This window comes from Coregonus clupeaformis, chromosome 15, assembly GCF_020615455.1.
Source record: "Coregonus clupeaformis isolate EN_2021a chromosome 15, ASM2061545v1, whole genome shotgun sequence".
Lineage (NCBI taxonomy): Eukaryota > Metazoa > Chordata > Actinopteri > Salmoniformes > Salmonidae > Coregonus > Coregonus clupeaformis.
Genome location: NC_059206.1, coordinates 59,020,725 through 59,092,813, shown reverse-complemented (window position 1 = coordinate 59,092,813; position 72,089 = coordinate 59,020,725). Strand labels below are relative to the sequence as shown.

General features: G+C 42.8%; 1 protein-coding gene and 1 pseudogene across 1 annotated transcript; both read left to right on the top strand.

The window, feature by feature from the left end:
- The first annotated feature begins 34,363 nt into the window (after positions 1-34,363).
- Positions 34,364-38,257, top strand: LOC121565120 (annotated as a pseudogene).
- A 9,056-nt stretch (positions 38,258-47,313) lies between these two features.
- LOC121565119 (major histocompatibility complex class I-related gene protein-like) lies at positions 47,314-51,234 on the top strand. The gene is made up of 2 exons (XM_041875993.2): positions 47,314-47,578; positions 48,711-51,234. The coding sequence occupies exons 1-2, from the start codon at positions 47,521-47,523 to the stop codon at positions 49,727-49,729; spliced, it is 1,077 nt and encodes a 358-aa protein (XP_041731927.1). The 5' UTR covers positions 47,314-47,520; the 3' UTR covers positions 49,730-51,234.
- Positions 51,235-72,089: the final 20,855 nt, after the last annotated feature.

Below are 72,089 nucleotides of genomic sequence, written 5' to 3'. Positions count from 1 at the left end.
TTGTCCTCCAAACACGACAAGTTGAGTTTTTACCAAAAAGTTATATTTTGGTTTCATCTGACCATATGACATTCTCCCAATCCTCTTCTGGATCATCCATATGCACTCTAGCAATCTTCAGACGGGCCTGGACATGTACTGGCTTAAGCAGGGGGACACGTCTGGCACTGCAGGATTTGAGTCCCTGGCGGCGTAGTGTGTTACTGATGGTAGGCTTTGTTACTTTGGTCCCAGCTCTCTGCAGGTCATTCACTAGGTCCCCCGTGTGGTTCTGGGATTTTTGCTCACCGTTCTTGTGATCATTTTGACCCCACGGGGTGAGATCTTGTGTGGAGCCCCAGATCGAGGGAGATTATCAGTGGTCTTGTATGTCTTCCATTTCCTAATAATTGCTCCCACAGTTGATTTCTTCAAACCAAGCTGCTTACCTATTGCAGATCCAGTCTTCCCAGCCTGGTGCAGGTCTACAATTTTGTTTCTGGTGTCCTTTGACAGCTCTTTGGTCTTGGCCATAGTGGAGTTTGGAGTGTGACTGTTTGAGGTTGTGGACAGGTGTCTTTTATACTGATAACAAGTTCAAACAGGTGCCATTAATACAGGTAACAGTGGAGGACAGAGGAGCCTCTTAAAGAAGAAGTTACAGGTCTGTGAGAGCCAGAAATCTTGCTTGTTTGTAGGTGACCAAATACTTATTTTCCACCAATAATTTGCAAATAAATTCATTAAAAATCCTACAATGTGGGTACTTGCAACACATATAAGTGGAGAGACGCCTTTCCCTGAGTTTACGGTTGTGGTGATGATGGATGACATTCAAGGTAGAAAAAAGGCTGAATTGTATTTGTCTTGGAGACTAATACCTCATAAAGAGTAAATGTCATTTGTCAATCTGAAATGAGTAAGAGCTAGTGCTGCTTGAGAGCAAATATTATTATGTCACAAATACTGTATTTGCTTTCGGAAAACATGCACACCACACACACACACACAGACACACATACACACAGACACACACACACACAGGGCTGCTCTGTCATATATCCCCATGCTATATTTAATTAATGAATCAAGTCTTCTTAATTATCTGGCATTTCTAACCAGATCCTGCCTCAGCAGTTCTGTCCTTCTGAGTGTAACGAAACAGTGGATCTTGTATTCTACCAGCCACAACCTAGACGACACCATCGATTAACACTGTTGCAGAAGGCTACGGTGACTAGTGTAGGGAAGGAAACTCCAAACATGGTAGTCTCTAGGGGACACACTGGCACAGTCACACACACAAGCAGGGACTGATGTATGCACGCAAGCACACACACACACACACACACACACACACACACACACACACACACACACACACACACACACACACACCCACGCACAGTTTCCACTGAACGTTTTAATAGTGTCATCTAACTGGTCTTTGGCTGTGCGCGCAACATGCAAAATGACTGTGGTTGGACAATCAAGACACCAAACTAAATCCAATGGCAGTAAACATGTTAAAATTGCATTGATTTACAGAATAAATAATCTGGGCAGCCCCAATTTCCAGATTAAGGTGGGTGAAGTCATTTCCAGACTGACACCAGAGTGAAAGCACCCTCTCTTCCTCATTCCATCCTGTTACAAACACACTGAGGCTTGTTGTGCAATTAAACTGAACGTCTTTACTCAGATCCCCATGTTAGCAACTCATACAAACTTGTGTGACCCTCACACCTCCGAGGGTCCTACTGATCTCCCCAAACAACTCCAAACAACCACAGACAACCACAAACAACCAACCCTAACCAACCCCAAACAACCAACCCCAAACAACCCCAAACAACCATAAACAGGTACCCAAACGAGCCACAAACAACCAAAAACCCCAAACAGATAACTCAAACAGATACCTCAAACAATCAAACTAGCTACTAGCTAAGCCCTGGACCAGAGCTAGTTAATGTGGCCAAAGCTAGACCAGAGTTAATGCGGACCAGAGTTAGCTAGCCACTAGCTACACCCTGGACCATAACTAGTTAATGCGGACCAGAGTTAGCTAGCCACTAGCTACACCCTGGACCAGAACTAGTTAATGCGGACCAGAGTTAGCTAGCCACTAGCTACACCCTGGACCAGAACTAGTTAGTGCGGACCAGAGCTACACCAGAGCTGGTGTGGACCAGAGTTAGCTAGCCACTATCCATACCCTGGACCAGAACTAGTGACAGATTATAGCTCTGGTCCAGGGTGTTAAAGCACTGCATGCGCACATACTAACTAAGACATAGAAGATCCCATCTGAAACGCAAGCGCATGCACTTTGAGGTTCGCAGACCAGGTGGCCTCAGCGCGCATAATCTGCAGCTGGATGCTTTTCGTTGTTTGGGGTTGTTTATGGTTGTTTGGTGTACCTTTTTGTCATTGTTTGGGGTTGTTTGTGGTTGTTTGGAGTTGTTTAGGGATCCTGTTTGGGGTTGTTTGTGGTTGTTTGGCAGCCCTGTTCCACAGTGTATTTATGCAAATAATTCAAATATTTTCTTTATTTGAACAAAAAATACAAATTAAATATATATAATTGAATTCCCACCAAAATCCCTGAACTCCATGCATTATTTGTCCGTGCCAGTAAAATGTTTTATGTGCTACAGATCCTACTTAATTTGATCACTCTTTGTCACTGAGAATTTGTCTGCACAACAGGAAGTGCAAACTTGTATTTGAGGTTTAAAAAGGCTTCTAAAGTTTGTAATTTACACTTTAAAATATCAGACTTGACCTGCCCTAACAAAAAATATCAACCCCTATAAAAAAAAATCATTATTTATAATCCACATAATAATTGACATTTCCTGTTGCTGCAGGATTATTTTCCTGCTGTAGCAAACTGGCTCAAATTAAAAATGCATCCTGATGGATCCTGATGGATTTTAAAAAGTATGTTTGGAGCATCTTCATCCATTGTCCAACTGTTGCATTTATTATAATTCTTTTTAGAACCTTTTAACAATTTTGATGACTGTCGCTATTGTTTGTGTTTTTTTGTGGTTGTTTAAGGTAGTTTGGGGTATCTGTTTGTGGTTGTTTGGGGTACCTGTTTGTGGTTGTTTGGGGTACCTGTATGTAGTTGTTTGGGGTACCTGTATGTGGTTGGTTGGGGTACCTGTATGTAGTTGTTTGGGGTACCTGTATGTGGTTGGTTGGGGTTGTTTGTAATTGTTTGTAGTTGTTTGGGGTACCTGTTTGTGGTTGTTTGGGGTACCTGTATGTAGTTGTTTGGGGTACCTGTATGTGGTTGGTTGGGGTTGTTTGTAATTTTTGTAGTTGTTTGGGATACCTGTTTGAGGATATTGTAGTTGTTTGGGGTTGTTTGTAATTTTGTGGGGGGAGGGTTGCTTGGGGTTGCTTGTAATTGTTTGTGGTTGTTTGGGGGACCTGTTTGTGGTTGTTTGTAATTTTTTGTGGTTGTTTGGGGTACCTGTTTCTGGTTGTTTGGGGTACCTGTTTCTGGTTGTTTGGGGTACCTGTTTCTGGTTGTTTGGGGTACCTGTTTGTGGTTGTTTGGGGTACCTGTTTGTGGTTGTTTGGGGTACCTGTTTGTGGTTGTTTGAACTGATTAGTAGGACCTCACATCCTTGCACACACACTGCATGTAATACATTCTTAAAGCAACAGCATTCAATACTCAACTGAGCTAGAACCCCACATTACTGAACACATCCAAAATAACAGTCACATTCATAAAAATTTTTTATAATAGTTTCCCCTTCGTTATCACAGAAAAGTAATGTGTCCTCTAAGTCCATGAATTTAGACAACAAGTTATTACAAGGGTATATTTTGTGCAAGATTTTCAAGTGATTTAAAAAATATATATTTGATATACAAAATTCGTGAGGGAGCAACCAAGCTTTCTTCCATTCAATGTCAGTTACATGTGCGTTCCAGAAGAATGTTCTTAGAGTAAAAATAATAATTACAAAATCCCTTTAGAATGTATTATTACATTTCTTATCCAGCAGGGGGCATCCTTCTAACAAAAGTTGTGCATCTACAGTATATTGACATGCTCTCCAAAACACAAATGAGATTTCATTAATTGAGTAAGTCCTGAAGGAATTGCTTTGCATATAGAATACAGTTCTTTATAATGTATTGGGAAGTTATATGTTTCTAAGAACTTTCTATAAAAGAGTATATTCCCTTCTTTATCAAATAAATTAAGCACCGATATAATATTTATATCAAACCGCTTAGGGAAGAATAAAGACTTGTTTTTAACAACATTATCTTTGTTGTTCCACATAAGTGTTTTGTGTGGGGAGAAGTTGTGGACATAACATAGTTTCCAGGCTAAAAGGGCTTGTTCGGGAAATTTGGACAGTTTGTTGGGTAATTTTGCTGGAGAATAGTTGCAATTCCACAAAAAAATGGAAGACCACCCAATTTCTTACAAATATGACAAGGAATGAACTACCATATGGTTTAGTTTAAAGGTATTGTTGATATCAATGAAATCCAGTACTTCAAGCCCACCATCAGCTCTTTAGTTTGAAATTACAGATTTCTTAAGTTTGTGTTGTTTATTTTTCCATATAAAGTCCAGGAAAGTTTGTTGATATCCTTGCTGGTTGGATCAGCTACAAATAGGGATAGAGCAGAGTAGACGACGTTACAGACCCTCTGATTTGGACAATAAAACCCTTCCAATAATAGAGAGGTCACACTGGAGCCAGTTATTAAAGATGGATTTAGTTTTCTTTAATCTCTAAGAGAAATTGAGATGTTGACAGACAATATAGTTTTTCGCCATATGCACCCTGTAAATATTTCACATTACATTTTCACTGGAATATTCTCAATAGATTGGTAATTTGAGTTACAGAGGGACAATATTTCACATTTATTTAAGTTAAGTTCCAGACCAGAAGCTGAAGAGAATGATTTGATAATATTAAGTGCAATAGTAACTTGATCCTTGTCTTTTGGAAACAGAGTTGTATCATCAGCTAACTTTAATATTTGTATTTATTTTCCAAATATTGAAATACCTTTTAATAAGTGGTGTAAAGTACTTAAGTAAAAATACTTGAAAGTACTACTTAAGTAGTTTTTTGGGGGTGTCTGTACTTTACTTCACTAACCACAATACCTGTGTTCTCCCTCCGTGGCTTTAGCAACAAAATCTAAATGCGTGCCACCATGTGGGCAAAACAGGATGTTGGCTTAGATTGTTAACATGTAAACTATATTTTGTATCCAATGTTTATTGAAAACAAATACATTCCCACAATGACCACTTGTTATTTCAAATACAGCGTTACAGTTGTTGGTTAGCTAGCTAGCGAATTGTAGCCTTATTTGCATTGACATGAAATCAGTCAAAACACCTCAAAACAAGACATGGTATCAATAACATGATGAAACATGCTGAAATAAGCCACTTGGCAGTGTCATTCTTGCTAGCAATCTGGCCATCCAGAATCACAACAGGCTGATTTATGCCCCATGGAAGCGCACACATCGTTTTTCCGTGGACGTTGTCAGCCAACCCATCTATGTAGCTAGATGCTAAATAATTAGTCATTTTTAGCATATTTGGACAGTACTTGATTAGACAGTAATTGGTTAGTTAGTGATACTTTGTCGGGTGGTGAAAGGAGTTCCAGCAGTTGGATTCAGTGTCCAGATAGCTAATCAATAATTGTACTGTCAAAACCCTGCTCATAAAATTTGCTAGCTTGCTAATGAAGCAGCACTGCTAGCTAGACTGGGTAGTCCCTCAGGTTAGTTAGTTAGCTTAACGTTATCTGTCAGTGCAGCTTTTGAGTCAACATGTTGAAATTTAAGTTACTCGAATCTGGCTTACTGTGAGGTCAATAACTCTGAATAACATCATCATGGGCTAACAAAATGTGCTATAGTAGGAGTGTAACGGTGTAATAAAATTGTTACATTCCTGCATAAAATGGGTATTTTGCCACCTCCTGGTAGATTAGTGTGTTTACATTGTCTAATACACTCAGTAATAAAGGTATGGGATTCTGGGTAATCCAGAGCAGATTTATGGAGAATTGCTGTGGGTGAGTTGAACATTGTATAAAGTTAACATCAGATCATAAAACCCACATGGAAAACTGAGGTTGCTGGCCAGTTCTTCATCTGGATGAGGAGTATTCTCAACTGCATCAGTTAAATCATCTGGTAAATCTCGTTCATCGCTTTCAGCGGATTGCATGAGCCAGTTCACTGTCCATGTATCACAGTCCTCTTCTTCACAGGAATCTCCTCCTCTCTGTAACGTTCCTTCTACTGGACAAGGGAATTGACAATGAAGCCATCTGTGAGATACCAGGTACACTTCCACAGATGGCTTCATAAGAAACAACTTCTCATTTAGAAAATGGCCTATGTGGCATCGATATAAGTCAGAAACATTTATTGTACTGTCAAAATTGACTACAAAGTTTAAATAGGATCATTTTGGTCATAAAGTCAGTCTCGACCAAAACTGAGTTTTGTTAGACTTGTGGTCGTGACTGCATCACAACATAAATATAGGGTGGGTTTGTTTCAATCCTGCACACGGCTGGCAGCACACAGGTCAATTTGGGTTGACTTTGAATATCCCTATGGGGCTAGTTAGGGACCATCGGTAAATTACACAATGTACATGGGACAATATGTTAAAATTCCAATAGCTCCACATTTCAATGACTTAAAAACCTCAAACCAACTATAAATTGTAGAAATGCATATACGAATATTGGAAAGCATTTAATGAGAAAACTAAAAGGTATGCAACATGAAAATATTGTCTTATTTACTTTGTGTAATTTATTGAAGGTCCCTAACTAGCCCCTGGAGATAGGCTATCCAAAGTCAGGTCGCACACTAGCCGGCTGAAGCTAATTGGCAAAATAATTTGGCTAACTCTTCCCACATCAAACCACACCCTGAAACCAACTCACGGTTGAATTCAGTCATGGCCGCTAGCATTTCTTAATTAACCAAATCTAAAACGAGGCCAAATCAGGAAGTGCAGTCATCCTTTAAAACAAACTAATGACATGTTGCACCTCTACCTTGCTACCTTTCAGATGAGCCGAGGAGGAGGACAGATGAGAACAGCAGGCCAGTAGAGCACTTAGAACAGCAGCAGCCAGGGGCAAATGTTAGGGAAGAGGATGATTTAGGTGACCCAGACACAGGCCCAAAACAAGTTAAACTACCCCAGTTTCCCCTTGACCGTTTTGGATTGCAAAACTAAAGAGACACACCAGACAAGATAAACAGACAGCAACAGAAGAATAGGATATGATGGAGAGAGACACCAGAAGAACAGAACAGGCAATAACAGAAGAGGAAAGACAATGGAGACAGTAACAAACAAGAACCTGAGACAGACAAGACACAAACAGCAACAGACAAGACACAGAGAAAGTGACAGAAGATGGCAGATGGAGAGAGAACAGAGGTGGGATGAGCACAGACTAGACTGTGTCACTTCAAGCTCCTCTATAGATTCTAATTAGTTTGATTTATTTGCACAAATTATAACAGGTGAAATACAGACAGTGAAAAAAGTAAAACATGGTTTACAAATAATTTGCAGGTGAGGTGAAAAGGCCTGTGAAATTAATATTTAAACAATTGTTTATAACCAGGACAGGACGAGAGAGGAGGGTAGACAAGAGACAGCAACATATACAATACTAAGAGACAGCAACAGAAGAGGGCAGACAAGAGAGACAGCAAGAGAAGAGGGCAGACAAGAGAGACAGCAAGAGAAGAGGGCAGACAAGAGAGACAGCAAGAGAAGAGGGCAGACAAGAGAGACAGCAAGAGAAGAGGGCAGACAAGAGAGACAGCAAGAGAAGAGGGGCAGACAAGAGAGACAGCAAGAGAAGAGGGCAGACAAGAGAGCAGCAAGAGAAGAGGGCAGACAAGAGAGACAGCAAGAGAAGAGGGCAGACGAGAGAGACAGCAAGAGAAGAGGGCAGACAAGAGAGACAGCAAGAGAAGAGGGCAGACAAGAGAGACAGCAAGAGAAGAGGGCAGACAAGAGAGACAGCAAGAGAAGAGGGCAGACAAGAGAGACAGCAAGAGAAGAGGGCAGACAAGAGAGACAGCAAGAGAAGAGGGCAGACAAGAGAGACAGCAACAGAAGAGGGCAGACAAGAGAGACAGCAAGAGAAGAGGGCAGACAAGAGAGACAGCAAGAGAAGAGGGCAGACAAGAGAGACAGCAAGAGAAGAGGGCAGACAAGAGAGACAGCAACAGACGAGGGCACAAGAGAGAAAGCACTGAAGAGGGCATTGGACATGGTGAGCTCACGAGAGAAGAGAGAGAGAGAGAGAGAGAGAGAGAGAGAGAGACAGCAAGAGAGAGGGGGAGAAACAGTCTCATGAACAGGTCAGAGTCTATTTGAAGTAGTTGAGTGGTTTTAATACACTGAATGTATGTGTTCCAGAGTAGAGAGAGAGAGAGAGAGAGTTAGAGAGAGAGAGAGTTCCAGAGTAGAGAGTGTAGAGAGAAGTGGTCAGAGAGAGAGAGTTCAGAGAGAGAGAGTGAGAGTAGAGAGAGTTAGAGAAGAGAGAGAGAGAGAGAGAGAGAGCAGAGGAGAGTTCAGTTTCAAACAAGGAAGTGTTTGAGTGATGATGTGGACTGTAGATGTATGTGTTCCAGAGTAGAGAGTGTTCCAGAGTAGAGAGTGTTCCAGTGTAGAGAGTGTTCCAGAGTAGAGAGTGTTCCAGAGTAGAGAGTGTTCCAGAGTAGAGAGTGTTCCAGAGTAGAGAGTGTTCCAGAGTAGAGAGACCCACAGTAGCAACTGTAATTGAGTACTGGCAGTATCTGCTGTGGCTGGTGGGAAAGTGCAAGTTACCTGAAAATATCTAATCTCTCAATGTTCATCTTAAAAGTGCACCAAATTCATGCATTTAGCTGTTGAAATTCCCAGACCCCTACTGGCTTTGGGCTAAGCCCCCAATGTCTTCAAACCCTAGAAATGGCCCTGATGTGAGCTGCATTTTGAGCTCCTGCACAGCATCCCGGCAGTCCTAAATCCATGTCCATGGTGCATATTTTTTCAGAAGTCAACGAAGAGGAGAGGTCGACGAAGAGTAGAGGTCAACGAAGAGGAGAGGTCGTCTCCACGTAGTTTGGGAGGAACCCTATGTAGTATGTTGCCATGCCGAGGCTTGAGGCTCAGGTAAGGTAACAATGGCATCCACATGAGATAGGTTGGGGTCATGCCCTGGCTGGAGAGCCTTTAGCCAAAGAAGTTGATGTCTGACACCTTGAACATACACTTTTCAGTGTTGAGTGTGGCCCCATTTTCAGAGAGTTGACAAAACACCTGCTGCAAACACTAATCGTGCTCTACCTGTGATGCCCCGTGCACCACAATGTCATCCAGATAGATTGAAACTCCAGGGATGCCTGCCAGGAGAAGTGTCATAATCTTCTGGAAACAGCTGGGGGCAGAGGTGAGTCCAAATGGCATGCGTTTGTACTTGAACAGCCCATGTGCGTTATGAACTCAGTGAGATCTCGACTGTGGAGGAATCCCTGCCTCAGGTCTCGGTGGACTCATAGAAATGAGTTGTGAGCTCCTCAGCGGTTGGTAGCGGGTACTTGTCGGGATAATTGCTTTGTTAATGGCCCTGAGGTCCATGCAGATCTGCTGAAAGCATTGCACATGCAACCTTCTTCAGACTGTCAAATTTCACTGGCAGACTCTCCCAACAGTGGATAATGGAGGCCCCTGATCTCTCTCAGTCCCTTCCAGTTCTTGCGCAGCTATGTGAATTTTGATGACCAAAGGGAGGATGCCTTTAGCTCGATCAGCTGCATTTCAAAGTCCTCGATTCCCATCCACTGAAACACAGACAGATCCAAGTTGCTCTCCTCAAAGTTGTCTGGCTTGATCAAAAAAGAAAACATTGGGCCATGTTGCTTGAACTCTTGAAATCTGACAGAGAACTCAGACTTCAGGTCCCCCATGGACACACCGATAACGTCAGTACTGACAGTGTGTCGCGTTGACAGCCCTTTGAGTTGCTTGAAGTAGCGGAACGTTCCCCTTTGAATATCCCTCGAGTAGACTTCTAGCATGGCAACGAATGCCTTCCATGCATCGTACAGATCCAGCACTGTTTGGCCTGCACCCTGCAGGCGCAGGTTGAGCTCATTGAGATGACCTGTTATGTCAGTGAGAAACATCATTTTTACAAGCCAATCCTCGTCCTCAAGCTCTGGGTAGTTTTGGCCCTTTTCAGCCAGAAAGGCTTTAAGCCTCCACGAACCGTTCCAGAACCTTCCCTCCACTTAACCACCTGACACTGCAGTGAAGAGGCAAGTATTTGTGGATTTGTTCCATCTCTTCCAGCAGTGACCAAAAGTGTCTGTGTCAAAGATGAGCGATTTAAATTCACAATTTTAACTACAGTAGCCATCACAGTACCTACATCGGAATTTGAAATCTTGGAACACAGATTCTCTTGGTGAATGATAGTGAAATTTAACCATGGGGTGGCCAATCTTATCTTCAATCAACTTTGCGAATCCTTTATGTTTCTCCACCATAGCAGGGGAACCGTCAGTTGTAATAGCGAATATGTTTATAATTTCGACACCTCTCTCCTCAAAATGATCCGTGAATGCTTTTGCTACATCTTCCCCTTTAGTAGTACCATGCGTGGGTTTTAGACCAAGCAGCTCCTCATTATCAGTTGAAGTCGGAAGTTTACATACACTCAATTAGTATTTGGTAGCATTGCCTTTAAATTGTTTAACTTGGGTCAAACGTTTCGGGTAGCCTTCCACAAACTTTCCACAATAAGTTGGGTGAATGTTGGGCCATTCCTCCTGACAGAGCTGGTGTAACTGAGTCAGGTTTGTAGGCCTCCTTGCTCGCACACACTTTTTCAGTTCTGCCCATAAATGTTCTATAGGATTGAGGTCAGGGCTTTGTGATGGCTACTCCAATACCTTGACTTTGTTGTCCTTAAGCCATTTTGCCACAACTTTGGAAGTATGCTTGGGGTCATTGTCCATTTGGAAGACCCATTTGCGACCAAGCTTTAACTTCCTGACTGATGTCTTGAGATGTTGCTTCAATATATCCACATCATTTTCCTTCCTCATGATGCCATCTATTTTGTGAAGTGCACCAGTCCCTCCTGCAGCAAAGCACCCCCACAGCATGATGCTGCCACCCCCGTGCTTCACGGTTGGGATGGTGTTCTTCGGCTTGCAAGACCCCCTTTTTCCTCCAAACATAACGATGGTCATTATGGCCAAACAGTTCCATTTTTGTTTCATCAGACCAGAGGACATTTCTCCAAAAAGTACGATCTTTGTCCCCATGTGCAGTTGCAAACCGTAGTTTGGCTTTTTTATGGCGGTTTTGGAGCAGTGGCTTCTTCCTTGCTGAGTGGCCTTTCAGGTTATATCGATATAGGACTCGTTTTACTGTGGATATAGATACTTTTGTACCTGTTTCCTCCAGCATCTTCACAAGGTCCTTTGCTGTTGTTCTGGGATTGATTTGCACTTTTCGAACCAAAGTACAGAATGCGTCTCCTTCCTGAGCGGTATGACGGCTGCGTGGTCCCATGGTGTTTATACTTGCGTACTATTGTTTGTACAGATGAACGTGGTACCTTCAGGCGTTTGGAAATAGCTCCCAAGGATGAACCAGACGTGTGGAGGTCTACAATTCTTTTTTTCTGAGGTCTTGACTGATTTCTTTTGATTTTCCCAAGTTGTCAAGCAAAGAGGCACTGAGTTTGAAGGTAGGCCTTGAAATACATCCACAGGTACACCTCCAATTGACTCAAATGATGTCAATTAGCCTATCAGATGCTTCTAAAGCCATAACATAATTTTCTGGAATTTTCCAAGCTGTTTAAAGGCACAGTCAACTTAGTGTATGTAAACTTCTGAACCACTGGAATTGTGATACAGTGAATTATAAGTGAAATAATCTGTCTGTAAACAATTGTTGGAAAAATTAAGTGTGTCATGCACAAAGTAGATGTCCTAACCGACTTGCCAAAACTATAGTTTGTTAACAAGAAATTTGTGGAGTGGTTGAAAAACGAGTTTTAATGACTCCAACCTAAGTGTATGTAAACTTCCGACTTCAACTGTACCTGCTCTGAGTCACAGTATCTTGCAACAACTGCCAGACGTGGAATGTCATTCACATCCACACCCTCATCAAGAGCCACACTAAAGGGGTGGTGGGGTTGGAAAGTAATAAAGGGAAATACACTGCTCAAAAAAATAAAGGGAACACTAAAATAACACATCCAAGATCTGAATGAATGAAATAATCTTATTAAATACTTTTTTCTTTACATAGTTGAATGTGCTGACAACAAAATCACACACAAATTATCAATGGAAATCAAATGTATCAACCCATGGAGGTCTGGATTTGGAGTCACACTCAAAATTAAAGTGGAAAACCACACAACAGGCTGATCCAACTTTGATGTAATGTCCTTAAAACAAGTCAAAATGAGGCTCAGTAGTGTGTGTGGCCTCCACGTGCCTGTATGACCTCCCTACAACGCCTGGGCATGCTCCTGATGAGGTGGTGGATGGTCTCCTGAGGGATCTCCTCCCAGACCTGGACTAAAGCATCCGCCAACTCCTGGACAGTCTGTGGTGCAACGTGGCGTTGGTGGATGGAGCGAGACATGATGTCCCAGATGTGCTTATAGTATCTGAAGATTATGCCTTTGTTAAATGTTTTTCATGAAGAAATGGAATGTTGTTTATGGTAGTATCAAGAGGGAATGTTTTAGGTGTAATACCACATACCACAGACAGGAGGTGGGTTGTAGACAGGGGAGACTGGTGATTGGCCAGAAGAGGGAGTCACCCCCTTTTTGCATTGTTTATAAATAGGGGTTAAACGATGAGACGTTAGAACGGCCATAGCAATCTTGAGGAGCCGTTCTCCGGACAATGCGTGTCTGTAATTTATGCTGTAACCTCGTGGTATGAATAAAAGCCTCTAACACGATGCAGCATAACGGACTCTTTGTTGATGGCAATAATTGCCACCATTCATCATATACGACATAATGGCGCCCAACGTGGGGCTTGGGTTTGCGTCTCTTCCTTGTTTCAGTCAATCGCACGGGCTAACTCTCTCTGAGGCATGGAAAAGGGTGAGTGTTCTTGCCGCTCGGAGTTTGTTAGATTGGATATGACTTGTGTACACTGAAGCGATGCTCCATTATAACCTGGCCTCAGGTGGCGGTGTTGCTGGTCGACTAGAGTCTGCTAAAATTTATTCCATTGGAAGCGGCAGTTAATTGGAAGCATTTAGAGCATTAAACGGTAGGATTTAAGTATTGAAAGTGTATGGTCCATTGGTAACGGGTGACAATGGTTGGTAAATTCAGATATGCGCATTCTTTAGGGCACTGGACCGCTTGAAGACTCCCGAGGGGGCCATTTTAGATAATGGGCTGGCAAATCCGTGTGTACGATAGAATGTATATTCGGTGGGTTTCTTTTTTTTAAAGAGAGCTCAGATTCATGAGGTTTATCTGATTGTGATTATGATTTGACTCTCGTCCGACGGGATGTTTGATTGGATCTGATTTCTCGGTGTAATGGTCATTAGTCTCGCAACAAAAACGGTAGGAGAAATAGGTTAAAAAATAAATAGGCCAGTGCAGGGTATGTTTCTGTGTAGTAGGCTGCAGTTGGCTAGAGGCTGAAGCTAAGGCTGGATTGTTTTGGGCCACGTGGGTATATCGTTGCTCAGGCTAATCTTTGTAAGGCTAAAGTGTGAATCATGCTATAGTGTACCTTAGGCTAAGCTAAATGCTAATGCTACAGGCTAATTGTGTTGTGTGCTACATGTTAACGTATCCTTAGAGATTCTGCTGCGACGGGTGAAAGTCTCTTAAACTTGTTTATGTGTTTGTAAGTCAGGTTATATGTTTTGTGAGCGCTGTTAAATGTTGTTTGACTATAAGGGGGAAATGGGGAATTACAGCTGGACTGGTATTCTGTTTGGAGAGAGAGAGTAGAGAATCTTCCTTTCACGGTGAAAGTGTAGTGAGGAATGATATTTGCGCATGCGTTTAATTTTGCGACACTACAGTACCAAACGTGGGAGTTGGAGTTTATGGCACGAGATTAGGGAACGTTTTGTTTTACGGCACCATGAGGGGATGCTGAGACTCAAGTGAGGTTAAAATGATATTTTGCGCATGTGTGATTTTACGGGGCTAAAAACTACAACATGTGGTTATGTGCTAAGCCTACAAAGCACGGCATTATGGGTAAGGGTCATAGGTCCCATGTGGGGGGTTTTTTGGGGAAAAATCTCTTAGGTGTTAAACGGCTGTTGTTCGAACGGGGAAACTATTTGGCGATATGTAGTAAAGTTATAAATCAAATATATGTTGACGGAGTATAATTAATTAAATTAAAAGACGATTAAAATTAAATGAAATGTTTTGGAGCGATCTATGTAATAAATGATATTTGCGCATGCGTGGGATTCTGCAAAAACAACACATGGGTTAAACTGCAGGGGGAGACAGAGGAACACAGACGCGGAACAAATAGGCACAAGGAGAGTTTAACACGAAGTTTACACGGCGGTGGGTTAAGATGAAACTTGTTTTGGGACCTATTGAATTTATAAATTAAATATATGGTGGCGGATTATAATAGAGTGAATTAAATAATTAAATGACGGATTAAAATCAAAATGTTTTGGGCGATCTATAATTAGTCCTGAGTTAAAGTTTTAGAGTGAATGTAGAACGAACGAATATTGAATGGTTGGAAACACTCAGTGATGGCATTAACTATTAAAAGCTGTTTTTGTGTCTTTGTCCCTTGTCATGAGAGACAGGAGAGAGGGGGAGCGAGGAGATACAGGAAGTGATCACGTGACGCGGTGGAGGGATCAAATCATCAAACAGGTTACTGTTACAAGATATGTGAGTTTATGACGATTTTGCATAGGCTTGGCAAATACTATTTCATTAAAAATTGCATTTTGGATGCTCTGTGTATCATTTATTGAAGGGTTAGAGGCTTTGTTTTTGGGATTGCTTTGAAGTTGACTAATTTACTTGCATTTGATGGGTTGTGGTAATATAGTCAACACTAATGGATAAATTGGGGACATAGGATATAGGAATAAAAATTGGTTTTAATTATTCATGATTTTTTAATTGACTTATTTGGATTTATTTGGAGTTGTTAGGTTATATTAAGAATTACAGGGGGAAGGCTACATAAGCTATATAGTTTAAAATAAGATAGTTCACAATAAAGGAATATAAAAGGCTTGTTACAATGGGGTAAAAAATATCAGGACTAGGAAAGTCAGTACACTCGGTTGATATAGTGCATAGTGGTAATCCTTTAACTAAAGTGTTGCTAGGGTATCCGGCAAGTGAAACAAAAGTTGCCCTTCATTCTCAAACAGAAATTGATAAAATATGTCAGCGATAAGATAGGTTTAAAAAGTAGAGCTTAGGGAGGTTTATTCTCAGCTTACAATGATTATCCAGGAGTGATTATTGCATCAGAAATATAGATTAATAATAGATAGGGTACCAGCAGAAACAACGATGAAGATGAATTCAAAACTCAGAAGTAGAAGAACCGACATGTCTGGAAACGAAGAGAAGGAGGTTCAGAAAGATGAAGATGGAAGAAAATGAGATGTCTGGAACGTGAAGGAGATGAGAGTGATTGATGAGAGGTCATGGTGGAGGTGACTCTGTGATCAGAGGGAAGTGGCAAGAGAGGAAAGAAGAAATGGATACTAGAGATTTGATCTCTGATGGAAGTTGAAGATGAAGAAAGCGATGAAGATTTGGAGATTAAAGGTGCTTTATTTTCAAGAGGAGTTTGTCCTACAAGTACTGGCACAGAAGAAAAGTAAGAAGATGATGGAAGATGATATTTCGAGGACAGAACTTAGAACTAAGGTTGAAGAATACTGATATGTCAACGACGAGAAGGAACAGGACCAAGAAAACCTGCTGAGAAAATAATCCCAAGAGTTGGAGAAGGAGAAAATAAGTTTGGGTTATGAAGAATCAGAGGGAACCAAATCAACAATCACTGTTACAGCTTCAACTGAACAATATCAAATGCAATTGTACCAGCCAAGGGGGTACTAGGTGTCATATCCACAGTCAAGGTCTGGACAGACACAGAATTAGAGAAGAAGAAACAGAGGAAGATCCAGGAGTAAGGGAAGATCACCTGTTAGTGTCTAGAAGATACGAGGGGGGTATCAGCTGAGAGCATCGATTAGAGAAGAAGGGAAAATAGCAACAATTGAAGTAAAAACAACCGACCATTAGAAGTGATAGTGAATAGGGGAAAAACTTATCTGGGTTCAGCCTAAAGAGGTTATCCATATCCACTCTGTAAAATAAACTAATTAGGTTAGGATAGGGATTTGAGGTAGTAAAACGGTTTAATTCTCTTAGGGAATCAATTGAGCTCTGCTATAGAAGTCAAATAGGAATTACAATAGACATACTAATATTAGGACAATATATCAAGGATATTGTGGGAAGAGATGCATGGTGTAAATTGAAGTGTTCAATCAGAGGCACACTAGACGACTGACTGTCTGGTAGAATATTTTAAGAAGTAGGGTTTTTGGGAATCATTTGCTTAAAAGATAATATCATAGGAAGGATGATAATGTATTAGATTGCCTGTTAGACAATCTGTCTGGGAAAAAACTTAATAGGGGTGACTGTTATTTTGGGTTACATTCTTACATTAAGAGATTTGAGGTTAGGCTAAAAGGTGTTTAGTCGTTTTGCCAAGTCTGTGTAAAGGAGTCAGGAGCAGGTGGGGAATTCCCAATCACGTATTCTAAAAATTGGTGGGGAAGGAATTTTGTCAATAAATCAGTGGAAAAAGGTTTGTTTAAAGGGTAGGAGAAGATTAGATTAAAATAAGTTAGGAGAACTAGGGGTGAAGGAACTCTGAGACAGTGAGCTAAGTTCAAAGTTAGTAGTAAGAGAGAGAGAGAACAGTAATGAATGACACTTTAGAATAGGAAGATCAAGGTAATTGTGGGTACTTTTTTGTTATAATCAAAAGGTTTAAAGTTTAGAGGTAGAACTGAAAGGGGGAAAAAAGTGACACTAATGGTGATGGATGGAAGTACAAGTAAAGAGTTCAGAGCTTTGGGATGAGGTAGTAACAATAATGACATCACCACGTGAGTCTATTAAAACAACAGTGAGAAGTAATTTAACTCTTTCAACATTGATAGTTATTAAAGCCATAAATATAGCGCATTTGATTATAAGGGTCCAGCATCAATTATAGGGGGAAAATACTGTTATTAGAGTTAGGATAATAATAATAATAATATGCCATTTAGGATGATGACGTTTCTTTCACAGAGAGAGAGAGATAATTAGGGAGAATAAGTATTGTTAGCAGGATCAGAAGTAGAAGCTGTTGCACTTAGTCAAATAAGGGATTATTTTGTGTAAGGTTACAGATAAAGATCAGGGAGAATATGTGTACTTATCTAGTGAAAGCATAGAAATTTGTTCCGGTTAAGAATTATGGGTTAAAGGGCTATGTAATTTATAAGGTGATGCTTATAATGGAAGATTTGAAGTCTGTAAAACTTTCTACAGTCACAGAGGGAGTTAAGGATAAGTTTATTACAGTAGTCACTCCAACAGGGAATAATCGAATAGGATGTTGGTAGTTTCCCACTAGAGGGAATCAAGGGTTTTAATTCATCAACTAAATCAACAACGTTAATGGTAACTTTGGGAAGGGATTAATGATACTGATGGTAATAGCAAATGTAGGAAGGATGACAACAACTTTTCTGAAATTAAAGGAGGCAGCAAGAGAGACTCAGGGGTTTAGGTTACTACGAATAGGGTTAAAAAGTAGAGCAGATAGTAGTAGAGAGCAATATAGATTAATCTGAAATGGAGAAGAGAGATTCATCATGGAAGCTGCAGGATGAGGTCTTTTGATTTTGATGACAGAGGGGGGGGGGCATCTGATCAGTGCTGCTCGTTCCTCTGTTGTGAAAATTAGAGATAGATTAACTCATTCTGTAAGAATCAGTGAGGAATCTTGAGGGTTGATGTCTGTTGGGGATGCCAGCCCAAGACCTGTTGGACGGTTGCGCAGCCTCTAGTGGGTCTGGGTCAGGGTTATGCTTTGTCATGACTGTGGTATCGGCAACAGTCATTGACAGATAAAATAATGTAGTTGTCAGAACAGTAGGGTTTAAGTGTTCTGGGGTAAAGGGATTACCCTATGGGAATTGTTAGATGGAAAGTAAGGTCAGGTAACAGTGGAAACCTGAAGTATTCAGGTGAAACATTGAGGGCTAAAAGTTATTTTTGTTCTAATAAAACATATGAGGTAAAGGGTATGTTTATGGGAATATCATATTGGGATGTTATATGATAACTTTGGATAAGCATGAACATAAGGGTAGTAATGACAAATAATAGGTTAATTTTTATGTACCAGGTAGTAGAAAAGCTGGACTTTGATGGTTAAAAGATTAGCTTTTGACTGACAGTGTGACTATGGGAATTTTAGAGATATTTGGTGGGTTTGTGATGATAGAGTACATTCTGACCCTATGGAGATTTGAGAGGATTTGGTTGCAAGATTAATTAGGCCAGTAGGGGCAGTGATGGGTCAGATTTTAGTTTCAGCTTTGATATCACTGTGTGATGTTTGTACTGACTTTTGAGAAAGTTATGAGATTAAGATAGGTTGAGAGTTCCTGGAGACAACACTCAGATGCCGTTGGTGATTGTTCCTGATCTGGACGAAGATGGACGAGGGGATTTAGATGGACTACTGATGGATAAATATCCTTTTTGATTATTTGATCATTTTATTTTTATTGTTTCAAGGAAAACATTTTGTAGGCTGATTTTAATATGATTTTTAGAATGATTTTATGAATAAAGGGGGAATGGATAATGTGATTCATACATCATTGATATGTCATTTTTATATTCTTTTAAATTGATGTGGAGGTTTAATTTGAAAATGTTGTTTTGCAAAGGATACTGTTTGGTCGTTTCTTTTCTTTTCATTCCAGAAGCATGTGGGGGAACATGGGAAGGGAGAATATGACTGGAGGAGATGAAATAAGGAGGGTGTGGCTGATTCCATCATCAACAAGTCCATTGGAGGAGGAGACTACGGAGGAGATGAAGTGTAGTGGACTACATTCCAGTGTCTGCAATGAAATATAGACATATTTGATGTAATACATAATGGTGTCATATTCTTAGGTATTGATTTTAGTAGAATGATGTTTGATGTTATTGAATGCAGATGAGGATCTTAGATGCTTTTTGTTTATTTCGATGGGGTTAGGGAAAGGACGGTTAGGCAGGGAGAGATTCCTTTCAAGTCCTATGGGTTGACCAGCTTGAGAGTGGATGTTTCTGGATAGGATTTTGTTTGCAGGGGAAACATGTGTATTTAATGGCATCATAGTTTCAAATGTCTTTACATGATTTATGAGTTTATCTGGAGTACCGCGGTGGTTGCCTGGGGCAGAGGGACCGTGAGAGAATTTTACTGTCTTGATTGATGGATGGATGGATTTGGAACAAAGGTTGCCGGACAGTTTTTCGCTCTCACACTCCATAAAGATTTATTCATAATTCATAGTAATGTGTTCACACTTCATAAACAGTTTGTTCATAATTCATAGTAATGTGTTCACACTTCATCAACAGTTATTCATATTTCATAAGAAAGGTATTTACACTCTAGAGGAGAATGTTTTGGTTTAAGGTTAAAGATACTCAATAAGATAAGTTGTTACTAGTCATAATCCTATTCTGTTGGTTTCGAGACGTTTAGTTCGTCTCGAAAGGGGGGAATATAGTATCTGAAGATTATGCCTTTGTTAAATGTTTTTCATGAAGAAATGGAATGTTGTTTATGGTAGTATCAAGAGGGAATGTTTTAGGTGTAATACCACATACCACAGACAGGAGGTGGGTTGTAGACAGGGGAGACTGGTGATTGGCCAGAAGAGGGAGTCACCCCCCTTTTTGCATTGTTTATAAATAGGGGTTAAACGATGAGACGTTAGAACGGCCATAGCAATCTTGAGGAGCCGTTCTCCGGACAATGCGTGTCTGTAATTTATGCTGTAACCTCGTGGTATGAATAAAAGCCTCTAACACGATGCAGCATAACGGACTCTTTGTTGATGGCAATAATTGCCACCATTCATCATATACGACATGCTCAATTGGATTCAGGTCTGGGGAACGGGCGGGTCAGTCCATAGCATCAATGCCTTCCTCTTGCAGGAACTGCTGACACACTCCAGCCACATGAGGTCTAGCATTGTCTTGCATTAGGAGGAACCCAGGGCCAACCGCACCAGCATATGGTTTCACAAGGGGTCTGAGGATCTCATCTCGGTACCTAATGGCAGTCAGGCTTCCTCTGGCGAGCACATGGAGGGCTGTGCGGCCCCCCAAAGAAATGCCACCCCACACCATAACTGACCCACCGCCAAACCGGTCATGCTGGAGGATGTTGCAGGCAGCAGAACATTCTCCACGGCGTCTCCAGACTCTGTCACGTCTGTCACATGTGCTCAGTGTGAACCTGCTTTCATCTGTGAAGAGCACAGGGCGCCAGTGGCGAATTTGCCAATCTTGGTGTTCTCTGGCAAATGCCAAACGTCCTGCACGGTGTTGGGCTGTAAGCACAACCCCCACCTGTGGACGTCGGGCCCTCATACCACCCTCAAGGAGTCTGTTTCTGACCGTTTGAGCAGACACATGCACATTTGTGGCCTGCTGGAGGTCATTTTGCAGGGCTCTGGCAGTGCTCCTCCTGCTCCTCCTTGCACAAAGGCGGAGGTAGCGGTCCTGCTGCTGGGTTGTTGCCCTCCCACGGCCTCCTCCACGTCTCCTAATGTACTGGCCTGTCTCCTGGTAGCGCCTCCATGCTCTGGACACTACGCTGACAGACACAGCAAACCTTCTTGCCACAGCTCGCATTGATGTGCCATCCTGGATGAGCTGCACTACCTGAGCCACTTGTGTGGGTTGTAGACTCCGTCTCATGCTACCACTAGAGTGAAAGCACCGCCAGCATTCAAAAGTGACCAAAACATCAGCCAGGAAGCATAGGAACTGAGAAGTGGTCTGTGGTCACCACCTGCAGAACCACTCCTTTATTGGGGGGTGTCTTAGCTAATTGCCTATAATTTCCACCTGTTGTCTATTCCATTTGCACAACAGCATGTGAAATTTATTGTCAATCAGTGTTGCTTCCTAAGTGGACAGTTTGATTTCACAGAAGTGTGATTGACTTGGAGTTACATTGTGTTGTTTAAGTGTTCCCTTTATTTTTTTGAGCAGTGTATATAATTTCATCTTATTATTATATGTAGTAGAAAGCGATGGATTAGAAGAAGTCTAAATAACCAAGCCATAAAGTAAAATGTAACATCCATGTATGGCCAGCTATGTAAACTTTAACATTGATTTATCCTGCAATAGATGTCCTTCAATTGGTAACATACATTCTTGTCTTCTTCTTAAAGGGAAAGTAATCTAAAAGTAACGGAATGTAATCAGATTACGTTACTGAGTTTGGGGTGATCCAAATATTATGTTACTGATGACAATTTTGGACAGGTAACTAGTAACTGTAACGGATTACATTTAGAAAGTAACCTACCCTACCCTGGTCAATTCTAGGAAGATTTCAACCCACTTAATCCCCACATTTCTCCCAATTTTCAATATCATTGTAAAGCCCTAGTTATTTTGTTGCTTTGACAAAGTCATTTCTGAAGATTATTAATTATTTCATGCGATTAGTGATTCATTTACGTCTGTCCCTCATTTTAAGGTCAACCCTGTTACGTGAACTGAACACTCGTTTTAATATGGTGAATATATCCTTTTTAAATACGTTTTTCTAAAGAACTATTGAACATCTAATAGTAAAATCAAAGAGTAAAAGCAGGTGAGTGTCACGATCGTCTAGAACAGGAGACCAATGCGCAGCGTTGCGAGTGAACATAGTATATTTATTAAATACTCACACGAGCAAAACAAACAAACAACGAATCCGTGACGTCTGTGGTACAACACGCACACACACGAACAAAATCCCACAACCCGAAAGGAAAACAGATAGATTAAATATGGCTCCCAATCAGAGACAAACAGCCGACAAGCTGACACTCGTTTGCCTCTGATTGGGAGTCACACCGGCAAACATAGAAAATAAAACCACCTAGAACACCCACCAGAGAAACCGAAAACATAGAATGAACACACCCTGGTTCAACATAATGAGTCCCCGAACCAGGGTGTGACAGTACCCTAAAGGCGCGGACTGTGACCGCGCCTAAATACGAGCAAAACAGGGGAGGGCTGGGGTGGGCATTCTTCCTCGGCGGCGGCTCCGCTCCGGGCTTGATCCCCACTTCCTCTCCAACCCCCAAAGTACTCCTGGTCCTGTCTAGCCCCGCTGGCCGGAGCCGGACTGACGACACGCGCCCCTGGCTTGGTGCGTGGAGCAGGAATGGACCGGAATGGGCTGGCGACGCACACCACTGACTTGGTGCGGAGAGCAGGGACGAGCCGGACAGGGCTGACGAGACGCACCACAGACTTGGTGCGGGAAGCTTGGATGGGCCGGACTGGGCTGGCGACGCGCACCGCATCCCCGGTGCGAGTGGCCGGAACAGGCCGGGTCGGGCTGGCGACGCGCACCGTATCCCTGGTGCGAGTGGCCGAACAGGCCGGGTCGGGCTGGCGACGCGCACCGTATCCCTGGTGCGAGTGGCCGGAACAGGCCGGGTCGGGCTGGCGACGCCGCACCGTATCCTTGGTGCGAGTGGCCGGAACAGGCCGGGTCGGGCTGGCGACGCGCACCGCATCCCTGGTGCGAGTGGCCGAACAGGCCGGGTCGGGCTGGCGACGCGCACCATATCCTGGTGCGGGGAGCAGGCACAGGCCGGGCTGGGCTGGGGACGCCACCACAGGCTCCATGCGAGGAACAGGAACAGACAGGACCGACTGAGGACACACACCCTGGCCCTACACGGGGATCAGGAACGGGCCGACCGGACTGGTAACACACCCCAGTACCCTTGGCCGTGCCTCTACACCTTCCTTCCCCTTCGTGACCAGTGGCCCCTTAACCTGGCGGCCCTATCTGCCAACCTCCTGCACTCCTCCAACCCGCACACCTGCTGCCCCGACGTCGTAGCCCCCCCTAAAAATTTTCTGGGGGTCTCTCCTCCCCGTGGACCAGGCCTCCATCATTCTCGCCCAATTCCCGCTCCTCTGTTTCCAATTATCGCCCTTCAGCTCCTGGACACGCTGCTTGGTCTGGTCTTGGTGGGATTTTCTGTCACGATCGTCTAGAACAGGAGACCAATGCGCAGCGTTGCGAGTGAACATAGTATATTTATTAAATACTCACACGAGCAAAACAAACAAACAACGAATCCGTGACGTCTGTGGTACAACACGCACACACACGAACAAAATCCCACAACCCGAAAGGAAAACAGATAGATTAAATATGGCTCCCAATCAGAGACAAACAGCCGACAGCTGACACTCGTTCGCCTCTGATTGGGAGTCACACCGGCAAACATAGAAAATAAACCACCTAGAACACCCACCAGAGAAACCGAAAACATAGAATGAACACACCCTGGTTCAACATAATGAGTCCCCGAACCAGGGTGTGACAGTGAGCTGGTTCGACTCTTTTTGGCCAATTGCTAGTGTTTTGTGGTGGAAAATTTAGCAGGTCAAGCATAACACATACCTTTTCTTTAATGGTAGCTTTTCAGACAGTAAATATCTACACTGTGGTGTTCCTCAAGGCAGCTTCTCTACTCTATCTTCACTAATGATTCAGTAATGAATAAAGCACGAGTGGTTATCTATGCTGATGATTCTACAATGTTTAGCGCTGCATCAGCATGTAACAGTGGAGGCTGGTGGGATGAGCTATAGGAGGATGGGCTCATTGTAATGGCCGGAATGGAATAAATGGAACAGAGTCAAACATGTGGTTTCTGTATGTTTAATACTGTTCCATTTATACCATTCCAGCAATTACAAACAGCCCGTCCTCCTATAGCTCATCCCACCAACCTCCTCTGGTATGTAATAAGCTAACAGATTTACTGAGCAGAGAACTAAGAATGGTGTCTGAGTGGGTTAATATGAACAAATTGGTGTTGAATATTTCAACAACAAAAAAGCTATGTATTTGGTCCAAGATACAATATATAATTGCTGGAGACCCTCAATTAATTGTTGATGAACTGTAGAACAAGTTAAAAAGACCAAACTACTTAGCGTCTCGTTGGATGTGTCTCCCTCCTGGTCTGAACATATAGACAATACTGTAATTAAAATGGGTAAGGGCATTGCTGTAACAAGAAAATGTTCTGAGTAGGTAACATCCATCACTCTGAATAAGGTGATTCAAATCAAATCACATTTTATTTGTCACATGCGTCGAATACAACAGGTGTAGACCTTACCGTGAAATGCTTACTTACAAGCCCTTAACTAACAATGCGGTTTTTAGAAAAAAAAGAGTTAAGAAAAGATTTACTAAATAAACGAATGTAAAAAATAAAATAAAAAGGAACACAATAAAATAACAATAACGGGGCTATATACAGGGGGTACCGGTACTGAGTCAATGTGTGGGAGTACAGGTTAGTTGAGGTAATTGAGGTAATATGTACATGTAGGCAGTGGTGTAAAGTACTTAAGTAAAAATATTTTAAAGTACTACTTAAGTAGTTTTTTGGGGTATCTGTACTTTACTATTTATGTTTTTGACAACTTTTACTTTTACTTCACTACATACCTAAAGAAAATAATGTACTTTTTACTCCATACATTTTCCCTGACACCCAAAAGTACTCGTTACATTTTGCATGGCTAGCAGGACAGGAAAATGGTCCAATTCACGCACTTATCAAGAGAACATCCCTGGTCATCCTTATTGCCTCTGATCTGGCTATCCGTAAATATATAAAAACAAGAAAAGGGTGCCGTCTGGTTTGTTTAATATAGGGAATTTAAAATGATTTATACTTTTACTTTTACTTTCAATACTTAAGTATATTTTAGCATTTACATTTACTTTTGATACTTAAGTATATTTAAAACCAAATACATTTAGACTTTTACGCAGGTAGTATTTTACTGGGTGACTTTCACTTTTACTTGAGTCATTTTCTATTAAGGTATCTTTACTTTTACTCAAGTATGACAATTGGATACTTTTTCCACCAGCTTGGCCCCAGTGATGTACTGGGCCGTACGCATTACCCTCTGTAGCGCCTTGCGGTTGGATGCCGAGCAGTTGCCATACCAGGCGGTGATGCAACCAGTCAGGATGCTCTCGATGGTGCAGCTATATAACTTTTTGATGATCTGAGGACCCATGTCAAATCTTTTCAGTCCCCTGAGGGGGAACAGGCGTTGTCATGCCCTCTTCACGACTGTCTTGGTGTGTTTGGACCATGATAGTTTGTTGGTGATGTGGACACCAAGGAACTTGAAGCTCTCAACCTACTCCACTACAGCCCTGTTGATGTGATTGGGGGAGTGCTTGGCCCTCCTTTTCCAGTAGTCCATGATCAATCTCTGGTTCTATCACACTTAGAGTACTGTCCTGTCATATGGTCATCTGCAGCAACAAATATACCTAAACAAGCTCCAACTCACTCAAAACACACCTACCAGATTATCTCTTTAATGCTTTGTTCAAATGAATGTCAACAAAATGCACCAGAATATCTCATGGCTCCCCGTTGAACACAAATTACTATCCAGTCTTTAGATTTTCTTTATTTTATTTTATTTCACCTTTATTTAACCAGGTAAGCCAGTTGAGAACAAGTTCTCATTTACAACTGCGACCTGGCCAAGATAAAGCAAAGCAGTGCGATAAAAACAACAACACAGAGTTACATATGGAATAAACAAAATGTACAGTCAATAACACAATAGAAAATCTATATACAGTGTGTGCAAATGTAGTAAGTTATGGAGGTAAGGCAATAAATAGGCCATAGTGCAAAATAATTACAATTTAGTATTAACACTGGAGTGATAGATGTGCAGAAGATGATGTGCAAATAGAGATACTGGGGTGCAAATGAGCAAAATAAATAACAATATGGGGATGAGGTAGTTGGGTGGGATAATTACAGATGGGCTGTGTACAGGTGCAGTGATCGGTAAGCTGCTCTGACAACTGATGCTTAAAGTTAGTGAGGGAGATAAGAGTCTCCAGCTTCAGAGATTTTTGCAGTTCGTTCTAGTCATTGGCAGCAGAGAACTGGAAGGAATGGCGGCCAAAGGAGGTGTTGGCTTTGTGGATGACCAGTGAGATATACCTGCTGGAGCGCATACTACGGGTGGGTGTTGCTATGGTGACCAATGAGCTAAGGTGGGGATTTGCCTAGCAGTGATTTATAGATGACCTGGAGCCAGTGGGTTTGGCGACGAATATGTAGTGAGGGCCAGCCAACGAGAGCGTACAGGTCACAATGGTGGGTAGTATATGGGGCTTTGGTGACAAAACGGATGGCACTGTGATAGACTACACCCAATTTGCTGAGTAGAGTGTTGGAGGCTATTTTGTAAATGACATCGTCGAAGTCAAGGATCGGTAGGATAGTCAGTTTTACGAGGGCATGTTTGGCAGCATGAGTGAAGGAGGCTTTGTTGCGAAATAGGAAGCCGATTCTAGATTTAACTTTGGATTGGAGATGCTTAATGTGAGTCTGGAAGGAGAGTTTTACGGTCTAACCAGACAGCTAGGTATTTGTAGTTGTCCACATATTCTAAGTCAGACCCGCCGAGAGTAGTGATTCTAGTCGGGCGGGCGGGTGCAAGCAGCGTTCGATTGAAGAGCATGCATTTAGTTTTACTAACGTTTAAGAGCAGTTGGAGGCTACGGAAGGAGTGTTGTATTACATTTACATTTTAGTCATTTAGCAGACGCTCTTATCCAGAGCGACTTACAATTAGTGAGTGCATACATTTTCATACTGTTATTGTATGGCATTGAAGCTCATTTGGAGGTTTGTTAACACAGTGTCCGATGAAGGGCTAGATGTATACAAAATGGTGTCCTCTGCGTAGAGGTGGATCTGAGAGTCACCAGTAGCAAGAGCGACATCATTGATATACACAGAGAATAGAGTCGCCCGAGAATTGAACCCTGTGGCACCCCCATAGAGACTGCCAGAGGTCCAGACAACAGGCCCTTTAGGAATGTTATAATTAAGCAATAAGGCCCGAGGGGGTGTGGTATATTGGCCATATACCACAAACCCCCAAGGTGCCTTATTGCTATTATAAACTGGTTACCAATATTAGGCTTGGTGGGGGACTCAGGTGCAGAGACGGACACACGGACAACAGAGGGTGAATTAGGATGTCGTTTATTCAGCGTGAATTGGCAGAGAGAAACAGTTCAGGGTGGAATAGCTTCAGACCGGGGTAGGAGCTGAGTGGGGGGGAGAGCCAGTAGTCCGAGAGCTGGATGACGAGGATATCAGACAACAGATGAGCAGGTTGCGGCGTGGGAATGGCAGGTAGGCAGGCAGCAGGAACAGACGGGATCTGGTCGAAGGAGAGACAGGTTACAAAACGTGGCAGAAACAACTATAATGCTGAGATAGTAACAACTAGACTGAGATTGCTGTACGGGGCCAAGTTACCACAGGTAGTGTAGGAACGAACTGGCGCTGGAGAGGTGTCCAGCCCGGGTAGATAACTGCTGGTTGATTGATGACAATGAGCCGCAGCTGGAAGTAACGGAGCATGAGAGAGAATGGCCACGCCCCCTGACCTAGATCCTCTGACTGGACTGCACAGCAGGGGGAGACAGACACAGACAACACACACACACAGGGGAAAAAGGAAAAGGGAAACAAGCGGGAACCGGACCAACAGTGCCGAACCGTAACAGTACCCCCCCTCAACGGGCGCCACCCGCCGACCCACCCGGCTTGTCAGGGTGGTCCCTATGGAAGTCAGCCACCAGCTGCGGATCCAGTATAAATCGTCGGGGAATCCAGGACCTCTCCTCGGGACCGTATCCCTCCCAGTCCACCAGGTACTGAAGCCCTCTACCACGCCTCCGGACGTCCAGCAGTCTCCGCACCGTGTAGGCTGGATGGTCGTCAATACTGCGGTGGCGGAGGGGGATCCACAGGCGGACACAAAGGGCTGGAGGAGACCAGCTTCAGCTGGGACACGTGAAATGTAGGATGGACTCTCATGGCCTGGGGAAGCTTCAACCGAACAGCCGAAGGGTTGATGATGGAGTCGATCTCGAAAGGACCCAAATACCGGGGCGACAGCTTACGGGAGTCAGTGCGCAGGGGGATGTTGCTGGAGGAGAGCCAGACTCGCTGACCAGGCTGGAACTGGGGAGCGACTACCCTGTGCCTGTCCGCCACCCTCTTGTTACGCTCTGCTGTCCGTAGAAGGGCCTCACGGGTGTCCACCCACACCTTGCGGCAGCGACGAAGGTTATCCTGAACTGACGGGACGGCTAACTCCTTTTCTTGAGACGGGAACAATGGCGGTTGGTACCCCAAAGCCGCCTCAAAAGGTGAGAGGCCGGTGGCAGATGAGGTGAGGGAATTGTGGGCATATTCGACCCACGGGAGATGTTTGGCCCAGGTGGACGGGGTTCTGGGATGTCACACAGCGTAGAGCAGCCTCCAGGTCCTGATTGGTCCTCTCAGTCTGGCCATTGGACTGGGGATGGAAACCTGATGAGAGACTGACAGAGGCACCCAGAGCCGAACAAAACTCCTTCCATACCCGAGAAATGAACTGTGGACCTCTATCGGACACTATGTCCACAGGTATTCCATGGGGACGGAATACATGTAGGACAAAGAGGTCGGCTGTCTCACTGGCAGACGGTAATTTTGGTAATGCAACAAAATGGGCAGATTTAGAGAATCTGTCCACGATGGTGAGTATGGTGTCATTACCCTCAGACATAGGAAGTCCAGTGACGAAGTCCAAGGCCACGTGAGACCAAGGACGACTCGGGACTGGGAGAGGCCGCAGCAGGCCCGAAGGAGCCCTGTGGGAAGCCTTATTTTGGGCACAGATGGAACAGGCCGCCACGTACTCCCGGACGTCAGCCTCGGCGGATGGCCACCAAAAGTGCCTCTTAAGTAGCGACAGTGTACGGTTCATACCAGGGGTGGCAGGAGAATCGTGAGGTGTGGATCCAGTTGAGCACCTACGGCCGCACGGCTGCGGGAACATAGAGAAGGTCGGGGGGCCATCGGCCGGTCCAGGTTCCAACTCTTGTGCCGATCGGACGAGGGACTCGATTTCCCAGTGAACAGCCGCCACCAAACAGGAAGCGGGCAGAACAGGTTCAGGATTGCTGAAGTCTTCATTGTCTGTAAACTGGCGAGAGAGAGCATCAGGCTTGACATTACGTGTGCCAGGACGATATGTTAAAATAAACTTGAACCTGCTGAAGAACAGAGCCCATCTGGCCTGACGGGAGTTCAGCCTCTTGGATGACTGGATGTAAGCCAGGTTCTTGTGGTCTGTCCAGACTATGAAGGGTTGCTCTGCTCCGTCTAGCCAGTGCCTCCACTCCTCCAACGCCAACTTGACAGCAAGCAACTCCCAGGTTACCCACGTCGTAGTTCTTCTCAGCAGGGGTCAATCTCCTGGAGAAAAAGGCCACAGGATGGAGCTTCTGGTCCGTGGGGAACGTTGTGACAGGACTGCCCCCACCCCCGAATCAGAGGCGTCCACTTCCACAATAAACTGCAAACTAGTGTCTGGATGAATAAGAACAGGTGAGGTGGTGAACAGTTCCTTCAATGTACTCACAGCTGACTCGGCCCCAGGCGTCCACAGGAATGGCACCTTAGGGGAGGTGAGCTTGGTCAGGGGGCAACCACTCGGCTGAAACCCCTGATGAAGCGGCGGTAGAAGTTGGCGAAGCCCAGGAAGCGTTAGCTGCTTCCGAGACGTGGTGTGGGCCACTCCACAACCGCTCTGATCTTGTCAGGGTCTGGTGACACTTGTCCCCGCTCGATAATAAAGCCCAAAAAGGGGACGGACTGCCGGTGGAACTCACATTTTTCTGCTTTCACATACAGTTTATTTTCCATGAGGCGTTGGAGAACCAGACGGACGTGGGAGACGTGTTCATCCTGTGACTTAGAGAATATTAGAATGTCATCCAAATAGACAAACACAAAACGGTGTAGAAAATCCCTCAACACATCGTTAACCATGGCCTGAAACACTGCTGGGGCGTTAGTGAGACCGAATGGCATGACTAGGTATTCAAAGTGTCCGAGAGGGGTATTGAACCCAGTCTTCCATTCGTCTCCGGCCTGATCCTAACGAGGTGGTAAGCGTTACGTAGGTCGAGTTTGGTAAACACGGTGGCACCATGAAGGGGTTCAAATGCTGAGTTGATGAGAGGCAGGGGGTACGTATTTCTGACTGTGATGTTATTAAGTCCTCTGTAGTCAATGCAGGGGCGTAATGTTTTGTCCTTCTTCTCTACAAAAAAGAACCCAGCACCAACAGCGGAAGATGAGGGACGAATGATGCCAGAGGCTAGGGAGTCGCCTATGTAGGTTTCCATAGCTTCTCTCTCAGGACGGGACAGATTGAAAAGCCGACTGGACGGCAAAGGGGCTCCAGGCAGTAACTCAATAGCGCAATCGTATGGCCTATGAGGTGGTAATGAAAGTGCCTTGGACTTACTGAATACCTCGGCCAGGTCCAGGTACTCCTCAGGGACTGAAGAGAGGTCTGGGGTTTTGACAGGGGAAGCAGGGGAACCTACCGAGGGCGGAATAGCCGACCCAAGGCAAACAGAATGGCAGTGAGTGCTCCAACTGTGTATTTTGTGGTTTTGCCAGTCAATATGGGGGTTGTGAATGCTAAGCCAAGGGAAACCGAGGATAAGGGGAGGCCGAGGAGGAGACTACTTTAAACTGGATGGTTTCTTTGTGATTGCCGGACAGCATGAGAGAAACGGGGACAGTTTGATGGGTGATGTTGGCAAACTGATGGCCGTCAATAGCGGTTACTGTTATAGGCTTAGGCAGGGGCTTAACAGGGATCTCAGCCTGAGTGACCAGGTTAACGGGCCAAGGAAACTATCCTCAGCACCAGAGTCGATGAGAGCAGCTAGTGGGAGAGATAGATTCCTGAACTGGACTGTAGCTGGGATAACTAGACGGGGTGCTGTGGGCATTGAGTCAGGTGTAGCACTCGCAAGTATGCCCACTTTTACCTGCGAGCTTGGTCTTTTGGGTGAACCGGACAGTTAACCAGGAAATGAGTGCGGTCCCCACAGTACATGCACTCACCAGCCCGCATGCGCCCGTCTTTCGGCAGGGGACAGACGAGCACGGCCCAGCTGCATGGGCTCGCTCTAGTTCCGTGGAGGGATCCGCTGCGGTGTGTGGGCGGTGTCCGAGTGGTGGTGTAGCTCGGGCTGCAGAAAGCGAGGGGGCCCCCGCCTGCGGTGTGGACCCGACCGCCCCTCCTGTCTCCTCTCCCGTAGCCTGTTGTCTATTCGTTAGCAAGGGAAACGAGAACATGAAGGTTAGCAGGCTCATCACGAACAGCTAGTTCATTCTTAATCGTGTCACTTAGACCGTTAACAAACGCTCCCTGAAGAGCTTCGTCATTCCACTTGGAATCGGCTGCCAAGGTCCAAAAATCAATGGCGTATTCAGCCACGCTACCCGTGCCCTGTCGTAGCTTCAATAGTCTCTTTGTGGCGGTCCCGGCATGGTCCGGGTGATCAAACACAACTTTCAATTGAGAGGAAAAATCGTCAAACGACAGGCTGGCAATCTGCTGAGTAGAACAAGCCGCTTCTGCCCAAATCAAAGCTTTGCCCCTCATTAACCCCAGTGCGTAATGTACCTTTGAGGATTCCGTGGAGAAAGACAGGGGCTTCTGTTGGAACACCAAGCGGCACTGAAGCAGGAAACCACGGCATTTGTTCAGGTCCCCGGTGAAAGGTTCGGGTGAGGTTGTAGGGGGTTCCCGAAGGGCAGGAGCGGAAGCGAGCCTGGAGCCACTGTAGGAGGAACAGGCGGAGGAGAAGCAGAGGGAGGAAGGGTAGTGAGTGTTACCAGGTTAGCTACCTGAGAGGTGAGATGAGATACTTGATCCAACAACTGCTGGTTGTTATCCACAAGAGTCCGGATGAGTTGGTCGTGTTGTCCCAATAACATTCCCTGTGAATGGAGGGCGCGTTATACGCCATCACCCGTTGTTTCATGTGGCATCTCTGCTGAGTCCATGTTTGGCCAGTTCGTTCTATTAGGCTTGGTGGGGGACTCAGGGTGCAGAGACGGACACACGGACAACAGAGGTGAATTAGGGATGTCGTTTATTCAGCGTGAATTGGCAGAGAGAAACAGTTCAGGGTGGAATAGCTTCAGACCGGGGTAGGAGCTGAGTGGGGGAGAGCCAGTAGTCCGGAGAGCTGGATGACGAGGATATCAGACAACAGATGAGCAGGTTGCGGCGTGGGAATGGCAGGTAGGCAGGCAGCAGGAACAGACGGGATCTGGTCGAAGGAGAGACAGGTTACAAAACGTGGCAGAAACAACTATAATGCTGAGATAGTAACAACTAGACTGAGATTGCTGTACGGGGCCAAGTTACCACAGGTAGTGTAGGAACGAACTGGCGCTGGAGAGGTGTCCAGCCCGGTAGATAACTGCTGGTTGATTGATGACAATGAGCCGCAGCTGGAAGTAACGGAGCATGAGAGAGAATGGCCACGCCCCTGACCTAGATCCTCTGACTGGACTGCACAGCAGGGGGGAGACAGACACAGACAACACACACACACAAGGGGAAAAAGGAAAAGGGAAACAAGCGGGAACCGGACCAACAGTGCCGAACCGTAACAACCAACATAATTAGAGCAGTATAATTAAATGTTTTGTCATACCCGTGGTATATGTTGTGATATACCACGGCTGTCAGCCAATCAGCATTCAGGGCTCGAACCACCTAGTTCATAATTTTCAAGAAACCACAGTATTTCTCAGACCAATTAGTGTATACCAGTGTAACAGATGCTCCATGAAGACCAGAAGACTGGTCTCGGCACCAGTGTAACAGATGTGATCATACAGGCTGGTCTCGGCACCAGTGTAACAGGTGTGATCGTACAGGCTGGTCTCGGCACCAGTGTAACAGGTGTGATCGTACAGGCTGGTCTCGGCACCAGTGTAACAGGTGTGATCGTACAGGCTGGTCTCGGCACCAGTGTAACAGATGTGATCGTACAGACTGACTACAGCTCAGCGTTCAACACCATAGTACCCTCAAAGCTCATCACTAAGCTAAGGACCCTGGGACTAAACACCTCCCTCTGCAAATGGATCCTGGACTTCCTGATGGGCCGCCCCCAGGTGTTAAGGGTAGGTAACAACACATCTGCCACGCTGATCCTCAACACGGGGGCCCTTCAGGGGTGCGTGCTCAGCCCCTTCCTGTACTCCCTGTTCACCCATGACTGCACGGCCAGGCACGACTCCAACACCCTCATTAAGTTTGCCGACGACACAACAGTGGTAGGCCTGATCACGACACCGATGATACATCCTATAGGGAGGAGGTCTGAGACCTGGCAGTGTTGTGCCAGGATAACAACCTCTCCCTCAATGTGATCAAGACAAAGGAGATGATCATGGAGTACAGGAAAAGGAAGGCCAAGCACGCCCCCATTCTCATCGACAGGGCAGCCTGTAGTAAATGTTTGCTGCCAGACAAAAGATACCCTGTTTGTTAAAAAGCTGGATTTTGTTGTGCGTTATAAACTTTACAGCACAAGTCTCAAAGAAGTAGAAGAAACTGGACATTATTGTGGCTGTGGCAGAAACGTATTTGGGACTCAAGGATTTTACATCTGTAGACTTGCCGGAAGACCCACCCTCCCAGGTTCCTCTTGAGCCTGTTTAGGGATCAGATCTGTTTTATTTATTTATTTTAACAGAAAAGTTGTTTGATTTAGTTTATTTTATTTATTTTTGGTAGTTCAGTGTTTTGGGGGAATCCTGTTTCCATCCCGTATAGTAGGTGGCAGAATGCACATTCAATTGTGATCGCCAATATACCATAGAAGAAGAAGAAGAAGAAGAAGAAGAAGAAGAAGAACGAACTATCTTGGGTTAGTTATAAATATATTTGACTACAAGCATGCAAGCTCTATACAAAAAATGTGTTCACTTCCTGCTGCACAGTTTAAGTTGAAGGGAAAGTCTGTTGGACACTTCTTGCTACACGAGGCTACACTTTCTAAATCATGGGCAAACTGTCTGTCTTCTTGTTTGTTCTTTCCTTTTACACCATTGTCAACGCAGGTAAGATGGACTACTTACTTTCTATCAAACTCATTTAATGATTTGTTATGTCATAAAATGTAAAATGTCCATAACTGTGTACAGGGTTGGGGAGTAGCCTACGGGCTATACTGATATCACTTATTATTGATAACTAGGCTACATGGCGCATTGATGATGTGAATCACACTGCTGCTCTCTAATTTATTTGCGCTTTACGGATTGTGTAGCTCAGTTGGTAGAGCATGGCGCTTGCAACGCCAGGGTTGTGGGTTCGTTTCCCACGGGGGGCCAGTATGAAAATGTATGCACTCACTAACTGTAAGTCGCTCTGGATAAGAGCGTCTACTAAATGACGTAAATATAAACGTAAATGTAAATGAAAGAGCATATCTAGTCAGTTGCACAACTGAATGCATTCAACTGAAATGTGTCTTCCAAATCAAATCAAATCAAATTTGATTAGTCACATGCGTAGAATACAACAGGTGTAGACCTTCCAGTGAAATGCTTACTTACAAGCCCTTAACCAACAATGCAGTTTTAAGAAATAATACCAAAAAAAAATCACATAAAATAATACGAAATAAAAGTAACAAATAATTAAAGAGCAGCAGTAAAAATAACAATAGCGAGGCTATATACAGGGAGTACCAGTACCGAGTCAATGTGCGGGGGCACCGGTTAGTCGAGGTATTTGAGGTAATATGTACATGTAGGTAGAGTTATTCAAGTGACTATGCATAGATAATAAACAGAGAGTAGCAGCAGCATAAAGGAGGGGGGGGGGCACTGCAAATAGTCTGGGTAGCCATTTGATTAACTGTTCAGCAGTCTTATGGCTTGGGGGTAGAAGCTGTTTAGAAGCCTCTTGAACCTAGACATGGCACTCCGGTACCACTTGCCGTGCAGTAGCAGAGAGAACAGTCTATGACTAGGGTGGCTGGAGTCTTAGACAATTTTTAGGGCCTTCCTCTGACACCGCCTGGTATAGAGGTCCTGGATGGCAGGAAGCTTGACCCCAGTGATGTACTGGGCCGTACGCACTACCCTCTGTAGTGCCTTGCGGTCGGAGGCCAAGCAGTTGCCATACCAGGCAGTGATGCAACCAGTCAGGATGCTCTCGATGGTGCAGCTGTAGAACCTTTTGAGGATCTGAGGACCCATGCCAAATCTTTTCAGTCTCCTTAGGGGGAATAGGTTTTGTCGTGCCCTCTTCACGACTGCCTTGGTGTGCTTGGACCATGTTAGTTTGTTGGTGATGTGGACACCAAGGAACTTGAAGCTCTCAACCTGCTCCACTACAGCCCCGTCGATGAGAATGGGGGCGTGCTCGGTCCTCTTCTTTTTCCTGTAGTCCACAATCATCTCCTTTGTCTTGATCACGTTGAGGGAGAGGTTGTGAACAGCCATCCACAACAACCAACCTCTCTGATTCAGAAGGGTGCGGTTGTTGTGGTTGGCTGTTCACAAATCTATATGTATATTTTAACCCAATAATCGTTTAATTGAAGACGTTTAAGCTGCCTATCAATCATTGTTTTTGCAACCAGGGGTGTATTCATTACAGAAACCGTTTATCATTTAAGAACCAAACGGAAGCTAACAGAGAAAAACAAGAGTTTCTATTGGACAAATGCAGGCAGGTCCCTCCCGTTTCGTTCAATTTAAGATACTTTTTGCAACAGAATCGACGTAATGAATACGCCCCAGTGGACAGACAGTGAAAATGCGTTCTTGCAACAGCTGCGTAGTGCGGATCACAGCCTATGGAATAAAAGTTTGAGTTCCTCTATTCTAAGCTCCCCTGCGGTATTGTGCTCCATACGGTCATAAACTAGTTTAATTTAAGAAGACCACGAGTGGGGCTTTTATTTTCTAAATGGAAAATTACCATCTCGTTTTAATTTTTCAACTCGAAGCAATGAGCCCATTCAGTCCTCCATCACAACAAAATCAAAAATAACAGATTAGGCTAATTAGTGGGTTATGCTCAGGTTAAACAATTTGGCAAATCTATATTTCCATTTTATGTTATAAAATGTAAAATGTCCATAATTGTGTATAATATCACTCCTCTCCCAGGTCCAGGATCACATTCTCTGTGGGCACTTGCAACATACATCACCGGAGAAACGCCTTTCCCTGAGTTTATGGTTGTGGTGATGTTGGATGATGTTCAAGTGGCTTACTATGACTCCAACGATAAACAGACTGTATTCAAAGACAAAACCGAGGATGATGAAGCTCAGGACGCAGCTAATGTATTTGAAGATATATACCAGGGGATGAAAGACAGATCAGTTGAACTAAATCACCACTTTAATCTCACGGAAGGTGTTCAAGTTCAGCAAAGATGGACTGGCTGTGAGATGTTTGACAATGGTGAACCGGCCTTGGCCATGTTGAAGAACATTTTCAATGGCATTTATGAAGATTATGCGGTATATTACAACATAACACATTCAACATATAATGCTGGTAAAATACTTCTGGGATGGGATGGGATGGGATGATACACGCATACAAAAGAACACTTTGGGAGAATGTTTACTTTCCCATTTGCATCAGAACACTGAAGAGAATCCTGAAGAGAGAGAAGAACGTTTTGATGCGTAAAGTACCTCCCAGACTCAGGTTGATAAAGAAAGAGGTTTCTGGAGGGCTCCAGGTGAGCTGCCTGGCGTTTGGTTTCTACCCCCGCCACATCAACCTGACCCTGCTGAGAGACGGCCAGCCAGTGGCAGAACAGGAGCTGACAGGGGGGGAGGTTCTGCCTAGTGGAGATGGGACCTACCAGCTGAGGAAGAGTCTGGAGGTCAGTACTGAGGAGCTAAAGAAGAGACACAACTACACCTGTACTGCCTCTCACCTCAGTCTGGACAACAAGCTGGATGTCAGTTGGGAGTCTGGGGCAGAGAGAGTACACCTATCCACCCTCTCAGCTCTACTGGTGATTGTGCTAATTGTTATTCTGTTGGGCATTTTCATTTGCATCAAAAGGAGGTGGAGATGCACTGCCTCCCAGTCCAAACTTTCCAACGTTGATGAAAAGGTGTCAGAGGAAATGAACCTTTCTTCAGATTCTGAGACCTAATATATTTTTGGGACACTGATGCAACTTTGTCAATTCAGCTCAATTCACAATGAAAAAATGACTGCCAGAGCACCTATGAGGGCAGACACAAAATGTGCAAAATATTCTGTTATTGTCGGTCAATCTTCCCTTCCTTTCAACAAAGGACTGTAAAGGATCAGTTTGGGTAGACTGTTGACAATAACAAATATCTGCGCATTATTAGTACAGATCTGAATTCATATATTTTATAGGCTGGTTTGGCAACATGAGTATTAAAAAAGGTAATCTGGTAGTTATTTGTCTGTTATGTAATTCCTAATCATGACTATTCATTAATTGTACAATGCACTCTATATCTGTGCTGTATTAGCTGATAGCCAGTATCTTAACCAGAAGGAGAATCATGTGATCATGTGTATGAGGTCTGTTTATTATTGGAATGACTTTACAGTGTATCTGTTTTGTATTGGATGATGTTCATCCTACCTGCACAATAATACCCTTTATTACAGACAATAAAATGTAGCTTAATCGATTAATGCATCGATTCATTTTAACTAAGACATTAATTAAAGCAATGTCAAGTATACCTTAATTTCTCTCAGGAACTTGTTTATCACTGTGGAAGGGAGAGAAATCTGACACTATATCATTCCAGTTTAAGACTGGCATGAGTATTCAACTAAAGTGAATGTTGTATGCATTATAAACAATTAAACAGTTTTATCATAGAATGCCTTTAGTAGAGAATGAATCTGTTCGATTGTAGTCAGTGCCATGAAAAGTCATTTTCTAGTTTACAGTAGCACACCGCTCGTTCTAAACATTATTTGTTTAGTGTTACTTTTCCCCAGTCAAATATTCAGGCCTACATTTCCACTTCAAGGCTGGACCACAACATAAAACGTAGCTTTTGAATATAAGATCTAGTTGAATTAACTGTTATTTTGTATGGTATTTTTAATTTAATCAAATTTTTCTTACTGCACCATGGCAAAATGTTTTGAAATGTAGGAAATTAGCTGATTCCCCCCTTGCCAATTATTTGGATCTCAATCCTGATACAATTCGGCTCCACATGTGACCTCAGTCTGGAAGCAAAAATCACATTTTATTTGCTCTGAAGTGTTTGCACATGACCTGCCATTACCATGACAACCACCCACCAAATGTTAGGGAACAGTGACAGGAAATGAGCATTGCATCTGTGTGCTACTTCAGAGGCTAAATCATGAATGCACAAATCTGATATGGGTCATACAAGAAGTTCTGTAATGATTCCTATGTTGTTGATGTGAAGAATATTTGTTGATCTGTGGTGTGTAATGACGAGCAACCAGACGCTGCACTTGACACAATTATGAAATTGCTTATCCCAGTTACTAATAAGCATGCACCCATTAAGAAAATGACTGTAAAAATGGTTAAATCCCCATGGATTGATGAGGAATTGAAAAATTGTATGGTTGAGAGGGATGAGGCAAAAAAGATGGCAAATAGGTCTGGCTGTACAACCGATTGGCAAACGTACTGCAAATTGAGAAATCATGTGACTAAACTGAATAAAAAGAAGAAGAAACTACACTCTGAAACAAAGATAAATGACATAAAGAATGATAGTAAAAAGCTTTGGAGCACCTTAAATGAACTCCGCTCCATCATTCATTGAATCAGATGGCTCATTCATCACAAACCCCACTGATATTGCCAACTACTTTAATTATTTTTTAATTGGCAAGATTAGCAAACTTAAGCATGACATGCCAGCAACAAACGCTGACACTACACATACAAGTATATCTGACCAAATTATGAAAGACAAGCGTTGTAATTTTGAATTCCGTAAATTAAGTGTGGAAGAGGTGAATAAATTATTATTGTCGATCAACAATGACAAGCCACCGGGGTCTGACAACTTGGATGGAAAATTACTGAGGATAATAGCGGACGATATTGTCACTCCTATTTGCCATATCTTCAATTTAAGCCTACTAGAAAGTGTGTGCCCTCAGGCCTGGAGGGAAGCAAAAGTTATTCCCCTACCTAAGAATAGTAAAGCCCCCTTAACTGGCTCAAATAGCCGACCAATCAGCCTGTTACCACCCCTTAGTAAACTTTTGGAAAGAATGGTGTTTGACCAGATAGAATGCTATTTCACAGTAAACAAATTGACAACAGACTTTCAGCACGCTTATAGGGAAGGACATTCAACAAGCATAGCACTTACACTGTTTTGTTAGACTTCAGTGCGACTTTTGACATTATCGATCATAGTCTGTTGCTGGAAAACGTATGTGTTATGGCTTTACACCCCCTGCTGTATTGTGGATAAAGAGTTACCTGTCTAACAGAACACAGAGGGGGTTCTTTAATGGAAGCCTCTCCAACAAAATCCAGGTAGAATCAGGAATTCCCCAGGGCAGCTGTCTAGGCCCCTTACTTTTTTCAATCTTTACTAATGACATGCCACTGGCTTTGAGTAAACTGTCTATGTATGCGGATGACTCAACACTATACACATCAGCTACCACAGCGACTGAAATGACAGCAACACTTAACAAAGAGCTGCAGTTAGTTTCAGAATGGGTGACAAGGAATAAGTTAGTCTTAAATATTTCAAAAACTAAAAGCATTGTAGTTAGGACAAATCATTTACTAAACCCTAAACCTCAATTAAATCTAGAAATGAATAATGTGGAAATTGAGCAAGTTGAGGAGACTAAATTGCTTGGAGTAACCCTGGATTGTAAACTGTCATGGTCAAAACATATTGATACAACAGTAGATAGGATGGGGAGAAGTCTGTCTATAATAAAGCGCTGCTCTGCATTCTTAACAGCACTATCAACAAGGCAGGTCCTACAGGCCCTAGTTTTGTCGCACCTGGACTACTGTTCAGTCGTGTGGTCAGGTGCCATAAAGAGGGACTTAGGAAAATTGCAATTGGCTCAGAAAAGGGCAGCACGGCTGGCCCTTGGATGTACACAGAGAGCTAACATTAATAATATGCATGTCAATCTAATCTCTCCTGGCTCAAAGTGGAGGAGAGATTGACTTCATCACTACTTGTATTTGTGAGAGGTATTGACATGTTGAATGAACCGAGCTGTCTGTTTGAACTACTAGCACACAGCTCGGACACCTATGCATACTCCACAAGACATGCCACCAGAGGTCTCTTCACAGTCCCCAAGTCAAAAACAGACTATGGGAGGCGCACAGTACTACATAGAGCCATGACTACATGGAACTCTATTCCACATCAAGTAACTCATGCCAGCAGTAGAATCAGATTTTTTTTTTAAACAGATAAAAGTACACCTTATGGAACAGCAGGGACTGTGAAGCAACACAAACATAGACACATGCACACAAACACACGATAACATACGCACTACACACACATGTACACATGGATTTTGTGTTATAGATATGTGGTAGTAGAGGCCTGAGGGCACACACTTAATGTGTTGTGAAATCTGTTATGAATGTATTGTAATGTTTTTCAAATGTATAACTGCCTTAATTTTGCTGGACCCCAGGAAGAGTAGATGCTGCCTTGGCAGCAGCTAATGGGGATCCATAATAAATACAAATACCTCATGAAGCTGGTTGAGAGAATGCCAAGAGTGTGCAAAGCTGTCATCAAGGCAAAGGGTGGCTACTTTGAAGAATCTCAAATATAAAATATATTTGGATTTGTTTAACACTTTTTGGTTACTACATGATTCCATATGTGTTATTTCATAGTTTTGATGTCTTCACTACTATTCTACAATGTAGAAAACAGTAACAAATTAAGAAAAACCCTGGAATGAGTAGGTGTGTCCAAACTGGTACTGTATATATACAATATATTTAAAGAGAGCTGCTATGGTACTGGTGACCAAGTACAGACTGTGTCTATGGAGGCATAATATCCAAACCCACAGAAATTAATTTAAATCCAAAATATGCTGAATTAATTCAAGCCAAATATATCTACAAAAATACACATCAATACAGCTTTATCGATTAGATAAGCCAACAACATAGTCAAATAATATTCATTACAGATATTTCCTAAAAGAGAACGCCAGGCCTGACTCGTGAGGTAAGGTACTAGATAGTGGGCAATATTTTCATGGTGCAACAATGTTCAAATCTGTGCATAGAAATCTATGGTTTAATTTGACACTTGCAATGGCTAAATAAAAAGGCCACTATTTATGCATTGCTCAGTTTATTAAACTCTAGTTAAATAACCACCGTTTTATAACACACATTGCTCAAGAAAAGTGTCAAATGAAATTATACTGCCAGATTATAATGCATTTTACGGTACTGTTACACAGATTAGAACTACAGTATTTTGCACCATAAAGATACAGTTGAAGTCGGAAGTTTACGTACACTTAGGTTGGAGTCATTAAAACTCGTTTTTCAACCACTCCACAAGTTTCTTGTTAACAAACTATAGTTTTGGCAAGTCGGTTAAGACATCTACTTTGTGCATGACAAGTAATTAATCCAACAATTGTTTACAGACAGATTATTTCACTTATAATTCACTGTATCACAATTCCAGTGGGTCAGAAGTTTACATACAGTGGGGGAAAAAAGTATTTAGTCAGCCACCAATTGTGCAAGTTCTCCCACTTAAAAAGATGAGAGAGGCCTGTAATTTTCATCATAGGTACACGTCAACTATGACAGACAAATTGAGAAAAGAAAATCCAGAAAATCACATTGTAGTATTTTTAATTAATTTATTTGCAAATTATGGAGGAAAATAAGTATTTGGTCACCGACAAACACGCAAGATTTCTGGCTCTCACAGACCTGTAACTTCTTCTTTAAGAGGCCCCTCTGTCCTCCACTCGTTACCTGTATTAATGGCACCTGTTTGAACTTGTTATCAGTATAAAAGACACCTGTCCACAACCTCAAACAGTCACACTCCAAACTCTACTATGGCCAAGACCAAAGAGCTGTCAAAGGACACCAGAAACAAAATTGTAGACCTGCACCAGGCTGGGGAAGACTGAATCTGCAATAGGTAAGCAGCTTGGTTTGAAGAAATCAACTGTGGGAGCAATTATTAGGAAATGGAAGACATACAAGACCACTGATAATCTCCCTCGATCTGGGGCTCCACGCAAGATCTCACCCTGTGGGGTCAAAATGATCACAAGAACGGTGAGCAAAAATCCCAGAACCACACGGGGGACCTAGTGAATGACCTGCAGAGAGCTGGGACCAAAGTAACAAAGCCTACCATCAGTAACACACTACGCCGCCAGGGACTCAAATCCTGCAGTGCCAGACGTGTCCCCCCTGCTTAAGCCAGTACATGTCCAGGCCCGTCTGAAGTTTACTAGAATGCATTTGGATGATCCAGAAGAGGATTGGGAGAATGTCATACGGTCAGATGAAACCAAAATATAACTTTTTGGTAAAAACTCAACTCGTCGTGTTTGGAGGACAAAGAATGCTGAGTTGCATCCAAAGAACACCATACCTACTGTGAAGCATGGGGGTGGAAACATCATGCTCTGGGGCTGTTTTTCTGCAAAGGGACCAGGACGACTGATCCGTGTAAAGGAAACAATGAATGGGGCCATGTATCGTGAGATTTTGAGTGAAAACCTCCTTCCATCAGCAAGGGCATTGAAGATGAAACGTGGCTGGGTCTTTCAGCATGACAATGATCCCAAACACACCGCCCGGGCAACGAAGGAGTGGCTTCGTAAGAAGCGTTTCAAGGTCCTGGAGTGGCCTAGCCAGTCTCCAGATCTCAACCCCATAGAAAATCTTTGGAGGGAGTTGAAAGTCCGTGTTGGCCAGCGACAGCCCCAAAACATCACTGCTCTAGAGGAGATCTGCATGGAGGAATGGGCCAAAATACCAGCAACAGTGTGTGAAAACCTTGTGAAGACGTTTGACCTGTGTCATTGCCAACAAAGGGTATATAACAAAGTATTGAGAAACTTTTGTTATTGACCAAATACTTATTTTCCACCATAATTTGTAAATAAATTCATTAAAAATCCTACAATGTGATTTTCTGGAAAAAAAATTCTCATTTTGTCTGTCATAGTTGACATGTACCTATGATGAAAATTACAGGCCTCTCATCTTTTTAAGTGGGAGAACTTGCACAATTGGTGGCTGACTAAATACTTTTTTCCCCCACTGTATACTAAGTTGACTGTGCCTTTAAACAGCTTGGAAAATCCCAGAAAATGATGTTATGGCTTTAGAAGCATCTGATAGGCTAATTGACATAATTTGAGTCAATTGGAGGTGTACCTGTGGATGTATTTCAAGGCCTACCTTCAAACTCAGTGCCTCTTTGCTTGACAACTTGGGAAAATCAAAAGAAATCAGCCAAGACCTCAGAAAAAAAAATCGTAGACCTCCACAAGTCTGGTTCATCCTTGGGAGCAATTTCCAAACGCCTGAAGGTAATGCATTAATCTGTACAAACAATAGTACGCAAGTATAAACACCATGGGACCACACAACCATCATACCGCTCAGGAAGGAGACGCATTCTGTCTCCTAGAGATGAATGTACTTTGGTGCAAAAAGTGCAAATCAATCCCAGAACAACAGCAAAAGACCTTGATGCTGGAGGAAACAGGTACAAAAGTATCTATATCCACAGTAAAACGAGTCCTATATCGACATAACCTGAAAGGCCGCTCAGCAAGGAAGAAGCCACTGCTCCAAAACCGCCATAAAAAAGCCAGACTACGGTTTGCAACTGCACATGGGGACAAAGATCGTACTTTTTGGAGAAATGTCCTCTGGTCTGATGAAACAAAAATGGAACTGTTTGGCCATAATGACCATTGTCTCCCGAGTGGCGCAGTGGTCTAAGGCACTGCATCGCAGTGCAAGCTGTGCCACTAGAGATCCTGGTTCGAATCCAGGCTCTGTCGTAGCTGGCCGCGACCGGGGGACCTATGGAGCGGCGCGCAATTGGCCCAGCGTCATCCAGGGTAGGGGAGGGAATGGCCGGCAGGGATGTAGCTCAGTTGATAGAGCATGGTGTTTGCAACGCCAGGGTTGTGGGTTCGCTTCCCACAGGGGGTATGAAAAAAACAATGTATGCACTAACTGTAAGTCGCTCTGGATAAGAGCGTCCGCTAAATGACTAAAATGTAAATGTAAATGTACAAGGGCATTGCATCCAAAAAAAAAAAAAAAAAAAGCCGAAGAACACCATCCCAACCGTGAAGCACGGGGGTGGCAGCATCATGCTGTGGGGGTGCTTTGCTGCAGGAGGGACTGGTGCACTTCACAAAATAGATGGCATCATGAGGAAGGGAAATTATGTGGATATATTGAAGCAACATCTCAAGACATCAGTTAGGAAGTTAAAGCTTGTTCGCAAATGGGTCTTCCAAATGGACAAGCATACTTCCAAAGTTGTGGTAAAATGGCTTAAGGACAACAAAGTCAAGGTATTGGAGTCACAAAGCCCTGACCTCAATCCAAAAGAACATTTGTGGGCAGAACTGAAAAAGTGTGTGTGAGCAAGGAGGCCTACAAACCTGACTCAGTTACATCAGCTCTGTCAGGAGCTTCATCCAACTTGTGGAAGGCTACCCAAAACATTTGACCCAAGTTAAACAATTTAAAGGCAATGCTACCATTACATTTACATTTTTGTAATTTAGCAGACGCTCTTATCCAGAGCAACTTACAGTTAGTTTATACATTTTTTTTTTTTTTTCATACTGGCCCCCCGTGGGAAGCGAACCCACAACCCTGGCGTTGCAAACGCCATGCTCTACCAACTGAGCTACCTCCCTGCCGGCCATTCCCTCCCCTACCCTGGCCGAATTGTGCGCCGCCCCATTGGTCTCCCGGTTGCGGCCGGCTACAGCAGAGCCTGGATACGAACCAGGATCTCTAGTGGCACAGCTAGCACTGCGATGCAGTGCCTTAGACCACTGCGCCACTCAGGAGTACAACAAATACTAATTGAGTGTATGTAAACTTCTGACCCACTGGGAATGTGCTGAAAGAAATAAAAGCTGAAATAAATCATTCTCTCTACTATTATTCTGACATTTCACATTCTTAAAATAAAGTGGTGATGCTAACTGACCTAAGACAGGGAATTTTTACTAGGATTAAATGTCAGGAATTGTGAAAAACTGAGTGTAAATGTATTTGGCTAAGGTGTATGTAAACTTCCGACTTCAACTGTATATATGGAGACTGTTTAAGAAGAGTCTCTCCCTTCTCTGGTGTATTTGGGTTTTACGAGATACCCTGTGAGAGCCTTTGTGCCCAAACCTGTGCAGTGTGATAAATGCAAATTATTTGGCCATGTGTCAAGTGTATGTAGACAGGAGGGGTATCGTATGCCAGCTGAGCCTAAATGCTGCAATTGTGGTGTTGATCATGCGCCAAAATTCCTGAAGTGTCCTGTTAGGGTGAAGGAGACGGAGGTGGCAAGAATAAGGCCTTCCAGCATGCCTCCTACCCTGAGGCGTGAGAAGAGTGGAAGCCAGGAGTGAAGTTGAAGAAATAATGGTAGTAGGAGAAGAGACACCAGAGAATATTCCTTGTCAACAGAGGGATCCTGACATGTTGCATGTTAAGAAGGTGGACTTTGTAACGTTTGTTGCATTGGTTATCAACTGCACAGCGCAAAAAGAGAGGAAATCGGAGAAAATAAGCATTGTTGTGTGTGGCTGAAAGTTTTTTGGGACTTAGGGATTTTACAGCAGAGGCATTACAAGGAATCCTGTCCATGAAAGCTCCATCCTCACAGGCCCTTGAGCCTGTGTAGGGATGTGATTTGAACTGTGACTGAAGGAGTGGGATGTTCTTTTTAATGTATTTTTTGTATTTTGTATGATGTGTGGGTTTTTCCACCTCTTTCCCGCAATGGAACATTTTTGTTTCACTACCCTGTACAGTATGTGTCAGCAATAGACCAGTAAGTTGTAGTCTGCCATAAAACCTCAAAGAAGAAGAAGATGCACGTCTAACGTTTGTTTGCGGACCGCAATCAAACGTGAGAGCAAGTCCAGTCGCGGAGACCGGAAGGAGGTGCAATGACACGAAAGGGTAAGAATGGTACTGTTAAGATCAGAGATTTGTTTCCTGAGTACACACCTTCGACCCTTGAGTACATACCTTGCTCTCCTGAATACACACCAACGAATATGACTTATAGGTCTTCATGCTCTCTTGAGAACTCAAAATGGAGTCAGACAGCAGTGGTGAGCGCTCTGAGGTTGAGCCAGCCCAGGATCAAGTGGGCCTACCTGCGGCGACAGCTGTAGTGGAGACTTCCAACATTTGTCCTGAGAATTCTACCAGAGATAATAATAATAATAATATGCCATTTAGCAGACGCTTTTATCCAAAGCGACTTACAGTCATGTGCGCATACATTTTTACATATGGGTGGTCCTGGGGATCGAACCCACTATGGGTGGTCCCGGGGATCGAACCCACTACCCTGGCGTTACAAGCGCCATGCTCTACCAATTGAGCTACAGAGGACCACAGGAGTAGGAGTGAGATTTTTGGAAAGACTGGATTTCTGATTTTTGGGCGACCCATATGTTGTGTCAAGCTGGGTAAAGGACACACTGGGAATGGTTGATTCTGTGAAAGTTTCGAGAAGTGGGATTGTTTTATTTATTTATTTATTTTAACAGAAAAGTTGTTTGATTTATTTTATTTTATTTATTTTTGGGTCGTTTTTTGGCAATTCAGTTTTTTTGGGGAATCCTGTTTCCATCCCATATAGTAGGCACATTCAATTGTGATCGCCAATATACCATAGAAGAAGAAGAAGACACAAGTGAACTATCTTGGTTTAGTTGTGAATATCTTTGACTACAAGCATGCAAGCTCTATACATAAAATATGCTACGCAGTTGACTAAGTGAAAGGGAAAGTCTTTAAGGCTCACTTCTTGCTATGCAGTTGGCTAAGTGAAAGAGAAAGTCTGACACTCACTTCTTGCTACGCTATCAAAATCATGGACAAACTGTCTATCTTTTTGTTTGTTCTTTCGTTTTACACCATTGTCAACACAGGTAAGGTTTTAACTTTCTCTCTAACTAATTTAATGATCAAAATCAAATCAAATTTTATTGGTCACATGCGCCGAATACAACAGGTGCAGACATTACAGTGAAATGCTTACTTACAGCCCTTAACCAACAGTGCATTTATTTAAATAAATAAATAAAACAACAACAAAAAAAAGTGTTGAGAAAAAAAAGAGCAGAAGTAAAATAAAATAACAGTAGGGAGGCTATATATACAGGGGGGTACCGGTGCAGAGTCAATGTGCGGGGGCACCGGCTAGTTGAGGTAGTTGAAGTAATGATGTATTATGTCATAAAATGTAAAATGTCCATAACTGTGTACAGGGTTGGGGAGTAGCCTACGGCCTATACTGATATCACTTATTATTGATAGCTAGGCTACATGGCGCATTGATTATGTGAATCTGCTGCTGCTCTAATTTATTTGCGCCTTACGGATCGTGAAGGGAAAGGGCATCTCTAGTCAGTTGCACACCTGAATGCATTTAACTGAAATGTGTCTTCTGCATTCCGATTTGTGAACATGTATATTTTAACCTAACAAATAGTTTAATTGAAGAAGTTCAAGCTGCTTATCAATCATTGTTTTTGCTACTAGGGGTGTATTCATTACGAAAACAGTTTACCGTTTAAGAACCAAACAGAAACTAACAGAGAAAAACAAGAGTTTCTATTGGACAAATGCAGATAGGTCCCTCCCATTTCGTTCTGTTTAAGATACTTTTTGCAACAGAATCGATGTAATGAATATGCCCCAGTTAAAATGCGCTCTTGCAACAGCTGCGTAGTGCGGATCACAGCCTATGGAATAAAAGTTTGAGTTCCTCTATTCTAAGCTCCCCTGCGGTATTGTGCTCCATACGGTCATAAACTAGTTTAATTTAAGAAGACCACGAGTGGGGCTTTTATTTTCTAAATGGAAAATTACCATCTCGTTTTAATTTTTCAACTCGAAGCAATGAGCCCATTCAGTCCTCCATCACAACAAAATCAAAAATAACAGATTAGGCTAATTCGTGGGTTATGCTCAGGTAAATCAATTTGACTAATCTATGTTACCATTTTATCTTATAAAATGTCAAATGTCCATAACTGTATAATATCACTCCTCTCCCAGGTTCAGGATCACATTCTCTGTGGGCACTTGCAACATATATAGGTGGAGAGACGCCTTTCCCTGAGTTCATGGTTGTGGGGATGTTGGATGATGTTCAAGTGGCTTACTATGACTCCAACATGAAACACTTTATCTACAGGGGACATAACCCAACAGACAAAATTCCTGATAACGAAGCTCAGGACGGAGCTTATGTATTTGGAAATATGTACAACACCCTGAAAGTGAGATCATTTAACCTGAAGAACCACTTAAACCTCACAGAAGGTGTTCAAGTTCAGCAAAGAATGGCTGGCTGTGAGATGTTGGACAATGGTGAACCAGCCCTGATCATGCAAAAGGCCAATTTCAATGGCATTTTTGCAGATTTTGCAATATATTACAACATGACACATTTTACATACGATGCTGGGAAACTACTTATAGGATGGGATGGGATGATGCAAGCATATAAAAGAACAGTTTATGAGAATGTTTACCTTCCCATGTGCATCAGAACACTGAAGAGTTTCCTGAAGAGAGGGAAGAATGTTGTGATGCGTAAAGTGCCTCCCAGACTCAGGTTGATAAAGAAAGAGGTTTCTGGAGGGCTCCAGGTGAGCTGCCTGGCGTTTGGTTTCTACCCCCGCCACATCAACCTGACCCTGCTGAGAGACGGCCAGCCAGTGGCAGAACAGGAGCTGACAGGGGGGGAGGTGCTGCCTAGTGGAGATGGGACCTACCAGCTGAGGAAGAGTCTGGAGGTCAGTACTGAGGAGCTAAAGAAGAGACACAACTACACCTGTACTGCCTCTCACCTCAGTCTGGACAACAAGCTGGATGTCAGTTGGGAGTCTGGGGCAGAGAGAGTACACCTATCCACCCTCTCAGCTCTACTGGTGATTGTACTGATTGTTATTCTGTTGGGCATTTTCATTTGCGTCAAAAGGAGTAGATTCACTGCCTCCCAGTCTAAACTTGCCAACGTTGATGAAAAAGTGTCGGAGGAAATGAACCTTTCTTCAGATTCTGAGACCTAATATATTTTTGGGACACTGATGCAGCTTTGTCAATTCAGCTCCATTCACAATGAAAAAATGACTGCCAGAGCACCTAATGAGGGCAGACACAAAATGTGCAAAATATTCTGTTATTGTCGGTCAATCTTCCCTTCCTTTCAACAAAGGACTGTAAATGATCAGTTTGGGTAGACTGTTGACAATAACAAATATCTGCGCATTATTAGTACAGATCTTAATTCATAAATTGTATATGCTGGTTTGGCAACCTGAGCATTAAAAAAGGTAATATGGTAGTTATTTCTATTATGTAATCTGTAATTTATAATCATGACTATTCACTAATTGTACAATGCACTCTATATCTGTGCTGTATTAGCTGATAGCCAGTATCTTAACCAGAAGGAGAATCATGTGATCATGTGTATGAGGTCTGTTTATTAATGGAATGACTTTAAAGTGTATCTGTTTTGTATTGGATGATGTTCATCCTACCTGCACAATAATACCCTTTATTACAGACAATGAAATGTAGCCTAATCGATTAATGCATTGATTCATTTAACTAAGACATTAATTAAAGCAATGTCAAGTATACCTTAATTTCTCTCAGGAACTTGTTTATCACTGTGGAAGGGAGAGAAATCGGACACTATTTCACTCCAGTTTAAGACTGGCATGAGTATTCAACTAAAGTGAATGTTGTATGTATTATAAATAACAGTTTTATCATAGAATGCCTTTAGTAGAGAATGAATCTGTTCGATTGTAGTCAGTGCCATGAAAAGTCATTTTCTAGTTTACAGTAGCACACCGCTCGTTCTAAACATTATTTGTTTAGTGTTACTTTTCCCCAGTCAAATATTCAGGCCTACATTTCCACTTCAAGGCTGGACCACAACATAAAACATAGCTTTTGAATATAAGATCTAGTTTAATTAACTGTATTGAACACTGAATGGTATATCAAAAGGCTGCAAAGCCAATGTCTCCATTCCACATTTAGAAATAAGTATCCTTCCATGTTACCTGCTTCCTAATGAAACCAGCTAGGTTCAAACCTAGTTCTCCTGCGCACCACGATACTGTGTTAGCCCTCTGAGCTAAATCCTAGAACCACTGGCGACATTCCTAAACCTGCTGTCTTGCTGCTATTTTACAAATAAAACAAACATCAATATCTTATCTACATTTCATTACTGACATAAAGAGCGTGTACAAAGGCTGTGTTCCAAATAGCACCCTATTCCCTCCATAGTGCACTATGGGCCCTGGTTAAAAGTAGTGCACTATGTAGGGAATAGGGTGCCATTTGGGATGTAGCCATATTTACTGGCTTAAGTCAATTAAGTTCCCCAGGTCTGCACGCTCCAGTGTTTTACCTAAAGGAAGAAAAAAGGCTGAATTGTATTTGTCTTGTAGACTAATGCCTAATAAAGAGAAATGTAATTTGTCAATCTGAAATGAGTCAAGAGTTAGTGCTGTCTACCCTTTTCCAAATAAAGTATTGTTTATTGTGAACCTTGCCTGGTTGTCGTTCATCCTTCCTGAAATTGCACTGGGGCACAAAATAACCAACAATGTCCATATCTGACGCACACACAGCCACACAGTCACACACACAAGCAGGGACGGACAGACTTGGTGGTCGGGGCCCCCAGATATCATGTGATAGCAAAAAGTGTAGAATTGCAGGAAATTAGCATTGTAAATGTCAACTTTTTAGCCTCATGACAAAATGTGTAGAATAGCATTATAAAACTGTTGATTTTTCTCTCCGAACCATGACAAAATGCGTTGAAATGTAGGAAGTTAGCTAATTCGGCTCCACATGTGACCAGTCTGGACGCTCAAATCAGATTTTTTTTGCTCTGAAGTGTTTACACATGACCTGCCATTACCATGACAACCACCCCCAAAATGTTAAGGAACAGTGACAGGAAATGAGCATTGCATCTGTGTTCTACTTCAGAGGCTACATCAGTGTGAATGCATAAATCTGATATGGGTCACATGTAAAACTGCATGTGGACAGTAAAAAAAAAAAGATTGGATGTAGGGGAAAAAACAGAATTGGGTTCTTCAGGTGGAGAATTCAATAAATCCGATTTTGTTATATAAATAATGACTTGCTAAAGTGCTAAAATTCAGCGTTTTGACATGTCCCTCCGTCAACAATGTGTCACCTCTAGGAAGATATCAACCCACTTAATCCCAAAATGTTTCCCCATTTTTACCATCATTGTAAAGCCCTAGCTATTTTGTTGCTTTGACAAAATCAAATAGATACTAGAGAACATCTAATGTGATGGACCATATGACTGGACAGATACTAGAGAACATAATAATAATAATAATATGCCATTTAGCAGACGCTTTTATCCAAAGCGACTTACAGTCATGCGTGCATACATTTATTTGTGTATGGGTGGTCCACATCTAATGTGATGGACCATATGACTGGACAGATACTAGAGAACATCTAATGTGATGGACCATATGACTGGACAGATACTAGAGAACATCTAATGTGATGGACCATATGACTGGACAGATACTATAGAACATCTAATGTGATGGACCATATGACTGGACAGATACTAGACAACATCTAATGTGATGGACCATATGACTGGACAGATACTAGAGAACATCTAATGTGATGGACCATATGACTGGACAGATACTAGAGAACATCTAATGTGATGGACCATATGACTGGACAGATACTAGAGAACATCTAATGTGATGGACCATATGACTGGACAGATACTAGAGAACATCTAATGTGATGGACCATATGACTGGACAGATACTAGAGAACATCTAATGTGATGGACCATATGACTGGACAGATACTAGAGAACATCTAATGTGATGGACCATATGACTGGACAGATACTAGAGAACATCTAATGTGATGGACCATATGACTGGACAGATACTAGAGAACATCTAATGTGATGGACCATATGACTGGACAGATACTAGAGAACATCTAATGTGATGGACCATATGACTGGACAGATACTAGAGAATATCTAATGTGATGGACCATATGACTGGACAGATACTAGAGAACATCTAATGTGATGGACCATATGACTGGACAGATACTAGAGAATATCCTAATGTGATGGACCATATGACTGGACAGATACTAGAGAACATCTAATGTGATGGACCATATGACTGGACAGATACTAGAGAATATCTAATGTGATGGACCATATGACTGGACAGATACTAGAGAACATCTAATGTGATGGACTATATGACTGGACAGATACTAGAGAATATCTAATGTGATGGACCATATGACTGGACAGATACTAGAGAACATCTAATGTGATGGACCATATGACTGGACAGATACTAGAGAACATCTAATGTGATGGACCATATGACTGGACAGATACTAGAGAACATCTCATGTGATGGACCATATGACTGGACAGATACTAGAGAACATCTAATGTGATGGACCATATGACTGGACAGATACTAGAGAATATCTAATGTGATGGACCATATGACTGGACAGATACTAGAGAACATCTAATGTGATGGACCATATGACTGGACAGATACTAGAGAACATCTAATGTGATGGACCATATGACTGGACAGATACTAGAGAATATCTAATGTGATGGACCATATGACTGGACAGATACTAGAGAATATCTAATGTGATGGACCATATGACTGGACAGATACTATACTGTAGATCTGTGCAAAAACATTATAATCAGGCAGTGTGGTTTAATTTCACACTTCTTCAGGAATGTGCAAAATAAAAAGGCCACTATTTATGCATCGCTTAGTTGATTAAACTCTAGTTAAATAATCACCTTTTTATAACGCACATTGTTCAAGAAAAGTGTCAAATGAAATTATACTGCCAGATTATAATGCATTTTACAGTACTTTTGTACAGATTTTAACTACAGCATTTTGCACCATAAAGATGTCACTCAGTAAGTCAATAGGATGAAAACAAAACACAAAATCACAGGAAGGTGTAGTATCGAGTAAATGTTGCTAGTCATTGCTGATAAACAAAGGAGTCCGCTCATACTGAACCTTGATCATAAGTTTATTCATATCACAAGCTTTCAGCATAAGTTTTACAGGTGTCATGCCCACCCGGAGAGCGACGTCCCAGATTGCAATGGTCGCTCTAACCTCTTCTTCGTCCAGCATATACTTATAAACAATGCAAAAATATGGGTTGCTCCCTCTGCTGTCCAATCACCTGTCTCCCCTGGGGCGTCACCCTACAAATGGCTACTTTTGAACTAAAATAAACATCTGTTCAGTTCCACATGAAAAACATTAACAAAGACATAATCCTAATACACTACAAAGGTTTAAAAAATGTATAGTTTTTTAGATGTCAGGTCCCAAACCACATAGTTACAACATTATGGAATATAACACTGCTTCTGGCAGCAATACTTTGGAATGATAAACAAGGCTTCTGCTGCAGTCAGAGAAGAGTTTCCCTGGCATTGCAATTATTTATATTATATTGTCTTGGCTCTGCTTAGGGTTGAAACATCCTGTTAATTTTCCCAAAGTTCCCAGGTTTTCCAGTAATCCAGGTTGGAAGTTTTCCGAATCAGGAGGGAATACCTAGGAAAACCTAGGAATTCTGTGATAGTTAGTGGAATTCTGCAACCCTAACTCTGCTAGAATGTCTGTTTTCTACCACTCCACATCCTGAAAAAAAAATAGGGTTGAACAGTTATAGGAACTAAACATAAGCAAGACCTACAAAATACTTTATTTGGTTGTACCTTTAAACAGACAAAAAACTTTATATTTACAACTGCTGTTTTAAAACTTTGTATGGCAATATAATTCATACATAATTAAATGTCACCCTGCCATTTTAAAACAAAAGATGGCTACTGTAATATCCATCCAAAAGCACAAACAGCCGAAACTAAATGGGTCAAAGTCTCCATTCCAAAGCATGTTCCAACTGAGTCAGAGTGGATACATTACCTAATGGTGGTTAATATTTAACCAGCTGTATTGCTGGGAAACTGATATTTTCCACAAGTCTATTCAAGTCAAGAGTGGTCCCAAAACTTTGCCTTCCTTTTCCTGTTTCTTTCATTTAAAGGCAACAGTCAGTCATTTTCTTGGCAAAGTGGTCCACATCTTACTTAGCCTCTTATACAAGTTTGTTTGGATTGTAAACTGTGTTCAGAAGGTGGCATTAACATTCACATTCCTGCACACACACTCCGAGAGGAGACGGGAAGGAAGGAGGGAGGTGTGTGTGTGTGTGTGTGTGTGTGTGTGTGTGTGTGTGTGTGTGTGTGTGTGTGTGTGTGTGTGTGTGTGTGTGTGTGTGTGTGTGTGTGTGTGTGTGTGTGTGTGTGTGTGTGTGTGTGTGTGAAGACGGCTGGACAGGCGGTAGGACAACAGAGAGGGGCAGAATTAGCAGGCTCATGCAAACAGACACTCTAGCATGCATGTGTGTCACACACATACACACACTGGAATTCACTGAAAGTTTTTGTATTTCATTTACGGTGTCATTAGAAATTGAGCTTAGGTGCATCCTTTTTCCATTGATCATCCTTTAGATGTTTCTACAACTTGATTGGAGACCACCTGTGGTAAATTCAATTGATTGGACATGATTTGGAAAGGCACACACCTGTCTATATAAGGTCCCACAGTTGACAGTGCATGTCAGAGCAAAAACCAAGCTATGAGGTCGAAGGAATTGTCCGTAGAGCTCCGAGACAGGATTGTGTCCAGGCACAGATCTGGGGAAGGGTACCAACAAATGTCTGCAGCATTGAAGGTCCCCAAGAACACAGTGGCCTATATCATTCTTAAATGGAAGTTTGGAACCACCAAGACTTCCTAGAGCTGTCCGCACGGCCAAACTGAGCAATTGGGGGAGAAGGGCCTTGGTCATGGAGGTGACCAAGAACCCTGCTGGTCACTCTGACAGAGTTCCTCTGTGGAGATGGGAGAACCTTCCAGAAGGACAACCATCTCTGCAGCACTCCACCAATCAGGCCTTTATGGTAGAGTGACCAGATGGAAGCCACTCCTCAGTAAAAGGCACATGACAGCCCCCTTGGAGTTTGCCAAAAGGCACCTAAAGACTCTCAGACCATGAGAAACAAGATTCTCTGGTCTGATGAAACCAAGATTGAACTCTTTGGCCTGAATGCCAAGCGTCACGTCTGGAGGAAATCTGGCCCCATCCTTACGGTGAAGCATGGTGGTGGCAGCATCATGCTGTGGGGATGTTTTTCAGCCGCTGGGGACTGGGAGACTAGTCAGGATCGAGGGAAAGATGAACAGAGTAAAGTACAGAGAGATCCTTGATGAAAACCTGCTCCAGAGCGCTTAGGACATCAGACTGGGGTGAAGGTTCACCTTCCAACAGGACATCGACCCTAAGCACACAGCCAAGACAACACAGGAGTGGCTTCGGGACAAGTCTTTGAATGTCCTTGAGTGCCCCAGCCAGAGCCCGGACTTGAACCAGAACGAACATCTCTGGAGAGACCTGAAAGAAGCTGTGCAGCAACACTCCCCATCCAACTTGACAGAGCTTGAGAGGATCTGCAGAGAAGAATAGCAGAACCTCCCCAAATACAGGTGTGCCAAGCTTGTAGCGTCATACCCAAGAAGACTTGAGGCTGTAATCGCTGTCAAAGGTGCTTCAACAAAGTACTGAGTAAATGGTCTGAATACCTATGTAAATGTGATATTTCAGTTTGATATTTGTTATACATTTGCAAAAATGTCTAAAAACCTGTTTTTGCTTTGTCATTATGGGGTATTGTGTTTAGATCGATGAGGGGAAAAAACTATTTAAACAATTTTAGAATAAGGCTGTAACATAACAAACTGTGGAAAAAGTCAAGGGGTCTGAATGCTTTCCAAATGCACTGTACATTAAAAAGATAACGTAACTTAATTGCAGTTGTGAATGTTTCCACTAGTGACTGATAGCATTACAGTTAATGTTACTTTATAGCCTTTTAGCTATTTTACACAGCATTTTTTGTCATATAACTAGATAGCTAGCTACATTTTTAAGAGAGAGCTTTTCAATTAGCATCTCTCCCCCTGTTTTCAGTCACAGGTGGGGACTGGATTAGGTGTGAGCAGTGCAGGAGGTGGCCTCCACTTTGACTGGGGATAGCTTTATTTGTGACCTATGTACAAATTTGAATCGTGCAATAGCAGAGCATAAGAGAGTGGCCACATCAATGTTACACTGAATTTATTAGTTAAGCTACTGTTATTAAATGTTATATTCCAATGTTATTTAATGGTATTAGTTATATTCCATTCCAATATTATATTCAAATGAATCTTTTTTTTTAAATAAATTAAAAACAACTATTGAAAACCTTTTGCTCCTGAATGTAATTTTAAATATTTAAAATCTTGCATTATTCAAATAATATTTAGTGCAATTGTACATAATGGATTGTACGGAAAAGGAACAACAAAGAAAGAACAAAGAAAGTTAATGTGCAGGTGCGTTAAAAAGAGGGACTTTACATCAAATCTCCTCATAGTGCAGATATTTATGGTGACGTGCAACACCGTTTCCACCCCCATATTTTATTTAAATAATTTAAATAAGACAACTAGACTTAGTTTTTAAGTATTACATACTAAAGAATAAAAAAACGGATTAAATGGATTTTAACACACTTGTGTGAAACCCTATGCCATATACAGTGGGGAAAGAAAGTATTTAATCAGCCACCAATTGTGCAAGTTCTCCCACTTAAAAAGATGAGAGAGGCCTGTAATTTTCATCATAGGTACACGTAACTATGACAGACAAATTGAGAAAAATTAATCCAGAAAATCACATTGTAGGATTTTTAATGAATTTATTTGCAAAATATGGTGGAAAATAAGTATTTGGTCACCTACAAACAAGCAAGATTTCTGGCTCTCACAGACCTGTAACTTCTTCTTTAAGAGGCTCCTCTGTCCTCCACTCGTTACCTGTATTAATGGCACCTGTTTGAACTTGTTATCAGTATAAAAGACACCTGTCCACAACCTCAAACAGTCACACTCCAAACTCCACTATGGCCAAGACCAAAGAGCTGTCAAAGGACACCAGAAACAAAATTGTAGACCTGCACCAGGCTGGGAAGACTGAATCTGCAATAGGTAAACAGCTTGGTTTGAAGAAATCAACTGTGGGAGCAATTATTAGGAAATGGAAGACATACAAGACCACTGATAATCTCCCTCGATCTGGGGCTCCACGCAAGATCTCACCCCGTGGGTCAAAATGATCACAAGAACGGTAAGCAAAAATCCCAGAACCACACGGGGGGACCTAGTGAATGACCTGCAGAGAGCTGGGACCAAAGTAACAAAGCCTACCATCAGTAACACACTACGCCGCCAGGGACTCAAATCCTGCAGTGCAAGACGTGTCCCCCTGCTTAAGTTTGCTAGAGTGCATTTGGATGATCCAGAAGAGGATTAGGAGAATGTCATATGGTCAGATGAAACCAAAATAGAACCTTTTGGTAAAAACTCAACTCGTCGTGTTTGGAGGACAAAGAATGCTGAGTTGCATCCAAAGAACACCATACCTACTGTGAAGCATGGGGGTGGAAACATCATGCTTTGGGGCTGTTTTTCTGCAAAGGGACCAGGACGACTGATCCGTGTAAAGGAAAGAATGAATGGGGCCATGTATCATGAGATTTTGAGTGAAAACCTCCTTCCATCAGCAAGGGCATTGAAGATGAAACGTGGCTGGGTCTTTCAGCATGACAATGATCCCAAACACACCGCCCGGGCAACGAAGGTGGCTTCGTAAGAAGCATTTCAAGGTCCTGGGTGGCCTAGCCAGTCTCAGATCTCAACCCCATAGAAAATCATTGGAGGGAGTTGAAAGTCCGTGTTGCCCAGCGACAGCCCAAAACATCACTGCTCTAGAGGAGATCTGCATGGAGGAATGGGCCAAAATACCAGCAACAGTGTGTGAAAACCTTGTGAAGACTTACAGAAAACGTTTGACCTGTGTCGTTGCCAACAAAGGGTATATAACAAAGTATTGAGAAACTTTTGTTATTGATCAAATACTTATTTTCCACCATAATTTGCAAATAAATTCATAAAAAAATCCTACAATGTGATTTTCTGGAGAAAAAAAATCTCATTTTGTCTGTCATAGTTGACGTGTACCTATGATGAAAATTACAGGCCTCTCTCATCTTTTTAAGTGGGAGAACTTGAACAATTGGTGGCTGACTAAATACTTTTTTCCCCCCACTGTAACTGGCACTCCCGGTACTTTTAAAAAACACCTATTTTCTAAAAACATTTCATGAAATAACAAAAAAAAAGTGTAAACTGTAGCCATTTATTTCCCTTTATAGTTTATTAGCCTAAGTGTGACCTTCATCCACATATTTTCCAAACGTTGCTTTTTTGTGTCAGCAATTAGACATTGGTCTTATGGGGGCTAGTTACCCCCTAGTACCCTACACTTTGTGAAAAAATTGCCCTACCAACTAACCCTGCACCCATTAAAACCTCTCCACTATACCACTACTTTGGCCCTATCTGATCCTACTCCAGGCCAGCAGCCAGGGAGGACGGGACACTATCGTTCAAAACATCTTGTAATTCTTCAGCAGTAAAATCTTGTACACCCCAGTACTTCTCTGCAGCTGCCATCAAAACATTTATCCTCTGTGATTTATGTTCTATTCCTAGTTTTCGTATCTCTACACTAAAGTGATTTTAAGTAGCATCCATTTTGAAATGGGCTCGTGGGTGTCGGCTGCCCTTTTATGGCTGTATGCCCATATATGGTACTCAGTCGCACTAAAGATTGTATGGTACGGCTGGAAAGCCAAGATCCACAGCTTTCAGGAGATACCCTGTATTCACATACTTTTTAATGTTTTTATTTAACCTTTATTTAAATAGGCAAGTCAGTTAAGAACAAATTATTATTTACAATGATGGCCTACCAAGAGGCAAAAGGCCTCCTGCGGGGACGGGGGCTGGGATTAAAAATAAAAATATAGGACAAAACACACATCACGACAAGAGAGACACCACAACACTACATAAAGAGAGACCTAAGACAACAACATAGCATGGCAGCAACACATGACAACACAGCATGGTAGCAATACCACATGACAACAACATGGTAGCAACACAACATGGCAGCAGCACAACATGGTAGCAGCACAAAACCTGGTACAAACATTATTGGGCACAGACAACAGCACAAAGGCAAGAAGGTAGAGACAACAATACATCACGCGAAGCAGCCACAACTGTCAGTAAGAGTGTCCATGATTGAGTCTTTGAATGAAGAGATGGAGATAAAACTGTCCAGTTTGAGTGTTTTTTGCAGCTCGTTGCAGTCGCTAGCCGCAGCGAACTGAAAAGAGGAGCGACCCAGGGATGTGTGTGCTTTGGGGACCTTTAACAGAATGTGACTTGCAGAACGGGTGTTGTATGTGGAGGATGAGGGCTGAGTGGGTATCTCAGATAGGGGGGAGTGAGGCCTAAGAGGGTTTTATAAATAAGCATCACCCAGTGGGTCTTGCGACAGGTATACAGAGATGACCAGTTTACAGAGGACTAAAGAGTGCAGTGATGTGTCCTATAAGGAGCATTGGTGGCAAATATGATGGCCGAATGGTAAAGAACATCTAGCCGCTCGAGAGCACCCTTACCTGCCGATCTATAAATTACATCTCCCTCCGGATAGGGGCTACTGTTCTCATTTTAGATGACATTGAATACATTTTTTATATCAAAGTCCCATATTAAGGGGACCCTACATTAATGTTAAAGGAAAACTCCACCCAGAAACTCTCTTTTGGTATTTGTTTAATCAATCCATTGTTATTCCAAAATGTTTTTCTTCTCAGCAATCAAGTTTTCAAGATATGTAACTTTCAAAATACAGAAATCATCCCAGTATGATCATTTTGCATCATGTGAAACTGCATCATACGTGATGATTTCTGTGTTTTTGAAAGTTACAGATCTTGAAAACTTGATTCTAATCGCGATAGGAAAACAGAGATAGGGGCAGAATTAGCAGCTCAAACACATGCACAAATGGACACATGCTGCATGCACACAGACACTAGCACAAATATTTGTCACAGACAGACAGACAGACAGACAGACAGACAGACAGACAGACAGACATGAACATAAACACACACACACATATTTAGGTCAGCATCAGCATGCTGCAGTACTCGGTTAGGCGAACCGAATGAGTGTGAACAGAACGTCTGCTTGCATACTCCCTTAAGATGAAACCACACAGAGAGACAGCGTCATCAACATTTGTGTGGGAGAGTAGAGAGCGTCAATTCACATACACAGGGTAGCATATACCATCTTAATTTTCATGAGAATCCATAATAAACAGTTGTATTTGTTATGTTCGCTATGTAGTCCTTGTGAATTATTGTTGTGTGTTCCTGTTAACTAACTTTATATGTCCTATGGGAGCCAGCATACATGTTTTCAAATAGTATGTATTATTGGCACTGGCAGTTAAACTTATCAACACTAAATAGACACTTTTTAACTATACATATCACAATTCCAGACATAACAATGCAACAGTCTATTTTAACACAACAGTCCATTTAACATAACATCAGTCTATTTTCGGGCAATTTATCAGCACCTTTTACCAGCATTGCTTTGTGTAGACTTGCTTTCTAATAGCTTTGCTTTCTAATTTGACGCGCTATGATGCTGTTGATGCTTCCAGCCCGTCTGTTTTCTCTCAATCACCACCATGCGTTCACGCGCGTAAAAAAAGTAGCTTTTCGTTTGATTTGGGCTTTAAAATCGAGGGCTGCATTCCCGCGGGATGCCCACGGTCCCGACAGAGGTCATTGCAGAGCGGTCTGCATTTTTCATGCTGTGGGCCGGAGCAGGCAGTCAGACAGACGACTTTTGTTGTTGTCCCGCAGATTATTTGGAAAGGTCATATTTCTGCTTTGTATGCGTTAGCCAACATATTGTATTAAAAGCACATATTTTTCGCATTATTCACACACAGAATTCGCTTCTTCAAATTCAGTAGCATCTCTCCTCTCCTAGTTGGGCGTGCGAGTTCAAGTGCTCCTAGTATGTGTGGTCTCATTGAAATAGAGGAGGCTGCCTACATCGGCAGAGAATACATGGGCAGAGAACGTGCAGATAACTTAAATATGAAATTAACTGAAATATAATTAGACTGTAGTTTACTACAATGTCTGTAAATAAATATTGATAATGGAAAGAAGTGGAGGGCGCTGAACCAATGTGAGTCGAAGGAAAAGGCACAACGTGCTCACATGTTAGTCTTGCGCCTTCATTTTCAATAGATATTGATTACCCATTTATTTGTCTCTGCCTGCAAATCGACCTCCTAAAACGTAGGCTATATCCTATATGAAAAATGTACCAAGTGTCACTGTCATCCTTCTTGCTGCTTCAAGTTCAGTAGCCATACCTGCGAGATCAGGTGCGTTGTGGTCTCAATTAAATAGAGTAAGCTATACTCTATGCATGGGCAGAAAAGCACGGGGCAGTTATCTTTCCAATGAAATCTACTTCCTAAATATGATTAGGCTATATATTTTTTTTTTTACATTGCCTAGAAATAAATATTGATCACCCATATGTCTCTGTTTGAAAATCGTCCCACTCCTAAAAGGTAGGCTATAAAAAATAGCTCAAGACAAAGTGCAAGTCTCTCCAACTCTTCTCTCCTCAAACTACATCTAGCATATTGGCGCGGGATGTTCCCCAATGCTGGACGGGGGCCTGCTTTAAAAGACCTTCGTTTAAAAAACGAGAAAAAAGCAGCAATAGTACTTTTGTCCATTATGAGACGCCATAGCCAGTATACACTTCCTCAAAATAACTCAAGAAATCTTTCATTAATTTGTTGACCAATCAACGACGAAGGGCGCAGACTTCGGCTACCGATTTCGGCTCGCATCGAGAAAAAATTGTATGTGCCCGAACAACCGAAAAACCCTTAGCGAAGTCCAAAACCAACATAAACGTCACAAAATGTCGTCATAATGTATTCACAAACTCTTCCGAACTGTTTTGGCTGGGAAGCATGGAGACGCCTATTCCATTGAACGTTTTTTTGTATTTCATTTCCAGTGTCATCTGACTGGTGTTTGGCTGGGCATGCAACATGCAACATGATTCACCCACCCTCTGTTCTCATTCCACCCTCAGTGTTAAAAGGCTTGAAATAAAATTCCCACCTCTACTTGTTTTGACTCTTTCAACAACATTAAATTATCCTACCTTGTTTTTAATCAGCTAAAGTCTGTCAGACTCACTTGAGAGCTAGAAACCTGCTACATGAAGCTGCTGGAAAACACTTTCTAAATCATGGACAAACTGTCTGTCTTTTTGTTTGTTCATTCGTTTTACACCATTGTCAATGCAGGTAAGATGGACTTTGTCGTAGTAAATATATAATGTTATAGCTTGGTCTGACTAAAATCTTGTGCATGACCCATCTTGTGTTGGGCCTTTGTATTCAATACAATGCACAAAAGACTTCTATCTTGTCAGCCTTATCAGCAGGTGGCTATGGACAACACCCACGCCATAGGTCTCTCAGTTCTTCCAACTCACGAGTTCTTGCTCTGAGGACACACACACACACACACCCCCACACACACACACACATACACACACACACACACACACACACACACACACAATACACACACATACACACACACACACACACACACACATACACACACACACACACACACACACACATACACACACGCACACACACACACACACACATCATCATTGTTAAACACACACACGCACACACACACACAAAAAAACCCTTCTCTTAGGCTGAACATCTGAAGACAGAGAACCCGACTCAGAGCCAATGCAACAGTGACACTAGCCTGGAGGTGACCTCGCCCAACTCATCAGGACCAATCAGAAGATCAGAACTACTAGAATCAACCTACTTCATTTTATTGTATAAAATGTCAGCACACAATGTTTAGGGGCTCTCTCTCAGATATCTCCCTACGAGATTGCTGAACGGGTCCGTGCACGCTATTTACAGATATCTTTACCTCTGAATAAACTGCCTTATATTATACAATTATCCACCTTGTCCGAAAGTCTCTACTTGGTCTCCGTTCTCCAGTAAACTTGTGATCATCAACAAAATTGGTAGCAGAGGATGGTTTTCTAACTCTGAATTCGGGCCATAAAAGTTGATAGAGACAGGAGACAAGTAAGAGACGGATCAGAAAGGACGGGTGACCTGTTCGCAGGAGCAGCCGGGAATCCAGCTCGCCTCAGGAAACTGATCTAAACGGACGTCAATACAAAGGTAAGCAGAACCTGTTAAAACAAAATCTGCATATTGTATTGTAGGATAAACCAAATTAAGATCAGTAGTACTGAGCGTGAGTATGGATTACTGTTAAATTTATAACATATCTATTATGACTCAAAAGGCATATATGTAAAGATATCTGAATTCTTTAGGTTTTTACTGTTGAAATGTGACTCTCTAGGGGAGGAGTCTAGTTACAGAGGTTGTGGTTCACGAGAGAAGGACCCTTTTATTTTTGCTGTTGATGCTGATAAATCTTAGGTTTTTACTGTTGAAATGTGACTCTAAGAGAAGAAGTCTAGTTACAGTGGTTCACAAGAGAAGGACCGACTTTTATTTTCTGTTGAAGTGTGGCTCTCTAGTGAGGAGCCTATTACAGAGGTTTGGTTCACAAGAGATGGACCCTTTTATTTGATCCACAAGAGAAGGATCTGGTGACTTGATAAAAAGATTCAGATAGTCGGGTTGAGTTAATTCCGTGAGAATCCAAGTCCAGAAAAGGTTCTCCCGACTAGACGCCAGTTGAATGGTTTAAACGACTGGGAGTCTCCTTGAGGAGAATCAATAAAATAAAATAAAAATACAAGTTCAGATAGTCGGGCAATGGTTGACTTGGCACTCAACTAGATGTACTGTGAGGAACTCAAACTGAATTCGTGTGTTGATGTTGATATGTAAATGCAAAATGTAAATGTTGAAAATGTTAACCTGAATGTTGTGTAAGATTGGCCGTTTCATGAGACTAACTAGTTGATAACTTTTAAGAGGACCACGAGTCCTATTTTGCCTGTTATGCAGCCGCTGCGCTAAAAGCTGACTTGTACTTTTTCCCTCTTGTGGTGTTGGTATTTCCTTAGTTCCTAAAATTAAATTGATAATTATTTTGGAGCTCGAGTTTGTTAATATATTGTTCCAAAAAGGGCGATTCTGATACCTTTTGGGAAAATATATAATAACTCGAATACCTGAAAAACAATAATAACTTTTGCAAAATAATTCCCAAAATTAAATTGATAATTATTTTGGAAGCGCTCGAGTTTGTTAATATATTGTTCCAAAAGGGCGATTCTGATACCTTTTGGGAAAATATATAATAACTCGATTACCTGAAAAACAATAATAACTTTTGCAAATAATTCCTAGAATTAAATTGATAATTATTTTAGGAGTGCTCGAGTTTGCTAATATATTCTTCCAAAAGGGCGATTCTGATACCTTTTGGGAAAATATATAATAACTCGAATACCTGAAAAACAATAATAACTTTTGCTAAATAATTCCTAAAATTAAATTGATAATTATTTTAGGAGCGCTCGAGTTTGCTAATATATTCTTCCAAAGGGGCGATTCTGATACCTTTTGGGGAAATATATAATAACTCGATTACCTGAAAAACAATAATAACTTTTGCAAAATAATTCCCAAAATTAAATTGATAATTATTTTAGGAGCGCTCGAGTTTGCTAATATATTCTTCCAAAAGGGCGATTCTGATACCTTTTGGGAAAATATATAATAGCTCGAGTACCTGAAAGACAATAATAACTTTTGCAAAATAATTCCTGGGATTAAATTGATAATTATTTTAGGAGCGCTCGAGTTTGCTAATATATTCTTCCAAAGGGGCGATTCTGATACCTTTTGGGGAAATATATAATAACTCGATTACCTGAAAAACAATAATAACTTTTGCAAAATAATTCCCAAAATTAAATTGATAATTATTTTAGGAGCGCTCGAGTTTGCTAATATATTCTTCCAAAAGGGCGATTCTAAATACCTTTTGGGAAAATATATAATAACTCGAATACCTGAAAAACAATAATAACTTTTGCAAATAATTCCTAGAATTAGATTGATAATTATTTTAGGAGCGCTTGAGTTTGTTAATATATTCTTCCAAAAGGGCGATTCTGATACCTTTTGGGAAAATATATAATAGCTCGAGTACCTGAAAGACAATAATAACTTTTGCAAAATAATTCCTGGGATTAAATTGATGATTGTTTTGGGAGCGCTCGGGTTTGTTAATATATTGTTCCAAAAGGGCGGTTCTGATACCTTTTGGGAAAATATATAATAATTCGAATAATTGAAAAACAATAATACCTTTTGCAAAATAATTCCTAATAATAAAGTATTGAACATTTTTTGTGTACGAGGGTGGGACATCAGAGATAAATCTCAGTCAGCGCCAAGAATACATTGCTGGATTCGGCCAGTGACGGGCTAAGAGCACCAAGATAGTCTAATAAACTGTATAACCATGGCAACCACTACCGTCCCAAAACTCAAATTTAATGAATATCTAGATCAAAAAAAATACAGGATAGAGCGGGAGGGAAAGAACAGTATAAGACAGTAAAGAAAGTGTGGGAGGGAGTGAAACTCAAATGGACACAGGCAGGTTACTTTAGCGGGGGTGCCCCGTCTAAAGGGCAACTCACCTCTATGGAGAAAGAGCTACAGGAGGCAGTGAAGGAAGGAACAGAAAGTGAAGTGGAAAGGAATAAGTCTCACTTATTCAAGAAGGAAGGAACTAAACACAGAGAAAGAGCAGAGGCTGAGCTAAGGATAGGTACGTGGGCAATTGAGGAAACACGACGAGCACACCCATACAAGAAACCAGACATGATGGGTGTGGTGATTGAACCCACAACTGAGACAACACCAATAGTGGGGACACAGTCCATGAGTGACATACCAGCGCCCTCAGCACCACTGTATCCGACCCTGCCACAGGAAGCGAAGAGCACACCACCCGCATACACACCCACTCCTCCAACTAACCCTTATAACCCATTCCCAAGTCCTGCAGTGGTACAAGCGCCTGTGTTCGTGGTGCAAGGAGGACACCTAGAGGGGAACATGGCACTAAGCGTAGGGCAAGGAGTACTTCACTGTGTGGAAGTCCGAGCCAACAGCGAGCCACAAGGACGAGAGGAGCCACACCCGGCCGGCGGAACCCAACCCAGACCCAGTCAAGTTCAACCAGCTGAGACAACTCATTTACACATTTCACCCATACAAGACTCCTCAAGCTGAAATCCACTGTACACTTAATGTGACTGACAATGATGTCAACCCATATACCGATGACTGGGATGAAAACATGATGCACCTGACACCAACAATCAGATGTTGTACCATAGTGTGTGGACAAGAAGGAGTGGCTGCTCCGGTTATCCTACCTTCCCATTTGAAATCCTGGTACCTACTGGGCGAAGAATCTGCTCCCCCATGTTACACTGGCAGTTGGACACGGTTTTGAGGCAAGGAGCCTTGGGCCTATGATCAGAAGAGCATCCAAACTCCAGTGGGAACCCACCCAAACTCCAGGAATAACCAAAGCCACCACTGAGAACATGTGGAGGTTTATGACAGTTGACACAGAGGAACATTGCCTTCCTGAACGTTTGACTCTCCCAAGACACCATGGTAAACCTTACACAGACCACCCCTCATCACAAGCACTGCTTTCCACCATTGATGAAGGCATATGGACACACACCCCATTTGATGTTGGACAACTACAGGTGGCACCAGTCACCATCACCTTACTCAACCCTGATCAAATTCCTATCTACCGAACACAGTACCGTCTGAAACCTGAACAGACCATGGGGATCAAACCAACCATAGATGGGTTGTTGGGAGCTCGTGTCATATATCGCACTGTGTCTCCATGGAACACACCAATCTTACCAGTCTTGAAAACAGGAGGCGAAACATACCGGATGGTACAAGACTTCCGAGCAGTGAACGACGTCACTGCACCCATTGACCTACCTGTCCCTGACCCTCACATTACACTGAGTAATCTCTCACCAAAACACCAATACTTCACCGTTGTGGATCTGGCTAATGCCTTCTTCAGCATTCCACTGGATGAGGCTTCACAGCCTCTCTTTGCCTTCACATATGAACATCAACAGTATACGTATTCGGTTCTTCCACAGGGTTACAGGTGTTCTCCCGGAATCTTCAATCATATCTTGAAGACACACCTGGCCCGAATTGAAAATCCCTGAAGGAGTGATACTCATCCAATATGTAGATGACCTTTTGCTGGGGGCTCCCACATCTGATCTCTGTCTACAAATGACAAAAACCCTACTTGACTTCTTGGCTGTCAAAGGCTACAAGGTCAAAATGAGCAAAGTCCAGTCCTGTCGCAGAACTGTCCTTTTCCTTGGCAGAGAAATCTCAGGAGAAGGTGCTGGTCTCTCGAAATCCCACCGAGATTCCATACTCCATCATCCACGTCTCATCACAGTGTCAGGCATGTTGTCCTTCCTGGGGTTGACAGGGTACAGCCGTACCCACATCCCTGACTACACATCCAGGACTGAACCACTGAGAGAAATAGTGAGAGAAGCAGGACCAAGAAACTTACACTCCTCACTTACCTGGACACCTGAAGCATCAACAGCATTTGCTCTCCTAAAAACCGATCTCTCGGTGGCAGCAGCTCTGACAGCACCCGACTACAAAAACAAATTTCATCTTGATGTTTCTGAAAAGGAGGGGTTCACTTCTTCCATCCTTTTTCCAGAAACAAGAGGGGGAGAGAAGAGTACTGATGTATCATTCCTCTAAGTTGGACCATATTGAAGCAGGTCAGACAACATGTTCCAGGTACGTGGCTGCAGTGGCAAAAGCTATTGAAAAAACCGCCCACCTGGTAATGTGCCACAAATTGGAAATCCATACGCACCATGGGGTTGCAGCATATCTGATGAGCAAGGAATTCACGTTCAGCGCTGAAAGAAAGAACAAAATCCAGAATAAATGCACCCAATCACACATTACTTTTGTCAACACCGACAAAAACATGGCAGACGCACTCAATGCAGAAGAAGGGTTGGCACACTCCTGCGAAGAGAGGGCGGCACAGGAACTGAAACTGCGACCAGACTTGGGAAACGAACCCCTTACCAATCCTGATCTATGGTTGTACACCGATGGATGCTGCTATAGAGGAGAAGAAGGGAACATAGCAGCATATGCAGTGGTACAGCAGCTTCCAGACGGGTCACACGTGACCCTGGAATCAGACATCATCCCACAACCTGCCTCAGCCCAACTAGCCGAGATCATTGGTTTGACTCCAAGCCCTGGAAAAGGCTGAAGGAAAGACTGTGAACATCTACACTGACTCAGCATATGCTCATGGAGCAGTCCATACAGATGGACCACAATGGGTCAGACGTAACTTCACCACAACAGGAAACCTTCCGATCAAACACAAGGCACAAATGGAGAGACTGATAAAAGCAGTCTCACTACCTGAGCAGGTGGCCATCATGAAGTGCAAAGGACATCAGCAACTCAAGAACAAAGTCAGCGAGGGAAATGACGCAGCTGACAAAGCAGCCAAGAAAGCTGGGGGCTACACTCCAAGACAGATGGTGCTGCAGACTCAACCAGCTAGAACAGAACTCACAGACCAACACATAAAGGAACTACAATTCACAGCGGGCCCGTTATGAGCACTCGGTATGGGGACAGAATGGAGCCACCAAAGGACCTGATGAACTTTGGAGATGCCATGACGGCAGGTTGGTGGCCCCAGCTAATCTCTGTCCCGAGCTGATACGTGAGGCTCATGGGCCCACCCATGAAGGGAAACTCAAAACTTTACAGAAGGTTTCCCATATTTGGTGGCACCCACACATTAAGGACATGACAGATTTGTTTTGTGATGAGTGCAGCATTTGTGGCAGCCACAACCCAAAGAAACCTTTCCAAACACCCATGGGTTCATACCCAGTACCTAATGCATGTTTTCAGGACATCAGCATAGATTACACTGACATGGGGGCTGATAATGTAACTAATGGGAAAAGGTACTTATTGGTAATGGTAGATCGATTCTCCAAATGGGTTGAGGCAATACCAACAGCACGTGAGGATGCCAGGTCGGTCATTAAGTGGCTGCAGACTGAACTCATACCAAGGTATGGGGGTTCCAAGACAAATCCGATCCGACAACGGGTCCCATTTCAGTAACCAACACCTGAGACAGGTGGAGGAGAGGTTCGGCATTGTGCACAAGTTTGGGTCTGTGTACCGGCCGCAATCTCAGGGCCTCGTGGAACGTGCCAATCAAACTTTGAAGGCTAAGATAGCCAAGGTATGTGCAGGTTCAAAGTTGACGTGGGTTGAAGCTCTGCCCCTGGCGTTGATGGCCATGAGAGCCTCTCCAGGAGCAGGCACCCATCTCTCTCCACATGAGATTATGACTGGTAGGGTCATGCCTGGTCCACCAAGGGAGGGAGGTCATATGCCCGCCCCTTGATGTACAACAAATTGTAATGTCTGAATATGTGAGAAAACTAACGGAACTCTCTGCAGCTCTCTCCAAACAGATTCACAAGGTCCAAGAGGGGGAGCTGACGGGAGATCCGGCGCCGCTGAAGGTAAAAGTTGGTGACTGGGTGAGGGTTAAGGTCCACAAGAGAAAGTGGCAAGAACCCAGGTGGACTGGACCGTCACGCAGTGAAGGGAGGTTACTTCACACTCAGTCCAGGTCAAAGGTAAATTGGGCGCACCTTGGCACCACCTTACACATTGCACACCAGCACCAACTCCTTCCAGAACTTTGACTGAGGTCAGGGCTGACTTGAGCGCCCTAAATTCGGCACCAAATACAGAGGCTCCTAGTCTGTGAGAATGTGGAGGAGACTCTCATTAACAGAGACTGGAGGGCTTCGCCCTGGGAGGAGACATAGACCTCCCTGGGAGAGACTGGGTATCTCTGGTCCCTTGTTTGTTATTTTCATTATAGTCACTGGAGTTTCCATGGGAACTTTCACATGGCTAATACAGCAACTAGCACATCCACATACTAATATCACTAGTCCTAATAATATCACATCTCACGCCACCGTCAGAACAAACACCCATACTTTACGAAAACGACATGTTTTTAATAGCGACCAAAACTGTACTACCAACCAAATTAGAAGTACCACCCTATGTATCCCTATAAATACTACCACCACTGTCACCGTCCCTTGGGGAATGTTGGAAAGTACTGGGCAGAATGAAAACAGGAAGTTATGGCAAGTCCAATATCATTGGTACATGACATTGGGGGGTTTGGATAAATGGTCCTGGAAAAACCTAGTCGCGAGACAGGTCCTGATTGGTCAAGTTATTCAACAGGACGGAACGTCTTATTATGGCGAAAAGGGACTTACATTGGCCAAAGAACAAAATGGCCTGAAGTTAATTATCCCACCAGGCCAGAGGGGAGGGCTGCCAATATTTCATATTGGCTCCATATATGGACACCGGTCCATATAGTCCAAATAGGGCTCCATTTCATATTTACTATTTTAAATGGAACTTGATTGTTTGTTTTGTATCAACACCCGACCCTTCCACTTCTACAATTAAGGACGATAGGAAAAACATTGTGAAACCCACAGGTAGAGGTAGATGGGGACCAATTACCATGGTTACCACTCCACCTACTTTGGATGATGCAATCTTGACCGCTACAGGTGTCTCCGGCCTTTCTAACAACTGGCTCTTGTTGACTGAGGAAGCGGCAAGGGTGACTCATCGGAGTTGTGTGGTTTGTATGGGGGCACGGCCATTGCTTCGCATTATCCCTGCCGCCATTACGCCAGAATGCTTCCTGTCTGTCATGAAACATGACAACCCTTCCGCCAATTGTACACTATGGGACGTAATTCATCCCTTGGTTACTAAAGTAACTAAGAAACCAATTTTTCCTATCAGGTGGCTAGAGCTAACTTTACCTGTGTTAATCTCACGAAAGGTCTACCATTGTTGGGTATGTTACCTGTTGGATGGTGTCGGTTTATCTATACGCCCTAATGCTGAGTTTAAACCTGTTTCCAGGGCTGATGTCTGGTGGTGGTGTGGAGGCGTTCGTCTGTTTGATGGACTGCCTGGAAATGCCACAGGCACCTGTGCACTAGTCTCTCCTTT

What these genes read in the sequence shown, in the direction of transcription:
- LOC121565119 (XM_041875993.2), top strand. Translation starts at nt 47,521, where the DNA reads ATGGACAAACTGTCTATCTTTTTGTTTGTTCTTTCGTTTTACACCATT. An exon ending in TTACACCATTGTCAACACAG is followed by an intron (nt 47,579 to 48,710) that starts GTAAGGTTTTAA and finishes CTCCTCTCCCAG; the next exon opens with GTTCAGGATCACATTCTCTG.